Source organism: Oreochromis aureus, unplaced genomic scaffold, assembly GCF_013358895.1.
Source record: "Oreochromis aureus strain Israel breed Guangdong unplaced genomic scaffold, ZZ_aureus HiC_scaffold_24, whole genome shotgun sequence".
In the NCBI taxonomy this organism is placed as follows: domain Eukaryota; kingdom Metazoa; phylum Chordata; class Actinopteri; order Cichliformes; family Cichlidae; genus Oreochromis; species Oreochromis aureus.
The window spans coordinates 65,198-137,286 of record NW_024108808.1 but is presented as its reverse complement, the minus strand read 5'-3'; the positions used below and the strand labels follow the sequence as shown (position 1 = coordinate 137,286).

Here is a 72,089-nt window from a genome sequence, read left to right as displayed (position 1 = left end):
TACAAACAGGCTCCTTTATCTTATGGCAGAGGGCCGGCTGTGCCAGGTCCATCGATGCCACCATACCTTTTATCATGCCATTACACTTTCTACTGACCATCCTCCAAACAGGCATCACCTTTTGTTTACACCTTTATCTCTGCATCTCAGAGGTCACCTGAAACAAGCCCCACCTATATAAAAGGCCATAATCAGTCACACTGTATTTTTCCTCACTACTTTACATCGGTCATTGAGAGCATAACACTTCGTTCGTCAGCACGGACAACAACCCTAAGAGCGTTCTTTTTAACATGGACAGCATATATGGTAGGTAAAACAAGACTATTAACGGATTCTTAAATTTATACAACTGTATATCAAAAAATATTCAAACTGTTTTCTCTTCTAAACAAAAGCCTGATTTTTAGGAACTTGGTACACAGGGACACCCCACGCGGCACTTACACAAGGTTTGTATTTCTTCTTCTTCTCACACAAAACAGATTGTGCCTCATTGTTTAGAAGCAATCTTACCTGTTTCACACATAGTAACATTTAAATGTGTATTTCTCATTCTTTCTACAGGATCACAAAGCTATATAGGGCAAACAACACCTCTAAAAACACACAAGGTAAATATAGTGTTACACATGGTTTAAATATGTGTGTGTGTGTGTGTGTGTGTGTGTGTGTGTGTGTGTGTGTTCTGTTTAAACCTTGTATTAACAGTGCTTATCCCCCGGGTACAGGATCAATAAGTTGTCCAGAAAAACCTACAGAAGCGGGGGAAATAAGACCAAGCCTTACGTTAGGTATGTATACATGTCTCTATACATGACACTCAATTTAAAGGAAAAAGGTTTTAAATATTTACAAACGTTCTAATACACCAGGTCCGAGACAGAGTACACAGCGTGTCAAGAAGCGGGCCATCCGGAATAACACAGAACAAAGTGTGAGTATAGGCATAAATAAATCAAAAGAGCCAAACACATCCTGTTTTGAAATGATACACCATATATATTTCTAACACCCGTCTATCTCCACAGCGATCACACAACCCCTTACCACTACGGACCCCTTGAAGATCCCTTGACGTTTTTGGAATATTTACGTGATATTGAACTCCCAGAACAACAAGAAAACCACATCCTTTGGGCAACATCGGAGAATCGGAAGAATTCTTCATCACCGGTCCGCACACACCAGCGGTGAGTGTCTGCCTAGTGATTTCAACGATGTTTTTCGAGTACAGTCTATCAGATTTCAACATAAATGACATACCCGCCACGCCAGAATGTCTCAGAAACAACAGCGATTCAGACATAGGTTTTGAAGAAGGAGGCATAAGAGACTCACAAATATCGCAGGCATATGATGCATACTTAAATGCAGCAAAACCCTCTACTTTTGAACAGAGCCATTGTGCCTCAAAAAATGATATATTATCTTTGATCGATGCTAAACTTAGTCAACATCAACGAGAAATAGAGGCTAAACTTAACCAGCAACAACAAACAATACAGCTGAACTTGCAAGAAATACTAGCTAAAGTTAACCAAGATCGAGAAGCAGCACAGGCCAACTTGCAAGAAATAGCACGGGTTCTAACAAGTAGCCACCAGGCAATAAACGAGACCTCAGGTTTATTACGTCTCATTAATACCACCATTCTAAATAGGTGACTTTTAAAATCCACATCATGGACCCACCCTGTAAATTATTCAAGCACAATGATGGTACCTCCGCTGAGGGCTAAATGGTTCGACTTTGAGGCTTTTAACCAGGCGGCTGCGCAATTAGTAAGCAATTGTCAAGTTTTGCATGCAACACTTAGTAGTCTCGCTACAACCCGCAGTGATGTGTCTAATGAGCGTCCTCGTCCAACTCATTCTGAACCTATTGGTGATGATGTGGCGAAACACAGACGGAGTTTCCTGTAACCCCGAATGTTACTGTTGTTACTCAGGATACCGATGAATGTCTTATTACTGAGCCTTCTTTCACCCCTGAACGGGGTGTGTACCCAGAGCACATGCTTATCAGGGGCTGATGCTACTGTATCTGTTGCTGTTGCTGTTGCTGACGCATCACCACACAGCCCCTCAAACAATGGAAATTCCTCAAGTGTTAACCATACACAAACACATGCTGCAGTAGTTGAGCCGATTGTTCAGTCTGGGTCTGGCAGTCACAGCCAGCTTAGCATCAGAGAGATACCTAATTTCAACGCATACGAGAGTTGCGCGAGCGCCTTGATTTTAGGGACATAAGTCTTGATGATCCAGAACAAGTGCCAGAAAGAGTTAGAAGCTGCCTAGCTAATGTGATAGATAGAGCAGTGGCTGGATCTCAGCAGGGTTGTGTTCTAAATGTGGTCCTCCGTGGACCCTCGTTGGCTTCTGATGTTCAAGCTGTTTTAAATCCTGATGATCAGTATGACCCTGACCTGTTTCTCGACCAAATAGCACAAGTTATGCAAAGTAACGATGAATCTATCGGTGATGATGAATTAGAGTTTATTGTCACAGTTGCACAAAACAGTAGCGGTGGCGGGGCTGGCTTAAAACTGGCAAACATCCCTTATGATGAGATTCTCTCAAAGAAGGGTAAACATCTGTATACACCAAACAATACGCACAACAATTTGTGCTTCTCCCTTTGCATAGCACATTCATTAAACCCAACAGCCCCAGAGCATGAAAAATATGCTACTGCTAAACAGTTACATGCTCAAGTAGGTCTACGCGACACACAGACAGTATCATTCTCTGATGTCTGCAAATTTGAGAAACACCTAAACATTAAGATAGTGATCTATTATCACGCAGCAGGGCGTAAACGTCTGCATACTTTTTTCACACATGATGAGCCAAATCCAAACACTGTAATGCTGTACCTACACAATGAACACTATCACCTGATTGAAAAACCCACAGCTTTTCTAGGGGCAGGCTATGTGTGTAATTTTTGTTACAATACATATGAATCACCGCTCTATCACAGCCGTAAACATAGATGCAACGTATGTTTCACACTCTGTCACCACCACAGAGGGCCCACCGTGAAATGCAGTGACTGTAACCGCATCTGCAAATCACAACACTGTTACCAACAACACAAATTACCAGAAATAAAACACAACATGGTCCGTGTGACAATATGAAGCATTGCATGAGCTGCGGTGTCACATATAAAAAATCAAAGAAATCACCACACAGATGTGTCCAGCCTAAATGCGAGCACTGCAGCGAGCCTAAATTAGCCGGGGACTCTGAGCATCAGTGTTTTATACAGCCTGTTGAACAACAGGAGCCTTGTGATAAATATATTTTATATGATTTTGAGACATGGTATCACAACGGCAAACATGAGGCCAACTTTGTGTGTGCGTCTGATCTGAAGGGCAACAAGTTCTCATTTAATACATTAAAATGTGTGGCTGCGTTTGTGCAGCATTACAGACGCCCGAGGTTTCGTGGGTACACATTCATAGCCCATAACGCCGTCCGGCTTCGATAATTACATAATTTTGGAGTACTTCGTCAAGCAATGTATAACACCTACCGTCACAATGAGAGGGAGCCGTGTGATTTTGATGCATGACAGGGCCTATGACCAGCGGTGGATTGATTTGTTCAGCTTTTTGCCCATGGGTCTTGCCAAAATACCCTCTGCTTTAGGTTTTCAAGACCTGCAGAAGGGCCATTTCCACACAGATTCAACACTAGGGATAATGAGTATTATGTCGGGTCCATACCGGATCCCTCCTTCTATGGCTATGAGCGCATGTCTGAAAGTGGTAAGGCGAGCTTCATGGAATGGTACCAGACCGCCTCACAGAACACCTTTGATTTTCAGGTTGAACTCAGACGCTACTGTGTTAACGATGTTGATGTCCTGCGTAAAGCATGTACCATATATCGTGACACTCTGTTGGGTTGTACACAAGTTGATCCATTCATGCACACCACCCTGGCTGCATTCAGTATGGGTGTGTGTAAAACACTGTTTCTGCCTAGAGACACGCTCGCTCTCACGTATGATGGTGCATACGTTGAGCAGAATAAGACATTTTCAAACGTCTCTATTGAATGGCTTCAATATGTGTCCCACACCACCAACACAGTGATAAAACACGCTCTCAGAGGAGGCGAACAAAGGGTTGGGCCGTATTTTCTGGACGGCTTTGACCCCACAACTGACACGGCTTACGAATTTGCAGGATGTTTTCACCACGGATGTGTTAAATGCTACCCCGAGAGTGAAGTAAATCCTGTCAGCAAAGCGTCCTACGGACTGCTGCACCGTATGTTTTGTGACAAAGTGGATGCACTGAAATCACAATACAGTTTGAGCGTTGTTGTGATGTGGGAGTGCGAATGGGCTGCCTTGAAGCAGACAGACCCTGCTGTTGTGGCTTTCATGCATACATACAGAAAGCCAGAACGCCTGAACCCCCGAGACGCCCTTTTTGGCGGTCGCACAAATGCTATAAAACTGTACCACAAGGTTGCGTGTGATGAAAAAATATTTTACTACGACTTCACCAGTCTCTATCCCACGGTGCAATCTAAAAAAGATTATCCTGTAGGACACCCTCAAATCATTCACAGCAACTTTGACAAGCTAGAAAATTATTTCGGCTTTGTTAAATGCACAGTACTGCCACCAAGAGGGCTTTTTCACCCCGTCCTTCCCTACAGGTGCCACGGCAAACTGATGTTTCCACTCTGCAGCATGTGCGCTGAAGACCAGAACCAGCACACTGCATGCGGGCACAGTGACAGTGAACGGGTGTTGAAAGGCACATGGGTCTCATTTGAGCTTGAAAAAGCTGTTGAGAAAGGATACAAGCTTGTTTCTATTGATGAGGTGTGGCATTTCCCCAACAAGACCGACACATTGTTTAAAGACTATGTGAAAGCCTTCCTAAAACTTAAACAGGAGGCCTCGGGGTATCCAGAACATGTGAAAACCCCTGAAGAACAGCAAAAGTACATAGCCGAGTATTATGAAAAGGAGGGAATAATGCTGGATCCGTCCAAAATATGTGTAAATAAAGCTGTTCGAAACTGCAACAAGCTGCTGCTAAACTCATTATGGGGTCGTTTCAGTATGAGGTCAAACATGGCGTCGTCTGAGCTCATCACAGACCCGTCCAGGTTTAGTCAGCTAATGTTCAGCGATCAGTACGACGTGCGACAGTTTTGTTTCATTTCTGACGACGCCGCCATGGTGCAATGGCGCCACGCCGATGGTAGAGCATCCCAGCGTCAAGGGCGTTAATGTCTTTGTGGGTGCCATGACCACTGCACACGCCAGACTCATGTTGTATGACTTGTTAGACAACTTGCAACAGCACGTGCTGTATTGTGATACAGACAGCGTCATTTTCACAGCACGCCCTGGCGACTGGATGCCTCCTCTAGGCCCTTTTCTGGGTGATCTCACCAGTGAATTAGCTTCTGGAGAGGGCGGTGTGGAGGATCACATAGTAGAATTTGTTTCCGGTGGGCCAAAATGCTACGCGTATCACACATCGCTGGGCAAAACCCAGGTCAAATGTAAAGGTGTAACACTGAACGCACAAAACACCAAAGTTGTCACCCACGAATCCTTGAAAGGATTAGTCCACAAGTTTGTATCCAATCAGGTTTCAGATGCACACCTAGTGGCTGTGTCTGATAATATCAAACGCGATAAAAAGAAGCTTCATTTGAAGAATGTATCCGTTGTGAAGAAGCTTAAAGTTGTCTACAACAAGCGCCGTGTGCTCCCAGACTACACAACCCTGCCTTATGGATTTTAAATTAGATCAGGGGTTTGACTAGGTTGCAGCACCCGTTCAGCATGGTGGTCAGCGGTCCCAGTAACTGCGGCAAGACTTTTTTGTCAAAAATGTCATTGAAAATGCATCCGAGATTATTTCGCACAACATTGATAACATTGTGTATATTTACTCATGCTGGCAGCCTTTATATGACCAGCTTCTTAAGATAAGAGACATAAACTTTGTTAATGGTATACCCGAATCTCTGGCTGATGACACCCTTCTGCCTATAGACAAGAACAATTTGTTAATTATAGGCGATGTAATGAACGATGCCGCTAACAATTTAGAAGTACAAAACGTGTTCACAAAGTATGTGCATCATAGGAATTTGAGTTGTATATATCTGGTTCAGAATTTGTTTATTCAAGGAAAATCCAGTAGAACTATTTCCTTGAACACTAACTACCTAATATTGTTTAAAAATCCTAGAGATAAATATCAAATCATGCTTTTAGGTAGACAAATGTTTCCCGGTAATACTAAATATTTTTTAGAAGCGTTTAATGATGCCACATCCGCAACATACGGGTATCTTTTAATAGACTATAAAGCCAAGACCCCGGACTATTTAAGACTCAGAACAAATTTACTGTCAGACCGTTGTTTATATCCCAAAACAAAAACTGTGAAGAGGTGAAAGGATGTCATCACGCATGCGGAGGAATCTGTCTCTGTTGGAGTTGATATACAAGTCACCACCGGCTCTACATGAGAGTTATTATTAGCAATGCAAACTTGGATTTCATCAATGCTTTGTGTGAGATAGCCTTTAACGTATTGCAAGGTAACATTCCACTGACCAATCAACAGTACAAACAGCTAAAAAGAAAAAATCTCTAATCAGACTGATTGCCGACAAAAAAGTAAAAACTTTGAAAAGAGAAAGACAATCAACCAATCTGGAGGGTTTTTACTGCCGTTATTAGGGGCTGCAATCCCTTTCATCACCAGTCTGATAGCAAACAGGTGAAAATGGAACATGTGCAAAAGATGTTTTTGGTGCCCCAACATCAGTTGGACTTATTGAAGCAACCACCACAGCACACAGGCAACATCAGACAACAGGCTCAGAATGACTTGGACAAGGAAATGCTTCAGGTGTTGCAAGAATCAGACATAGATGTGTATGAGAAAGCTAAAAATACAGCGATATTCTCCAAAGATACCTAGCACTTGTGAGACAAGGGGCCCGTGAAAAGAGCGTGTTGTCTTTATCCCTACCGAGCAGCTTAACACAGAGCATAAACCCCTCCTCACGGACACCCCTCTTGCTTATGGCGCTGAAGGTGTGAAGGACTTTATCGCAGAGAATGTTTTGACACACATATCTAAAAGGAGTAGGAGGAATGCAGAACTCATTCTATCAGCTCTGAACCGTTAAGCCAAACACTATTTCTTACAATGACAAAGGCGAAATTGTTGTCGATAAACACACTATACCGGCTCACACATTTATGATCTGATTAAAGCCGTCACATCCACACACACACCTTCTGAAGGTTTCAGACCTATAGGCTGGACAGCGTTTTTTTAAAGGCTGTTTCAGATTTAAACATACCGTTATCAGCCATATCCAATGCCGGCGTCGTAAGACCCTTGCGTTGTATAAAGCAGATCACACACTGCCTGAAGACACTGTTTTTTTAAAACATACGCCTAGAAAAGAACACACCGGGCGTCTCACTGCGTGATAGTACATTAAAGAAAAAATAAAGAATAAAAAAAATAAATTAAAGGGTGATCCTGTCGGTGGTTGGATTTTTGAATTCAGACTATTTCTTATCACAGCTGTAATGTTGTTGTTTTTTCTGCCTAAAATATTGACTGTTTGTTGTTTTTCTACCGTAATTTTTTTCACTAACTGATAGATTGTTTTCTTTTATTACAGTTTTTATTATTGTATAATGTTTGATTTCTTTATTACTTTATTACTACATTATTACTACATTGTTTTCTTTTATTACAGTTTTTCTATTATTGTTTTTATTACTCTTGAAGTCTGTATGATGTGGCTGTATAATATATATGCAACATTTTTGATAATAAATACAATTGACTCGATTAAATCATGCTCTCATATCGTTTTTTATTATAACCACTAGTACACATCAGTATCCTTGTTGCACACATACATAATCGCTACAGCCTGCCACAGGCTCTATGTTGTTGACAAAGCGACACACCATAGCATCGTTACAAGTTAAATTAGTAGAATACATGTTAAGCAAACGTGAATAAGATACACCATTTTGTATATGAAATAAAAAAAAATACACAATGTTGACCGCATGTGATGGAGAAGTCATTCTGCACTTGTTTTCCTGAATATAAAATAGTAGAACAGTTTTTAGAACAAACACCTTTATCTCTGGTGGAAAACGGTCTAGTGAGTTTCCAAAACTATCAAAAAAAATAACAGCGTTTGTCTCTCGAAATATAAACAGCAAGCCAGTGTTCCCGGGCATTGTAGAAGGGTGAGTGTTTACAATAGCCATAGCAGGCAGTCTTTGAAGCTGTGCATTGGGTAGCTGATCGCTGGCTAACACCCCTAGAAAATGTGTTTTTATTGATAATCCTGCCGATCACAGATGTTAGCTCTATAGTGTTCATGACCGTGTTTGCTGTCTCAATAGTAATCCAAGAGCACCTGTCTCATATTAGATATTTCAATGACTGAATCAAATACTGAATAACACAAGATGTTCATTGTGCGGGGTAGCGGGTTTCTGAAACGGGCTTCAAGCCTCACGTTCCCAGTTTTAATTAACGATACATTGCCTGAATGTCCTTCGTCAGCTTCCAGATTGAAACAGAATAATGTATACCCTTTACCAAAGTCGTTACGCGATATGGCAAGTGCCCTGTCCTTTAAATGTCTTCCAGTGGTTTGTATCAGCTAATAGAATTCTCTCGTATACTGTTTTCTCTGAAAATTTGGCTGGAACGGTTTAGCAGGATAAGCCTGACCATCAGCGTATAAAGAAATGAATTCTACATCACAGTTTTCGAAATTAAATGGGTTACGGTGGGACTTCCTGTAAAAGCTTCATTATCAATGAATGCAATGATGACAAATTTAGGTATCCTGCCCATAAATAAATTGTCATTAGTTGATATTCGAGACCCTGCTGGTATGGAGAAAGTCTTTAAAGATACTCTGTCTATAGCATATTTTGCGTTTGCATGGTGCAATGCCTTGCTGTGTGCAAGTCTGACGCTCGGTGATATACTAACTTTCTTGACAAAGAGACTGGCTGAGACAATTTTAACTCTGTACGCATTGGCATCCGCTGTCATGAGAGCAAATTCGTCTTTAGAACGCACAAATTTCAGTGACAGGTCGATTCCATTAAGTAACAGTTTTTCTTGAAAAAACAGATCTGCGCGTCTGGGAGCTATCAATTCAACAATGCTGCTATTCGCTGTATATTCGCCTCTGGTCGCAAGGCCCTGGTTGTCCCCTTCTATGGATGTGTCATTCATGTGTGACGCTGTATCCTTACAGAATAACCCTGTGCTGAACTGTGTGTCTAAAGTGTCCTTATTATAATTGATAAGACATTCTATCACACCTCTGTATGGATATGTGTTGGATGATTGACTAATGAGCGTGTGTCCCAAATTAACATCGACTTGACTAAATAAGCTGCATCCGGGATAATTAATAAATCCCACGTTAGCATCTCTAGCCAGGTTTGAGCCATCAGCGCCAGTGATTCTCGCACGTATGTAGATATATGTGTCATTTAGATCCAGGTAGTCTTCGCCGGACGATGAGATGTAAAACTCGATCGGGCCTCCATCGGTGATTGCCGAAACAGGAGGTATTTCAATAAACGTACTTTTTCTCAATGCTGGTCTGTGTGTAGGGAACAGTAAACAGGTCCAGCTCTGTTTTACACATTCTCCAGATTGACTGTGTAACAGCGCCATTTAGAATATGTCAAATGCTGTAGTTTTTGAACGCTTGGTTCTGGGTCTTTTCACTCCAGCGTGACGGTGTCCGTTTGTTGGATCTTCTGGCTGGTTTTGTGGTTTTACGCTTTCTAGATGGTATGCGTGCTGTGGGTGGAGTTTTTTGAAGAATTGGGCGTATACACATACACTCCGTTACCGTCCTGCTTAGTGCTTGTGGGCTTAGTTATGTTGGATATGACATCAGACACTATTCCTGACGCTATGGTTTTAAGGTGGGGTTTGAGTATACCGACTCCTTTTAAACAGCGGTACTGCAAATCTAAATAAGCTGTGGAACAATCCGCCCAGACCTGCGCCATATTGCGTGCTGGTCCCTATATACCCTCCCAAATCACCCCAGCTTGCCCGATGTAATATTTTAGATATCTTGTCTCGTCTGTGTTGTAGACAGCCATCCTTTCTTTTTTTAAATTGTTGTCTTATCGGACGGAAGTGTAGCTTGACAAACACCTTACCGTATAAAAAGGGTATATGCTGATTCTGATCGTCTTTCAAATCAATTTCTATGTCGTCGATTAATGTCTTTGACACAGGTGTGTAGTGTGGAGTGTCAAATTGTAAAATGGCTACTGCGCGGACATCGTCTGTGATATTTATAGCCCTTAATAGCGGCGCGTGGCGTCACCCACAAGTTGATAATCGCGATATCTGCATAAATAAACATGTTGTATTTTCCCCGTATATGTCAGCAGGATGCGGAGCATATGTGTTTTATAATGAAGTACAAATGGTTCTTCTGTTTTGAATCCTAGGATTTCTGCCAGTCTCCTCTAAATGTGAGAACGCTGCCTCTAGGCCCCATAACACCTACATAGTTACTAACGGTGTTGTATTGTGTTTTAATGTCCGCCGTGCCTGGCTGCTGTTGGCATTTCAAATTAAATTCTTTTATTATCTGCTCCACAGAGGTATAATGACCCACAGACAGCTCAATCGTTGTTACGGATAGGGTGTCATCTTTGACAGGGTTATAAATTTCTACTCATGAATCTGCTTGTGGAAAAGACAGCCAAGTGCTGGTACTGTATCTCTATAACAGCTACCTCATACTGATGATTCAAAACAATAGGTTTTGCTAACTTTGTTCTAAAATTAGATATCTTATTGCCTGGGTAAACATGAGCTGACGCATTTGAGAAGAGGGTCACATAAAAACCTGCCTTGTTGTTCTTTTTATCCATCCTTCTTTACTCTGTCTCTGCACGGTGGTGAATGAATGACTGCAGAGCTGTGTCATCAGGGTTAATCACACCTCGATGATGTCTTTTCTGGAATCCATGAATTAAAACTTGTTGGCCATCCTAACCATTTTACTAGAGCCATCTTTTTCGGCCCACCTTTTTTCTAGCCAATATGCTTTCAATTTTAAATGTTTTGTTTTTATCAACAATCACCCGTTGTATTTCAGGCTCATAAAATGTGCCTTTCAACACCTCTCCTGCTAGGTTTGTTCGTATCCTTTTCGAAACACTCCTCTCAGTTTTGATATTCGTACTGTGTCGCCAACATTAAATTTAAAACACACTTTCCTCTGAGGCTTGGTTTTGTACAGAGTGTTAAAGACCAGCTTCTCATTATCCTTATTTACCTCTGCTGGAGCCATATGGATAGATCTGTGATAAGCATTGTTATATGCCTGTGTGAGCTCGGGATGACGTGTACATATCTCCTTGAGTTGACGGATGTTAAGTACTTCCACATTCTACCCTTGAAGCTGCGGTTGAATCTTTCAACAATACTAGATTTAACCTCACTAGCTGTTGAGAAGTGTTTGATGTTATATCGCTTCATTAGCTGTTTAAAGGTTGTATTATAAAACTCTTTGCCTTCATCTGTTTGTAGTTTCATAGGGATCCTTCCTCAGCAAGTATATCCTCGAAAGCGGCTGCTACGGCTGGGCCCGTCTTGGTTGTGAGACATCTAACCCATGCATATTTTGAGAATACATCTATACATGTTAGCAGGTATCTAACATTATCATTATCTGTCATGTATTCAGACATATCAACCAGATCGGCTTGAAACTGTTTGTCGATTCCATTAACCAATACTCTATTTCTGGGAAAGTGGATCCTAGCTGGTTTATGGAGTGTGTAAGTGTCGTCTCGTTCTAAATAATGTTTAACCTGTGATAATGAGGGTTTTACACCTATTGCCTCAGCGGTAGCTATACCGCTTATTTAAACTGGCCAAGCCAGCCGGATGGGCCGGATCATGATAAATTTTATACAAGGTGTTTTCCATGATGCATGCAAGACACAAATGATAAAGCTGTCGGTGTTAACACGTCTTTTATTTCATTCACACAGACAATGAATACTGAACAGCATACATTAAACCAGGTGTCTCCCAGCCCAGTAGTTACCAATCATGCGAAGCATGGCTGGTTTAGCACGTCGGTCATAACGACTTGCTTCTAGCAACTGCACAATGTTGTCGCATTGCGCATACTATATGTTCTGATGATCTCAGTTCGGTCATGGTGTGTTCTGCAATCCGGCTGAATTGTGTTCCAGTCCCATCGACTGTGTACGAGCGCACAAACAGGCGTCTGGCGGCGGGATGAATCGGTCTGTCTTGAGCCTTATCATCACATCGTCATAGTAGATGTCAAAGAAATACTCGGGCACCGAGCAAGCAGCTGTGTTGCACCTGACTGGGGTGAGATATTTGACATCCGTAGCATGTATCCTGTAGAAACTGCGTTTAGCGCCAACATCAGCAGATGGTGGGTTGCAAGCTTGATGTCGATAATGGTTTCCTCAAACAGCCCCGATCCTGTAGGGATCCTGCAGCAGCAGCTGTGGAGAGGGGGTGGAGATGGTGGGGTCTGGATTAACAGCGATGGGGGTGGTGAGTCTGTGAGGTCCCACGGTTGCGTGTCTCGCTCTGAAAATGGGAACAATAAAAATGTTATATTTTGTTGCTTAGATACACACACACACACACACACACACACACACACACGCATATATTTAACCTACCATTTGGTTTATTTAGTTGTCGGACGGCCTTATGATTTTTAGGTTTGCACAGGGTAGAAGGCAAGCCAGTCTTCGGCAAGTCGCGAAATCATCAAAAACAAGGCGTTTTCTAATACCCTCGACGCAGTGTTTGAGTCTATCTCTCTTGATGGCGTCGTCAACCTTGCTAAACATATGCAGCATAGCTCTCCAGTCGCACCACTGTATAAAAACATATCCTTAAACCATGTAGTGCGCTCTTCTATGCTCAGAGGGTAAGGATTTAACCTCCAGTTTTCAACCCCTCTGGCCGCTATAAAACTTTCCCTGTCATCACATACACTGAGAAAAATAAAGTCATCGGGGCTACGGTTGAAACGATCAGCCTCGACCCTGTAAAGCTCTGGGCCTGTTGGACTGTTCCACTGGGAAACATACAGCATCTCTGGGAAGCCCACATTGTCCAAGTCCGCACAAACAACAGTGCGAAAGAGTTTCCAGTTTCTAGTAGACATGCGTTGTGACTTCCCCAAAACACTCCCTCACCACAATCTACACGAAGTATAACTGTTCACAGTGGTATATTTAACGGTATACACATACCCGTTACTGCCTCGATATTCTAAGTTAAATTCAGTCCCATCTCGACGTTTTCACAGCGTTGCTTTTGCGGTGAGGGCCCCGGCATACGCCTGTAGACGTACCTAGAGCTTCTGTTGCTTGGGCGATGTCCAGGCTGCTCGTCATGGTTGATACAGATGTCATCCTGCACTCCTTAGTTAGTTAGTTAGAGGTGTTCTTTAGGTTGCTCTGTTGATGTTCCAAATGGTGAAAGAGACCGTTTTATATGTATTGGAGCAGTCCTCTAGGAGGTGTCGTTACCGCCCCTTGGGGTTGGGCTTGGTTTCAGGTGACCTCTGAGATGCAGAGATAAAGGTGTAAACAAAAGGTGATGCCTGTTTGGAGGATGGTCAGTAGAAAGTGTAATGGCATGATAAAAGGTATGGTGGCACCGATGGACCTGGCACCGCCGGCCCTCTGCCATAAGATAAAGGAGACTGTTTGTATTGAAAACTATGGCAGTACAATTGAGATGCTCTTGATAAGGATGACCTCTTCTGCTGACTGTAGGGGGTCTAACTGTAACCCCCCTCTGTCTAGCTGTTGCAGAATTAAGAATCCCTGTTTATTTCTAAAGGAATGCCTGCTGTTTGTGGTATTCTGTTTGAAACTATTAGCCTCTGTGTGTGTGTGTGTGTGTGTGTGTGTGTGAATATGTGCTTTTAGAAGGTGGAAAAACTTTCTGTTTAAAAACTATTAGCCTCTGTGTGTTTCAGAGCCCTAAAGAAAAAAGCAAAATACCCCTAAAACTAGTTAAATTAAATGCTGCGTGTGAATATGTGTTTTTTTAGAAGGTGGAAAAAACTTTCTGTTTAAAAACTATTAGCCTCTGTGTGTTTCAGAGCCCTAAAGAAAAATACCCCTAAACTAGTTAAATTAAATCATCTATGTCTAAATAACAGAACTCTGAGACCTATACAATCCTTTAAAAAGAGTTTAATTAAAACACATAATGGTTTCATTAAATAAAACGCTATTAAACACATGTAAACACATATGACCTCTGAACTCACAAGTCCGTTCATCGCAAGAAAGTCCGTTCGCAAGAAACCGCTCGCTCGCACACATGGACGCCGGAGGGGGATGTGACGTGAATGAGTTGAAGGAAGTTATGAACTGTTTCTAAGAGACAAATAACACCAGCATCCTTTTCTATGTAGCTGACAGCTGGTAACTGTGCAGGGTCAGGTCTAGCAAAGTTTTGCCAGGGGGGCAGGTAGGGCATTAACAGGGAAAGGGGGGTACAAAGAAATACTTTTCTTTCTTATTCTCATTTAAAATGTCCAGCTTTTATTAAATAATTATCTGAATCTTACAACCAAAGTTTTTATCTGACGTAAAATGTATGGAAATCATACATATACCAACAAGACTGTACATCACTGTCACAACAGCGTTCGTTTTCATTCAAAGGCTTTATGGCTTTAATACCTGGTGGGCCGGTCTCTAGTCAAAATGCCTGGGCCGATTTTTTGTCCCAGTCCAGCCCTGGATGTGATGCTTACACCTTTGATAAAGCCTCACAAGTGTCAGCTTTGTTTTTATACATAGATATTAAAATATGGAAATGTACTGATAAATGATCAGAATTATAATATTTCTGACTGTCTGAGTCAAAATTGGATCGAGTCGAATCAGGACCTTGTGAACTGGAATCAAATCGATTGTAAAAATCAAAATTGATGCCCAGCCCGAGATATAACCTCACATACAGCTGAGCCACAAAGTGAACCAACTCATTTAATTACAACAGAGGACCAAATGCATCTAACCAGCCTGCACCAACCTGACATTTCTTCCCCCTAAGTTAAATGAATAGATGGTAGTTAAATGACTGCAGACATAAAAGCCACTAGTTCCCACACAAGAGTTCCCTGACACAGTGTTAATTTGTTTAGTTTTTATCAACAGTTGTAGCAGACTAAGCTACCTGAGACATTGCATTGAATTATTGTTTATATCTTAATTATTTCACCTGACTGATTTCCCCTCAGATATCTTGTTTTTTCCTTTTGGTAGATCAAAGCAGCTCGTGCTGTTTCTGCTTTCTTTTTGATGCCAAAAAGAAGAAGAATGCTTCAAAGAAGTGGTGTTCATGGTCTCAGTGGGCCAGTCATGGTCACACACTGCATGTGGTTTTAAAAGCAACATGTCTCTTCACAGCAACAATCAAGACACTGATGAAAAACTTTCAAATATGGATAGTTGTTTGGAGATGTGTAATATTAGTGCATGCAGTAGCGGTTTTAGATACGGGCGACACGGGCGGTTGCCCGGGGCGGCATCGTGATGGGGGGCGGCATCACGGGCATCGGCAAAAAAAAAAAAAAAAAAAATGCTCAGACTCATGCTGCCCCGACGGCAGCCAGCGCATATTGGGAATGTCATAGGCACCGATCGGTTTTCTATCGCCCATTTGCTGGGAGTAAGGGCGCCCTCCGTCTGCGAGTGCGCCTGCTGCTTTGCACACAGGAGGAGAGGGCGGGCGGCGGGGATTCTCTGGCTGGCTGGAGCAGCATCTAATAACCAACTCGCAAAATAAAACAAAATAAAAACAAAACAACAAACACGAAAACACCGGACATTATGATACAGACTTATAATTTGCACCGATGTTCTATACACGAAAACTGAGCGCGAGAGCCCTCGAAAGCGCCTGCTGGCGCTGCTGAAGTCAAAGTAAACTTTATTGTCATCTCCGCTACATACAGTCCCGTATATAGAGAGATGAGACGACGAGGCTCCAGTTACAGCAGTGCAAATAAACGAACAATAAATATAGTAGAATAAGAAAATAAATATACACTTTAGGACTCGGGGTAAAGGGATCAATAACAATTTAAAATTTATAATTTACAGTTTGATGATTTAAAGTCTCACACATAACCCGTCGAAAGGGAGGGAGACCTGCTGCTTCAAATAGAGCACATTTCATTCATAATGTTGTAAATCCAAGCCCATTATGTATTCATGATTTGAATCCTGGGTTGTGTGAAATCCCAGAAATGCACCTTAGACAAAGTTAATCTGTGAACTAAGGTGTAGGTCTATTAGGTTATGTTGTGGTGATCCTCTGGTTGAGGGATGGGTGTTCATACTGGAGTGCAAAATTAAAACCAATGGAAGATGGACAAGAAAAGTTCAAAGCCATCAGGTGCTCAGTTTAGAAAAAATAGAAAAGAAGAGGAGAAGAAACGAACAAATGATACAGGTAAACAGATGTGTCATTGGATAATGGCAGGTCATCCTGAAACAGTCAGAATCAGAATACTTTATTAATCCCTAAGGAAATAATGTGGGTTACGGTTGCCCCAAGAAGAAATGGTAAAAATAGTAACAGTAACAGACTAAACTCCAAACAATACATTATGTTACAGATTTTAATATTAATTAGTCATTGTCAATTGTTGATTTATCCTGTTCTCATTGTATGACGAATTATGATGGCTGTTTGGTAGCCGTTTGCATAGTATGCATACTCTCTCTCTCTCATATGTGTGTGTGACAACAGTTTTATGTTAATGTACAATCCTTAACATGTTTTGTGTGTGTGTGTGTGTGTGGGGGGGGCGCAGAGGAGTGTTCGCCCAGGGCGCCAAACAGGCTAGGACCGCCACTGAGTGCATGTTACAGTTTGTTATTCAAAATTGTTCAGTTGTTGTCTGTTTTGTTGACAAAGCATTCAAACTGAGCAGAATACAGAAAGAGCAGAGATTACAAAAAAAAAAACAGGAAATGACTTCAAACTTCCTGAGAGCAAGGCCTCTGTTACTAATCTGTCTCATACAAAAACATGCTGTACAGGTACAATATGGTAAATGTTCATGGGAATCCAACAGCTGGCTCTACCTGAACCACTTAAATATTTTGTAAAGTCAGTGAGTTAGCAGTTTCTAATGTTTTTTTTCTTAGTTGCAGTTAGAGTGTGGCTGGTAAAGATGGAAAAACATACAGAATGTAAACTGTCTGAGTTTGTGAACTTTGTTATTAACAAATGACACAAAAACAAAGATAAACAACACGAACAGGTTCTTAATATTCATTAATAATTAGAAAACATCTAAACATCCTGGTCGTGGATTTTTACAGTCTGAGTTGCGGTTGCTGTCATTTTCATAATCATCATGATCAACACATGACAGGGGGAGGTCCTGGGGTGGGCGGGGCTGTCTCTGATGATGTCACCATGAATGGCAGGAACATCGTTTGCCACATGTTGGTGAAACATCCCAGTACACTGACAGGAAGTAACCAGTAGCTGGAAAGTGGATGCTATATGTTTAGAGTGACTGTGTTATGGTTACTATAGTTACCAAAAGCAGAAGCACACAGAGCAACAGGGATCAGATGATGAATGTTACAGAAACACGCTCATCTGTGGTGATCACAGAGTGCTGCTGTGTTCTTTTGTTGAAGTTGGCTGGTTGAAAAGTCTAATAGTGAAAATACACAGGAAAAACTACAAAATAAGGTTTTGCCTTTTAAAACATTGTGGACCGATCTGCATTTGTTATTGCTAAATTTAAATATCTGTTACTATTAAATGATCCTGATGGCAGTAATCTCATTTGAACATAGGTTTGATTTAGTGGAGTCAGTTGTTCCCATGCATCATTCTGTAAGTGTGAGAATGAACTAAGATTAGAAAATGTCAAAATATAAAGTCCAATTTATTTTTATTCATTACAGCAGGGGGGGGCAACTCCAGACCTCGAGGGCCGGTGTCCCTGCAGGTTTTAGATGTGTCCTTGAACCAACACAGCTGATTTAAATGGCTAAATTAGCTCCTCAACATGTCCTGATGTTCTCCCGAGGCCTGGTAATGAACCGATCATGTGATTCAGGTGTGTTGACCCAAGGTGAGATCTAAAACCCTCAAGGCCTGGAATTGCCCTGCATTACAGCATCCTAAACTTTGCTGAACTTTTTGAAATATAAAATGAACTTGCTGAGTGTTGACTGTCAAATTTCAAAGCTCCAAGTAAAGTTAAACTTTGTTGCTACAGAGCTGACAGTTAAACCAGTTTAACTGGGTCTGACTTGTTACTGCATGCTATAATCAAACATACCATACCAGATGTGTTTGTATCAGGATGGGTCTAAACAACATGGTGTAAATGCAACTGCTGGTGAGCCTCATTTCAGTCACTGAGAGACGGTGAAACGGCACAGCACATGAATCAAATGGACCAAATAAAATTCTGCTGTTCAGTCTGTTTGGATCTACTGAAGGATCCAGTTACTATTCTCTGTGGACACAGCTACTGCATAATAATAATACATTTTATTTATAGGCGCCTTTCAGACCCTCAAGGTCACCTTACAGTAACACGTAAACAATACCATAAAAAACATAAGAAAAATGTGTATATATAGCAAACATGGTAGATACAATTTAGACATAAACAGTCATAAAAGTATAAAAGCAAATATAAAAACTGAGCAACGTAAAAATGGCCTAATACAGATCAGGTGTATGCAATTCTAAATAGATGAGTTTTGAGTAGTGACATAAAAGTGGTGAGACAGTGTGTGGTCCGTAGAGCAAGTGGAAGTGCATTCCAAAGTCTCGGGACAGAACAACTAAAGGCTCTGAGTCCCAGGTGAGCAGGTGGAACTGACAGAAGGGAAGCTGAAGAAGTGCGGAGTGTACGAAGGGTTGAGTATGTATGGAGAAGATCGGATAGATATGTAGGAGCAAGGTTATGAAGCGCTTTGAAAGTGAGAAGCAGGATCTTGACATTGACTTGGAGTGAAATTGAATTGGGAGCCAATGGAGCTGCTTAAGAACACGTGTTATATGTTCAGTGGATCTAGTTCTGGAAATAATACGAGCAGCTGTATTTTGAACCAACTGCAATTTATGGAGGGATTTATGAGGCAGACCATAGAGAAGAGATTAAAGTAATCCAGATGAGATGTGACAAGAGCATTGAGAAGTATGGCGGTACTGTGTGGAGTGAGTGAGGGACGAAGGCGGTTAATATTACGGAGATGAAAGTAGGAAGACTGAGTGATATTATTTATATGTGCTGTGAAGGACAGAGTCCTATCGAGGATGACACCAAGACTCTTAACCTGAGGGGAGGGTGTGACAACAGAGTTATCAATGGATAACGAAAGACTGGTTGGAAGTGTAGTCAGTTTCGATCTGGTGCCTATTAAAATGAATGAATGTTTTATTGCCATTAAGTTTAAGAAAGTTGTGAGTAAACCAGACCTTGATTTCACTTAAACAGTCAGAAATGGATGTGGGTGGGAGAGTAGCTGTGGGTTTGGAGGATAGGTAGAGCTGGGAGTCATCTGTGTAGCAGTGAAACTGGATGTTATGCTTCCTAAAAATATTACCTAGGAGTAGGAGATAGATGATAAAAAGTAAAGGACCCAGGACAGAGCCTTGGGGTACACCGGATTTAACTGGAGTAGATACTGATCTGTGAGGGAGTAATTGAACAAACTGAGCGGCCAGAGAGATAAGAAGTAAACCAGGCGAGTACTGTACCATTGATGCCAATAGATGCTAATCTGTGAAGGAGGATGCAGTGGGAGATAGTATCAAAAGCTGCTGTAAGGTCAAGGAGAATGAGGATGGATATAAGTCCAGAATCAGCTGCAAGCAAAAGATCATTGGTGATTTTACTAGGGCTGTTTCTGTACTGTGACATGAACAGAAGCCGGACTGAAACTGTTCGTACAAGTTATTTCCAGTGAGATGATGATGAACCTGTGCAGCCACTATCTTTTCAAGAATTTTTGCTAGGAAAGGGAGATTTGAAATTGGCCTGAAATTATTTAGATTGCAGGGATCTGAACCATTCTTTTTCAGTCCTGGAGTTATTATTGCAGTTTTAAGAGAAGCAGGAACAGAACCAGATATAAGAGAGGAGTGTACGATATTAGCAATCAGTGGGGCAAGAGACGGGAATGAGAGTTTAACAAGATTTGTCGGCAGTGGATCAAGTTTACATGATGATGACTTTGAGTTAGGAATTATGGACGATAGCTGAGTTATTGTGGGAAGTTCAAAATTGGATAGAGAGGATGACAGCTGAGAAGGACATAAAATGCAGATAGAACAATTGACTATTTCACAGGACGAGGGCAAATTGTTGGTAAAGATTCTAAATCTTGGTGTAAAAAAAAGTCCATAAATTTGTTGCAAACTGCGGCAGAGTGTGTATGTATGGCAAAGGTATCTGGGGGTTTAACAATATTCTGCAATGTAGAAAACAAAGTGCGAGTGTTTCCTTCAGCGGATTTAATAACAGAGGTGTAGTAAGCAGATTTAGCATGATGAATAGCTTCTTTATAGTGTTGTATATGACTGAGATATATGTCCTTGTGAATAGTAAGTCCTTTTTTCCTGGAGAGACGTTCCAGGCGGTGTCCAGTAGCTTTAAGTTGGCGAAGTTCAGATGAGTACCATAGTGCAGAGCGAGAGAAAGAAACAGCATGAACTGTATTAAAAGCTTCTGGGATGAAGAGGAAAAGAAGAAAATCTACAGCTGCCCTCAGTGCAGACAGACTTTCACAGCGAGGCCTGTCCTGGTGAAAAACACCATGTTAGCAGATTTAGTGGAGGAGCTGAAGAAGACTGGACTCCAAGCTGCTCCTGCTGATCACTGCTATGCTGGACCTGAAGATGTGGCCTGTGATGTCTGCACTGGAAGAAAAATGAAAGCATTCAAGTCCTGTTTATTCTGTCTGGCATCTTATTGTGAGAAACACTTCAGAATATTGTTGCAGCATCATTCAAGAAACACAAACTGGTGGAGCCCTCCAAGAAGCTTCAGGAGAACATCTGCTCCTGTCATGATGAGGTGATGAAGATGTTCTGCCGTACTGATCAGCAGAGTATCTGTTATCTCTGCCCTGTGGATGAACATAAAGGCCACGACACAGTCTCAGCTGCAGCAGAAAGGACTGAGAGGCAGAGAGAGCTGGAGTTGAGTCGACAAAACATCCAGCAGAGAATCCAGGACAGAGAGAAAGATGTGAAGCTGCTTCAACAGGAGGTGGAGGCCATCAATCAGTCTGCTGATCAAACAGTGGAGCACAGTGAGAAGATCTTCACTGAGCTGATCCATCTCATCCAGAAAAGAAGCTCTGATGTGAAGCAGCAGATCAGATCCCAGCAGGAAACTGAAGTGAGTCGAGTCAAAGAGCTTGAGGAGAAGCTGGAGCAGGAGATCACTGAGCTGAAGAGGAAAGATGCTGAGCTGAAGCAGCTCTCACACACAGAGGATCACATCCAGTTTCTACACAACTACCCCTCACTGTCAGCACTCAGTGAGTCTACAGACTCATCCAGCATCAATATCCGTCCTCTGAGCTACTTTGAGGATGTGACAGCAGCTGTGTCAGAGGTCAGAGATAAACTACAGGACATTCTGAGAGAGGAATGGACAAACATCTCACTGACAGTCACTGAAATGGATGTTTTACTGTCAGATCCAGCAGAGCCAAAGACCAGAGCTGGATTCTTAAAATATTCATGTGAAATCACACTGGATCCAAACACAGCACACAAACAGCTGTTATTATCAGAGGGGAACAGAAAAGCAACAGTAATGAAACAACAACAGTCTTATTCTGATCATCCAGACAGATTCACTGACAGGTGGCAGGTCCTGAGTAGAGAGAGTCTGACTGGACGTTGTTACTGGGAGGTGGAGTGGAGAGGGGGAGGAGTTTATGTTGCAGTCGCATACAAGAATATCAGCAGAGAAGGAGGTAATGAATGTTTATTTGGACATAATGACAAATCTTGGGCATTAGATTGTAACAACAACAGTTATAAATTTTGGTACAACAACATCCAAACTCCTGTCTCAGGTCCTCGTTCCTCCAGAGTAGGAGTGTACCTGGATCACAGAGCAGGTATTTTGTCCTTCTACAGCGTCTCTGAAACCATGACTCTCCTCCACAGAGTCCAGACCACATTCACTCAGCCGCTCTATGCTGGACTGAGGCTTTACTACGATTATGGAGACACCGCTGAGTTGATTAAAGTGAAATAGACTGAAGTCTTTCATATTGTGGGTTTAAATCTGTATTTTATTTTCATTTTATTTTCTCTCCATCATTTCTGCACAGAGATCAGCTGTCAGTCAAACATTATGGGTGGTACCTCCACATCTTCTAGTTGTTCTCTTGATGTTTCTGAGTTTTTAAAGGAGATCTTTCCTGTGACTGTTTATGGAGGCTATCACTGCTCAGCATCATTTTGATTTACTAAAATATTTCTCCACATGAAAATGTAAACTTCTCTATCCTCTAAATGTTTCTGGAATATTTGTATTGAAAAATGTCGACATTTCTCTTTATGAGTGTGGCAGACCATGTGTGTGTGTTTGTGTTTGTTTTTGTCAAAATCATCCAACAAATGAGGAAAAACTGTGATTTTAATGAATGAATTCATATATTGTGTTGATGTTTTATTGTGTGAATAAACTGGAAGGTGTTAAGGTTCAGAATATTGAGGGGGAATCCAAAAATAACCACAGATCCAGCCGGGTGCAAATTAGACGACATTTTAATGAATACACATGTGTGAGTCCGAACGCTGTGCAGATTCAGCGTCGAACTAACTACTTTAGTCAGAACAAAGACTTTATAGGGTTGGCAGTCTTCCTGTTACCAGGCAGACTCAAACAAAGCATACGTCACTCCAAAACCACAATGACTTTTAACATAGTCTAAAACAGAACATCTTCTTCGGGTCGAAGCCAGGTGCTTCCTCTCAGCTGTCTTCGCTGTCGCTTATCTTCTGGGACATCTGGTGTACTTCCTGGAACAGACTACCACGTACGCACCCAAAGAGTTATAAACTCTTACCTACATGAGTCTATCTAATATGTGTGTGTGTGCACGTGCGGGGGCGCGTGCGTGCTGTGTACTGCGTACGTGTCATGACCTCTCTCACTACATGTGTCTGTATGTGTGTGTATGGGTGTCTCGCCCTTAAATGCTCTCTCATCTCACCCGTTGCACTTCTGACCTGTCACCAGAACAGAGGCTCATCCTTACATGTAATACCCTAACTGGAACTATATATGTAATATGTTGAGTAAATGTTTAATCAAGAGCCTCTACTAAAAGCTTAACACAGTTTCATAACCTACTCACAGTAGTTGCACTCAGCGTCTGCTGTCAGTTTCACTTCTGCAAAAGCATGTAACTTCCTTTCAGCCTGCACTCAGTCTCTCACCCACTGAAGTCTGAACTTCAGTGTAAGAATATAAAAACATTCAAAAGCCTTTAAAATTATAGATTCAACTCAACAGATTAAAGTGGTTCTTCTTGGGCCTGTAATAAAGACTGATATAATACCCATATATTTGAACACCTGAATGCATCTGAATGCAACATCACTATTAATACTAAAATGGTAATGATGATTATAGAAATAGCCACAAATAATAGCAGTAAAATATTTCTCCTCTGGACAAAGGTTTGACTATAAATCAAACTTTGAACAAAGTCTTTTCTTCTGTCTTCATTCCAGGATCTCACTCAAATCTGATGCAGAAAATATGAAACTAATCTGAGAGAATAACTAAAACAGTTTTCCTCCTGAAGCATCACAAAGTTCAGAGTTCATGTTTAGAGCAGAAGATTCAACAGTCGATCTGTGACCTTTCAACTTTCTTCACTAAAACAGCTTCATTACAGAGAAACAAGTCACATTTTCTTGATGTTCTTAAGTCCTTTCAGATGTTTGTAATGGTCCTTGAATGCAGCATCAGTGTCGCAGGTTTAAAAGGTCACTTTCTGTTGTGTTCAAAGATTTCCTTCAGATATGGTCTTTAATCAGTAAAGCCAGTGATACAGCAGTGTCATTAGCTGTGTTATTGGCACCAGGCTGTGTTTATGTATGTATTTAATTCTGTCTGAGGATGTCTTCAGCATGAAATGATCCTTTGGTCAGCTGCTGTGTCTCATCTCTTATCAGACATTGGTTGGAACAGAGTTTTGTTGCTGACCATCTGACAAGAGGCTGAGGAAAAGCTTCAGGCTTCATTTGGACACTACGTTGGACAGAAGTCTCCACAAAAATGACTCAGAAACACAAATATTATTAATGAAAGTCCAAATGTCAAAAGGGGTCATACATGATCCTGAGAAATGTCCTGAACATTTGAACATGAGTCAGAGGGTTGTCAGGTTTCTACACTGCATCGTGGCATCAAGCCTGAGATGTCTGTGTAAACAAGTATGGAGGACACAAATGCACAGACGGAGTCGAGCTGTTTACTGCTGATGAGGAAGGAAAATAGTCTGTTGGATATTAAAGCAGAATTTATTAGAGTAAGAAGAGATACTTGTGTCCTTCATTTGATCCCCGTCAATTCACAGAAGACTTAAGGACCCTTTGACTTCTAACATACAGCTGCATGTTTACAATTTTATTATTTATTTATTTCTAGCAAAGCGAGACTTTACTGATTAAAGACATATAATAAACATCACTTCAAATCTTATGAACAATAACCGCACCTCTTCCCAAACATCTTCATATATATAATACATCACAGTACAGAGGGTAATTTGTGGGTGCTTGAATTTTGCAGGTTTAGGTTTTCTTCACTTTTGTTTTAAATATTTATTAATGATTATTTATTCTAAGGTCTGTGTTTGTGATGCAGCAGTTGCCTTATCTTATCTTTGATCTTATCTGAAGTTCAAAAGCTCTTTTTTCAAACAATCAGAAGCCAGTATTCTAAAGAGTTCATATATTTTTCATTCAGGTGAATAATTCAGAGCTTTCAGGTGAATATTTAAATTTAAACTACATACTGTCTCAACCAATGGTTTCAAACTGATCCTGAGTGAGTACATCTAAAAATACAGAAATAAAAACTGGCTCCTTTTACATTTGTATTACTGTTACTTTCTGAAAAAGACTCACATAAAGCAGATTTATCACAAGCAAACATCAAGACACATCCTTCATGGCTTAAAGTTGCAGTGGGACTCTTTCGCCATCTGGTGGTTGTAACAGTTATGACAACTGTTCCTGCATATATGTCCCTCCTCAGTGTGAAGAAGACTGGACTCCAAGCTGCTCCTGCTGATCACTGCGTGTTCCTCCTGTGTCTAAAATCTATTTCCATTATGAATCAGGAAACTGTTTGCACCAATCATAAAGGCAATAAAATACGTCACACTAAGAAATAACAAAAAGGAATTGTGGATTTCAAGGAGATTTTTCCCTCGTTTTTTGAAATCATAAGAATACAAACTAATGCAAGACTGTCATGTTTTCATAAGTTTGTAGAGAAACTGTTCTGTTGCATTCTAGGACATCAGTCACTTTTTAAATGCATGCTACTCCTCTTCATCATCATCATCATCAGCACCCATGACCTCCTTTTAGTCTTTGTTTTGTTATTTTTCAGAGTTCAGGAGACATTCTTATGGGATTTCCACAGTGTACAAGTACTATTTAGACCCTTTACCTAAAAGAAAAGAGTAAAGTACAAAGTAGATTTACTCACTGCAGGAAAACAATGCCTCAATCTGATATATTGTCTTATATGACAAACTGAAACTGATGCATCAAAGTGTAAGCAGCATTTTCCTGTTACAGCTGGTCTAGATGGAACTGATCTGATCTCCTTTATGTACAGGTAGATATCCAGTGGATTTGCTAAGGGTCACAGATGAGGGGCTGTGTGAGATGTTCAATGGGAAAGGAAATAAAACAATTGTTCCAGACCTGCAGCTAAGATACTCGAGTATCTTAAAATATGAAGCTGAGTATTACTTCCATACTTTCCTCCACTGCTGATGACCTTGTTACCTGCTGCTCCCTGTTAATGATCAGCCTCAGTTCTGATAGTAAACTGTTGGCTCTCGTTCTGTCAGGTTGTTGCTCAGTGACGTCTTGTTTTCATTTTCCTTCTTCTTCAAATGTGTCTTCCTTTAACTCTTTGCTTTTGTTTCTGCTTCAAACACCAAATGATACACGTGCTGCACCTCTGATGGTTTGTCAGAGAGCAGAACAATTTACATTACAGAGAATATTTTACAGTTGAACATAAACTTTCACTTTTTCCTCTAAAGTGTGCTCACTGGTTTTTCCAGCTGCTGTGAGATGTTTCTGCCTGACTGTAAAGATGGAAATAAACACAGTTGGAAACACTGAGTCAGAGTGTTGCTGCTGGTTAGTCAGTATATAGGGAGTGCAGAATTATTAGGCAAGTTGTATTTTTGAGGAATAATTTTATTATTGAACAACAACCATGTTCTCAATGAACCCAAAAACTCATTAATATCAAAGCTGAATGTTTTTGGAAGTAGTTTTAGTTTGTTTTTAGTTTTAGCTATTTTAGGGGATATCTGTGTGTGCAGGTGACTATTACTGTGCATAATTATTAGGCAACTCAACAAAAACAAATATATACCCATTTCAATTATTTATTTTACCAGTGAAACCAATATAACATCTCCACATTCACAAATATACATTTCTGACATTCAAAACAAAAACAAATCAGCGACCAATATAGCCACCTTTTCTTTGCAAGGACACTCAAAAGCCTGCCATCCATGGATTCTGTCAGTGTTTTGATCTGTTCACCATCAACATTGCGTGCAGCAGCAACCACAGCCTCCCAGACACTGTTCAGAGAGGTGTACTGTTTTCCCTCCTTGTAAATCTCACATTTGATGATGGACCACAGGTTCTCAATGGGGTTCAGATCAGGTGAACAAGGAGGCCATGTCATTAGTTTTTCTTCTTTATACCCTTTCTTGCCAGCCACGCTGTGGAGTACTTGGACGTGTGTGATGGAGCATTGTCCTGCATGAAAATCATGTTTTTCTTGAAGGATGCAGACTTCTTCCTGTACCACTGCTTGAAGAAGGTGTCTTCCAGAAACTGGCAGTAGGACTGGGAGTTGAGCTGCCTTTACTCCTTATGCAGCATAAGGAGTAAATACAGAATATTAACCAAAGTTGTGATTAAAACACCTTTTACAAATGCACAAAAACCCCCCAAAAAAGAAGTCTTTCTACCTTCTGCAAAGTTCATCGCCCCAGAAAAGGCAAGAGCAGCAAATTCTCCGACACTGAAACCTGCAGCAGCGACACACATCTCAATGGCCTGTGTACAGCAGGAAACAAGTCAAAAAAATAAAAAATAAAATGTAACAGCCTCCCGATTATGACCGATATATCATTTATGTCACTGATACATCCGTAACTGAAATTAACTCAGAACAATTTGTTTATTTTTTTAAATGGTCATTCAGAATCAGAAGATTATTTACGTGGTGTTTTTGGTGGGAGTGAAACAACAATCTACTGATAAAAACAATAAAAACAAGATGTGATAATAAGAAATAACCACTGTTGGAAGCCTTATTTACTCTATCGCCTTAATCAGGTGCAGTAATTAAAGTTGAAATGAGAAACTTTGCATTTGAAAGATGCTCTTCTACTGGGCACTCAAAATGCTTTCTTACAACAAGCATCATTCCTCCACACCTTCATACATAATGTGCGCACATTTTAAATATAAATTAATATTACTGTAGCAGTATTTTTTTTTTTTATTAAAAAGATAAAATGGCCACATTTAAGAAGGCAGGACCTGCAGTTATTGTCCTTTTTCCAGACATTTATCTGGCACTTACTTTGGGGTTTTCTTGGTTGAGTCTCTCCACAGCAGCCAGGAGGTGACAAACACCACCGCTGACAGTGAACCGTTTTCTGCAGCTCAAATTCAAATTCAAATTTTATTTGTCACGTACACAGTCATACACAGTACGATATGCAGTGAAATGCTTAGACAACTGCTCGTGACCTAAAGAAAAAAGAAAAGGCTATGAATAAGATAGGAAATAAATATGAAAATTAAAAAGGGGTAAATTTAACTAGGAAGGAATAAAATAAAATATATAAATTAAAGTTAAAAATGAAATAACTGTACAACACAAATTAGAATGAAGGGTAAATTTAACTGGGAAAGAATAAGATAAAATATATAAATTAAAGTTAAAAAATAAAATAACTGTACAACAAAATACACAATACACAGTATAGAACTATATAAGAATGTATGAAGAAAGCTCGTCCTCGGGGCAGTGTTGCCAACTTAGCGACTTTGTCGCTATATTTAGCGAGTTTTCAGACCCCTTAGCGACTTTATTTCTAAAAAAAAAGTCGCTAAAAAAAGACGTGAAAGCGGGTATCGCTTTTACTCTCAACAAGCAGCGGGTGCTGTAACGCAGTCAGTTCTTCTTTTACTCTTTTGCTGTTTTGTGGATCACAAGGTTTAAAACTACTTATAAACACACACACACAAAGTAACTCCACCAGAGTGCCTATTTCGGGTCACTTTTGCCGGTCCAAGCCCAGGTAAAGGAGCAGGGTTGGAATTGTGACATTAAAAAAACAATAATTGCTAAAAGAAATTTAATTTGTAGTTCTAAATAAACTCTAAATGAATTAGGACGTTTTTTACTCACTTTATGTCTCTTCCACGATGTTATTTCTCTCTCCAACAACATAGGTTACAATTAGATTAGCATGACCAATTATGCAAATTAGGCGATGACGTCATTTAGCAACTTCTAGCGACTTTTAGGACAGCCAATAGCGATTTTCCTTACTGAGGAGTTGGCAACACTGCCTCGGGGCCCTCCAGACACAGAGACTGCAGGTGTTCCAGATCAACTGGCGTTTAGATCAACTGGCGTTAGTCGAACAGATGTGTGGCAGTCTTGCGTTTCAGGAGCTGCTACCGACAAACCAGCAAAAAAACGCCAAATGTGTCACCTGTGACACTTGTGAGGTTATCTCAAACACACTCCGTCAGTCTTGATGCTGTTGAACAACAAAATGTTTAAAATGTGGCGAGTTTACCTGGTGATATCCTCACGCGCGACGCGATCGCGAAAACAGCAAACAATTAACACCACGCCGATGTTGTTCACAGGACACCAAGAGTAAACGATCGGGAGACTCTTGTCGTCGTTATCGTTCCCCTCGCACGGTTTATTTCTCCGAATTCAGCGTTTTGCTTCACAACTAAAGCGAGCAGTTTACTTTGCGTGCACTAACATGGAGTCGAGTCAACCAGCGCCACCTCTGGCCAAGTGCCACAGCCTACAGCCAGATCAACTTGTGACACACATCTGCAGCACGTTTGAATTCGTTTCTCTCATATATATATATATATATATATATATATATATATATATATATATATATATATATATATATATATATATATATATATATATATATATATATATATATACATATATATATGTATGTGTTGACCTTAATCCTACAGAGAATGTGATGATTTTATGGATAATTAAAGTCAGTCATATATCCACAAACACAACAAGCTGAAAGTCGGTGATGCTGCTCGGTTTGCAGTCCTGAATATCACGGCACAAGCAGGATTCTTCACTGCACTGTTAATGTTAGCTATGTTATATTGCTGCCTCTGTTCGGTGGTGTCGAGCCAAACGGACTTTAACGTGTGTTTGAACGAGCTGACGGTTCACTCGTTAAGCTGAAAGAAAGATGCTTTAATCACAGGAGTCACACATGTGTCCACTGGACCATCTGGGAGCTCTTCTTGTTTAGCACTCGTAATAACACAAACACTAAATCCTCCTTCTCTTGTGCTGTTTTGTAGCAGTGTATACACTTGAGACTGTCACCTGTCTGTCTGTCCTGCACTCTCTCTTTTTCTTTCTCTGATTGTGGAATAAAAGTATGAACATGTGTTTATAAGTTACACTTGTGTTTGAATCCTGCAGCTTATCACACATTTGATTTCCATGTCTGACAACTGCAAGTGTCCAGAGTGAGGACAGACTGAGGGACCCACTGCTGCACATCATCTGTGAGGCTTTGCACCCCTGATGATCCACCAGGACAAACTCAGCAGTGTGTGAGGAAGAGGAGGAGGAAGAGCCAGCAGCAGCTGACAGATGGAGAGAATAGACAGACTGTTCCCTGTTTGTGAAGGACTGCTAGGAAAGTTTAAAATAACTAATTGTCTGTCCTGAATCAGTCTTATTAGGTAATGTTCAAATATGTTATCATTCCAGTGTTTTCAGTGTGGGAGAAAGTACTCAGGGCCTTCAAGTTACACACTATGAAAGGCAGCAACAAGTTTAATATTCAGAAACCTAAAGTATGTATCAGCAGCAGAATGGAGCTAAAAATAAATGTTTGTTTCAGTTCTATGAAGCTTTGAGTATTTTGGATTAGTAGCACTGCTGTGTTTGTTGCATCATATTGCTGTAATTGTTTATATGCTTTATATATTCTGAGGTAAGTTGATCTATAGTGTTACATCATATTTCTATAAGCATATTTCTATAAGGATGTTATGTGTTTGTATACTTTCTGCCCAGTTTGGCCCATTTAGCAGAAGTCAGCCTGTTTAAGGCTCTTGTTAAGGTTCTGATATTGAGGTGGAATCCATAATAACCACTGACCCGGCCTGGCGCAATTAGACGACATTTTAATGAATTACACATGTGGAGTCCAACACTGTGCAGTGTTGAACTAACTTACAATAGTCAGAACAAAGACTTTATAGGGGTGAAAATAGTACAGCCCCTTCTTCTGTTGCCAGGCAGACTCAATACAGCATACGTCAATCCAAAACCACAACCGTTCAGTTAACTTTGAACACAGTTTAAAAAGAACATTGTCTTCGGCTCGAACCCAGGTGCTTCCCCTCCGCTCGCCTTCGCTGTCGCTTATCTCTGGGACATCTGGTGTACTTCCTGGAACAGACTAACACGTACGCACCCCAACTTTGCAGTTATAGCAAAACATGATTAAACTCTTACCTATATAAATGAGTCTAACTAATGTGTGTGTGAGTGTATGCGTGTGTCAGCTTCTGCTGCCCTCTGTTTCACCCCTCAGCTCCCCAGCTAGACCTTGTAACCTTTCCACCAGACAGAAGGCCAGCCCGTACACCACTGAAACTATGTGTGTGTATGTGTCTCGTCCTTAAATGCTCTCTCATCTCACCCTTTGCACTTCTGACCTTTCACCAGAACAGAGGCTCATCCTTACATGTAATAACCTAACTGGAACTATATATGTAATATGTTGAATAAATGTTTTAATCAAGAGCCTCTACTAAAAGCTTAATCCAAAGATATAAATGCATAATACAATAACCTGCTCTTAGCTTGCACTTAGACTCTGCTTTCAGTTTCACTTCTGCAAAAGCATGCAACTTCAAAAACATGTAACTTCCTGTCTTTACACAGAGTATATTTCCTGTCCCTGCAGCTCAGTTTCTTACCCACTGAAGACTTCAGTGTAAGAATATAAAAACATTCAAAAGCCTTTAAAATTATAGATTCAACTCAACAGTTTAAAGTGGTTCTTCCTGGACCTGTAATAAAGACTAATATAATACCAATATATTTGAACATCTGAATGCATCTGCATGCAACATCACTATTAATAATGAAATGGTAATGATGATTATAGAAATAGCAGCAAATAATAGCAGTAAAATATTTCTACTCTTCACACTCTGATATCTATTCTGTATGACTTAAAGCAGTTATGACATGGTCTGATTTTTCTCACCCAATAAAGGAATATTTAATATATCAGTTGTCAATGGAAAATTGTACTTAGTAGTCAGTATAAGCTTTTAATGATATAAGTTTGCATATGATAGAATACTGTATGATGACCTTATGATGACTTAGACTGTTGTCCACTACAGGACTGTTTTATAAATTCTTTCTCACAGCTGAATAAGCTGTTATTATTTCACTCCTGCCAGGAAGAGGAAGAGCTGGACACTCTTATCTGACGCTCCCTAACAAGAAGAGAGGCCGCGTCCTTCTGAATCTCACAACACACACGCATACACCTAAACCACTCTTATCTTCACTCCCTACGCACTAACTTTCCTCTGCCTATGAATAGACGTATTCACTGTTGTATTATTTTGCATATAAATAAAGACAAGTGCAAGAACAGAGCGCGCATCACAGGGCCCCCACTCTGGTGTGAGCGTTCTGTGACCGCCTCTGCAAGTAAAGATCTGCAGTGTGTGTCTCTTCACTCTTAGACTCTCAGCTGAAGAAGTGTCATTTAGAATAAATCTCTTGACATCAGTCTACTCTTCATTCTATCAGAAAGTTTTCACAGCTCGTACATTTTCTTTTTACACATATGTGAGCATTGAGCCACATTTAGTAATGCCAACATATTAAAAGAACAATGTTTGTCTCTTATGTATGATACATCTATCTATCTATCTATATATATATATATATACACACACACTGTCAAAGGTACTTGTCTTTGAGTGAAGATTTAAGGTGATAAGAAATATATATAACTACAACTTGAATCTTTGACAGAGTTCAAGCTCACTGCTGTAATATATATATCATAATAATCTGACAAATATAATATTGGCCATATTATATTTACATTACCAAAGTGAGATGACTTTAGTCTCATGAACAACTTAAGCTAATTGTTATTTACTAACTAATCTTGAAATGACTGTTCAGTACAGAAATGAAGCCCAACAATCATTTTTTACAGTCCTGTGGTCTCAGCCTCAGATACTCAACTAATCAAAGTGATGTCATAAAAAAATTAATGAACAAAACAACATTTTCTCCTTCATTTCTATCAAACAATGCTGTATGCAACGTTTAGGTTGCTAGGCAACCTGAGCAGCGCGACGAAGACCAGACCGTCCCATTTCACAAGCCTCTGACTTCCGCACTTCTCGTACTTCCTAGTACGTCGTACGCGAACTGCGCATACTCTGAAGCATGCGGTCACTGGATTGGGACACAGCCTGAGAAAGGGCCCTAGAGTTAGCTTCCCAACAAGAACGTTTATTCTTCCTCTGTGCCCAAAAACACTGCTCGATACCACCAGTGCGCAGTGTGCCCTCTAGTGTTCGCATGTGTAATAACATTACATGAAACAGCCATGATTCAACAAGAATATTTAAATGACAGGTTAACAAATACAAACATAACAAAAAATTTCTTGAAGGTGTCTGTTTTTCGCTGATTATTTTCAATATTATATTTGGAGAGATAGCCATTTTAAACTCTTTACATGTTCATCTGGCAAAACAAAAAACTGTTTTCTTATACCTAAAATAGATCAAGAAGTATGCTTTCATTAAATCATCTATACAAAGCATTTTGTTGAGGGTACAGCAGCCGTGGTAGTTTATCTTGAAACAACAACTGTAATCTCTATGTGAGCTCTAAGACTTTGTAACCACACAAACCACACCCTCGCTCTTGTCACTGCCAGGGTATTTCTTTAGCGCCTCCCTTCACAGATGTGTCTGTATCAGGATGGGTCTAAACAACATGGTGTAAATGCAGTTGCTGGTGAGCCTCATTTCCTGTAGGAGGTGAACAAGAGCAGAGATCTGTTTCCCTTCAGAGCACAGAGGTTGTTTCTGTTCAGAGGAAGTCAAACTGTCTGACAGTCACTGAGAGACGGTGAAACGGCACAGCACATGAATCAAATGGACCAAACAAAATTCTGCTGTTCAGTCTGTTTGGATCTACTGAAGGATCCGGTGGCTATTCCCTGTGGACACAGCTACTGCATGAACTGTATTAAAAGCTTCTGGGATGAAGAGGAAAAGAAGAAAATCTACAGCTGCCCTCAGTGCAGACAGACTTTCACAGCGAGGCCTGTCCTGGTGAAAAACACCATGTTAGCAGATTTAGTGGAGGAGCTGAAGAAGACTGGACTCCAAGCTGCTCCTGCTGATCACTGCTATGCTGGACCTGAAGATGTGGCCTGTGATGTCTGCACTGGAAGAAAAATGAAAGCCTTCAAGTCCTGTTTGGTGTGTTTGGTTTCTTACTGTGAGAAACACCTTCAGCCTCATTATGATGTGGTTCAATTAAAGAAACACAAGCTGGTGGAGCCCTCCAAGAAGCTCCAGGAGAACATCTGCTCTCGTCATGATGAGGTGATGAAGATGTTCTGCCGTACTGATCAGCAGAGTATCTGTTATCTCTGCTCTGTGGATGAACATAAAGGCCACGACACAGTCTCAGCTGCAGCAGAAAGGACTGAGAGGCAGAGAGAGCTGGAGGTGAGTCGACAAAACATCCAGCAGAGAATCCAGGACAGAGAGAAAGATGTGAAGCTGCTTCAACAGGAGGTGGAGGCCATCAATCAGTCTGCTGATCAAACAGTGGAGCACAGTGAGAAGATCTTCACTGAGCTGATCCAGCTCATCCAGAAAAGAAGCTCTGATGTGAAGCAGCAGATCAGATCCCAGCAGGAAACTGAAGTGAGTCGAGTCAAAGAGCTTGAGGAGAAGCTGGAGCAGGAGATCACTGAGCTGAAGAGGAAAGATGCTGAGCTGAAGCAGCTCTCACACACAGAGGATCACATCCAGTTTCTACACAACTACCCCTCACTGTCAGCACTCAGTGAGTCTACAGACTCATCCAGCATCAATATCCATCCTCTGAGCTACTTTGAGGATGTGACAGCAGCTGTGTCAGAGGTCAGAGATAAACTACAGGACATTCTGAGAGAGGAATGGACAAACATCTCACTGACAGTCACTGAAGTGGATGTTTTACTGTCAGACCCACCAGAGCCAAAGACCAGAGCTGAATGCTTAAAATATTCATGTGAAATCACGCTGGATCCAAACACAGCATACAACTGGCTCTTATTATCAGAGGGGAACAGAAAAGTAACAGCCATGAATCAACAACAGTCTTATTCTGATCATCCAGACAGATTCACTGGATCATGGCAGGTCCTGAGTAGAGAGAGTCTGACTGGACGTTGTTACTTTGAGGTGGAGTGGAGAGGGAGAGGAGTTTATGTAGCAGTCGCATACAAGAATATCAGCAGAAAAGGAGGGACTAAATGTTGGCTTGGACATAATGACAAGTCTTGGTCATTATATTGTAACAACAGCAGTTATACATTTCGGTACAACAACATCCAAACTCGTGTCTCAGGTCCTTGTTCCTCCAGAGTAGGAGTGTACCTGGATCACAGAGCAGGTATTTTGTCCTTCTACAGCGTCTCTGAAACCATGACTCTCCTCCACAGAGTCCAGACCACATTCACTCAGCCGCTCTATGCTGGACTGATGCCTTGTCATCATGGAGCCACTGCTGAGTTTGTTAAAGTGAAATAGACTGAAGTCTTTCATATTGTGGGTTTAAATCTGTATTTTAGTTTCATTTTATTTTCTCTCCATCATTTCTGCACAGAGATCAGCTGTCAGTCAAACATTATGGGTGGTACCTCCACATCTTCTAGTTGTTCTCTTGATGTTTCTGAGTTTTTAAAGGAGATCTTTCCTGTGACTGTTTATGGAGGCTATCACTGCTCATCATTTTCATTTACTAAAATATTTCTCCACATGAAAATGTAAACTTCTCTATCCTCTAAATGTTTCTGGAATATTTGTATTGAAAAATGTTGACATTTCTCTTTATGAGTATGTCAGACCATGTGTGTGTGTTTGTGTTTGTTTTTGTCAAAATCATCAAACAAATGAGGAAAAACTGTGATTTTAATGAATGAATTCATATATTGTGTTGATGTTTTATTGTGTGAATAAACTGGAAGGTTTGACTATAAATCAAACTTTGAACAAAGTCTTTTCTTCTGTCTTCATTCCAGGATCTCACTCAAATCTGATGCAGAAAATATGAAACTAATCTGAGAGAATAACTGAAGCAGTTTTCCTCCTGAAGCATCACAAAGTTCAGAGTTCATGTTTAGAGCAGAAGATTCAGCAGTCGCTCTGTGACCTTTCAACTTTCTTCACTAAAACAGCTTCATTACAGAGAAACAAGTCACATTTTCTTGATGTTCTTAAGTCCTTTCAGATGTTTGTAATGGTCCTTGAATGCAGCATCAGTGTCGCAGGTTTAAAAGGTCACTTTCTGTTGTGTTCAAAGATTTCCTTCAGATATGGTCTTTAATCAGTAAAGCCAGTGATACAGCAGTGTCATTAGCTGTGTTATTGGCACCAGGCTGTGTTTATATATGTATTTAATTCTGTCTGAGGATGTCTTCAGCATGAAATGATCATTTGGTCAGCTGCTGTGTCTCATCTCTAATCAGACATTGGTTGGAACAGAGTTTTGTTGCTGACCATCTGACAAGAGGCTGAAGAAAAGCTTCAGGCTTCATTTGGACACTACGTTGGACAGAAGTCTCCACAAAATGACTCAGAAACAGAAATATTATTAATGAAAGTCCAAATGTCAAAAGGGGTCATACATGATCCTGAGAAATGTCCTTGAACATTTGAACATGAGTCAGAGGGTTGTCAGGTTTCTACACTGCATCGTGGCATCAAGCCTGAGATGTCTGTGTGAACAAGTATGGAGGACACAAATGCACAGACGGAGTCGAGCTGTTTACTGCTGATGAGGAAGGAAAATAGTCTGTTGGCTATTAAAGCAGCATTTATTAGAGTAAGAACAGATACTTGTGTCCTTCATTTGATCCCCGTCAATTTACAGAAGACTTAAGGACCCTTTGACTTCTAACATACAGCTGCATGTTTACAATTATTTATTGATTTATTTCTAGCAAAGCGAGACTTTACTGATTAAAGACATATAATCAGACATATTACTGTTACTTTCTGAAAGACTCACATAAAGCAGATTTATCACAAGCAAACATCAAGACACATCCTTCATGGCTTAAAGTTGCAGTGGGACTCTTTCGCCATCTGGTGGTTGTAACAGTTATGACAACTGTTCCTGCATATATGTCCCTCCTCAGTGTGAAGAAGACTGGACTCCAAGCTGCTCCTGCTGATCACTGCGTGTTCCTCCTGTGTCTAAAATCTATTTCCATTATGAATCAGGAAACTGTTTGCACCAATCATAAAGGCAATAAAATACGTCACACACTAAGAAATAACAAAAAGGAATTGTGAATTTCAAGGAGATTTTTTCCCTCGTTTTTTGAAATCGTAAGAATACAAACTAATGCAAGACTGTCATGTTTTCATACGTTTCTAGAGACACTGTTCTGTTGTATTCTAGGACATCAGTCACTTTTTAAATGCATGCTACTCCTCCTCATCATCATCATCATCAGCACCCATGACCTCCTTTTAGTCTTTGTTTTGTTATTTTTCAGAGTTCAGGAGACGTTCTTATGGGATTTCCACAGTGTACAAGTACTGTTTAGACCCTTTACCTAAAAGAAAAGAGTAAAGTACAAAGTAGATTTACTCACTGCAGGAAAATAATGCCTCAATCTGATATATTGTCTTATATGACAAACTGAAACTGATGCATCAAAGTGTAAGCAGCATTTTCCTGTTACAGCTGGTCTAGATGGAACTGATCTGATCTCCTTTATGTACAGGTAGATATCCAGTGGGTTTGCTAAGGGTCACAGATGAGGGGCTGTGTGAGACGTTTAATGGGAAAGGAAATAAAACCATTGTTCCAGACCTGCAGCTAAGATACTCGAGTATCTTCAAATATGAAGCTGAGTATTACTTCCATACTTTCCTCCACTGCTGATGACCTTGTTACCTGCTGCTCCCTGTTAATGATCAGCCTCAGTTCTGATAGTAAACTGTTGGCTCTCGTTCTGTCAGGTTGTTGCTCAGTGACGTCTTGTTTTCATTTTCCTTCTTCTTCAAATGTGTCTTCCTTTAACTCTTTGCTTTTGTTTCTGCTTCAAACACCAAATGATACACGTGCTGCACCTCTGATGGTTTGTCAGAGAGCAGAACAATTTACATTACAGAGAATATTTTACAGTTGAACATCAACTTTCACTTTTTTCCTCTAAAGTGTGCTCACTGGTTTTTCCAGCTGCTGTGAGATGTTTCTGCCTGACTGTAAAGATGGAAATAAACACAGATGGAAACACTGAGTCAGAGTGTTGCTGCTGGTTAGTCAGTATATTAACAGAACATGGTTCATAAAACTGCTCCTACAACTGTTTTTGGATCATTTTTAAAGACACTTTATTGTTCTGTTTTTGTGTTTTGGCATTTCTGTGCTAATTTCTTGTTTTAATGGTTCTCTAATTTAAACTGATTTTTCCTATTTTAATACCTAAATAAATAATCATTTATTTTTTGTTCATTTGTCTAAATTCTGGGAAAAGAAAGAAGTTTGTATTTGTTTAAGATACAATGAAATCATATTTTTACATATTGGAAGATGCTGAAAAAACACTACAGGTATAAATGGAAACTACCGTTTATTTCTGTTATTTCCTGTGATAGTGTTTGTACACTCGCTCATGATAACTGTTCATTCAGCTGCTGTTTTTGTCTGCTGGACATCTTTAGCTTTCAGTAAGGATGCATTCATAGATCAGCACATCTTTTGAACCACATTTCTTATGAGACTCAGAGTTTACATTTTGGAAATGTGGTGAGACCTGGGGTAGAAAGAGACTGAAGCCAGCTTCAACCTCGGCAGTTTTGTGTGTGTGAAGCAGAAAGATAAGAACTGTGTGGCCAACTCATCACACACATAATCCTGAATCAGAAAAACAGCATCAAGTGTTGCAATTGTTAAACACAGAAGTGTGATTTATATGTGGTTTTACTGATGGTTAACACAGTCGCACAAACACCTGAAACTGATCCAAATATAAAACAACATATTAAACATAAATATGTGCCAGTTACCAGAACTTATATGTGGTTTCACTGAGGTTTAATTATGCTCAGTTTATCAATACTGGCATGTTGAAAATAAATAAAAATAAATATGTTTAAGTTAACCAGTATAGTGAATCCGAAAATAGAGTAACAGTGATTCTAATAACAGACCTCACCAAGAGTCTGACCATGATGTGTGTGTGTGTGTGTGTGTGTGTGTGTGTTCTTGTCTAGCTATCTTTGTGAGGACCGAAATCTGCATTCTACTATACTTGTGAGAACCAGCAGTCACTTGTGAGGACACACAACCCGGTCCTCACATTTTTGAAGGCATTTAAAGCCATTTTTGAGGCTCAAAACGTGGTTTTAGTGTCAGGGTTACAATTAGGTTATGGTTAGGTTTAGGGTAAGGGTTAGGCATTCATTTTTAATGGTTAGGGTTTGGGTAAGGGGCTAGGGAAACCATTATGTCAATGAGGGTCCTCACTAAGATAGCTGAACGGGGTTGTGTGTGTGTGTGTGTGTGTGTGTGTGTGTGTGTGGTGCAGGATTGGAGTGTAATGAAGGTCGTCTTCATTACTTAACCATATAAACATACATGGTGATTGTAACAGGGACCCAACACACAACATGTTGTTACCTTTATTGCCAACTTGCACAGGCACAAACACACAGTCTGCTCAGAGCTGGTCTCTGCACCCACGCCCTGGTCTCTCGCCTCACTATAAAGGAAAAAGAGAGACTGCCATCAGCACGATCGCCACCACCTGTGGCCTCACCTGCCTCCCAGGCACCACCCCTCCCCTGCAGCTGAGCCAGGGACCACACCTCCGCCACATCAACACACTTGATCAAAAACTTTGAAACCTGTATTGTTGTTGGCAGATGTGTAATATTGCTGCACGCTACAGTTTGTTATTGAAAATTGTTCAGATGTTTCCTATTTTTATGACCACCTACACCCCAAGATACTGTTTTAAAAAGTGTTGATTTCAGATCCTTTCTTTTAAAATCTATAAAGTGCCTGATCATTTGCCATTAAAATTAGTTTTACATGAATGTTACTGTGTCATTTATGATCTTTTAATGCTTAGACTACACTGTACACGTCTACATCACAGACATTTCTGTTACCTATTTATGAGACTGGGCTGCTTGACTGTGGTTTGGAAGCATTTGCAAAAAGCACATAGAGCATGCTGTAGTTTCTTTTTTAATATGATGGTCTGAACATAATCTGATCCTATTTCTACCTGTCTCTACTGTTTCAAGATTTAGCTGAAGTTTGTTAACCTAGAATTAAGAGGATATATGTTTATTCCAGCTCTCATGGGGCAAAGGAATGAGACAGACTTATCAAAGTCTCTTTGATTAGATACTAGGGCCAAGTGGGTTCAAAACAGGGAGACACAATACACATTAAAAAAACATACAATAAAATGCATATGTAACAGTTGGAGTGTAATACATAAGCCTATAAAGTGCAGTTAGGCTATAGCTTACACTCCCAGTGTCTTTGAATAAAACAGTTTGGCTGAGCTTCTTTATGCTCTCCAGTTGTTTTTAGCAGAGACTGAGCAACCCAAGCTTCTTCCTTCTTCTTTTTTCCTGATAAAAAAAACCACGAACATTGAAACACCACAAAGAAGAAACAAAAGAAAAGAGCTAAAACATACAGTATATGGGTCGTCCCTATTACTTTTGTTTCTTTGCACTGAACCAGCTGCTCAAACAGTATTGTGACATTTTCAGATGACAGTGCAGCTCATTTCTTCTGAACAACATGCCCAGAAAGTGAAAATCACCTCTCATATGGTGTGGATGTCACTGTGTGTCTCACCATGTGCCCCTTCATGTTTGGGCCACCATTTCTGGGGACAGTCCTCTATGTCATTAGTTGGCTCTGTCCTGTGTCGCCCACACGTCTCAGTACAGTCTTCCTCTTTATCAGATGAAGACTCTGAAACAAGCATGAGAGCTGATCTTTTCTTAGATGGCTCGTATGTTGCTGGTTGTTCAGGCTGTGCAGGCCTCTGCCTCTCTCTCAGCAACGCACTGATCGAGCGCCACACCTCAGCCCTGTCAGGTCTGCTCAGACACTTAAGATCCTTAAACCCAGGATCCAGTGCCGTTGCAACCCTGAGCCACATGATGTTAGTTTCTTCCTCGCGCTTCTCCGTTTCTGCTTTGAAGGTCTCCTTGAATTTAACCATGTAAGCTGGGTCATCCTCAGAGACCTCCATCACTCACCACAGGCGACACAAAGCTGGCAACACCACTGAGGAGGCAATAAACTTCTCCCCTCCCAGAAGTTCAGTTATACACCTGCAATAATAGAGAAACACACTTCATTGAGAATTTGTTACATTTACTCACCTAAGGTTCAGTTACTTTACACACACACACACACACACACACACACACACACACACACACACACACACACACACACACACACACCACTTCTTACATAGGAAAGTGCTGATTATGTTTATGTTCAGTTCCCACTGTGGTGAAAAATAATGTGCTGTTACCCCGAGGTAACTGTGATTACTTAGAGAAGTCCGATAGTCTCCGGTGAGTGCAACCGTGTTGGTCTGCCCCAAAGCCTCCTCCACTTTGGCTTTCTCGTCTTCATACAAGTTTTCTATCTCGGTTACAGTGGTGGCTCTCGAAGGCAATTCATACCCCTCATCCTCCACGATGTTAATCGGCCTGCAAGCTGTAGCTGCCCATTTTGCTATGGCTGGAAAGTTTTTTGGTTGTAGAATTTACCAGCCGTCTCCTTTGAAAGCTATACAGCACGTTTTGCCTTTGGCGAGAGGGAGGAGGGCTCTCTGTGTCATCTGTGTGCTTGGCTAGTAAGTGGTATTTCAGACTGGACGTACTTATAACTCAGTTCACATCGACAGTAAATACAGATTACTAAGGTCTTATCAAGAGATCCATCTGGCTTTGCTTTAAAATTGAACTTGCCGTTCAAAAGAACCTTTTCTTTATCCATTTCTGCTCACCATCTACAACTGCTGCGTCACTTCCTGACTTCCAAAAGAACAGAGCGGGCCAAAGGTCCCAGGCTGGGAGTGTGTGAGTGCGTTAATTCTGCATCAAAAAAAATAAAGGTGTTAAAAAAAAATGCATGAATGCATTATTATCACGTTAGCTTTGACAGCCCTATCAGATACACAATGTGAAGTTCATAATTCTCTTAACAAATGAAACTGTAATGACAAACATGAACATGCAAATAGAGAGAGCTGCCCTGCAAACTGAAAAGAGAATTAAAATGACAAAAACAGGATTTCCATAAAGAGCATCTTGGAATCAGTAATCAAAAAATGATCACAAATTTATCAAAAAATCATTGGTTCATATTTCAATTAAATATGAATATGTTCCTTAACTGTAAACAGTTAGGATTAATCAGGTCCATCTCCTCACCACCTTCATATTAACGGTCACGGAGTGTGTACTCCTAAGTATTTTTCCCACACCTGAACAAAAAACACTGATATCTACGAATAACAGATTCAGCTGATGCAGCCTGACTCAAACCTGATAATAGATGTTCAGCACAGACACACAGACAGAGAGGTGCTGTTTAATGTTTATTGTTAACCTAAGTCACTGATCATTTACAGTATTTCAGAGTCTGACAGTCTTTGCATGATGTAAACGTTACTGTGAGTTTCTAGCTGACTCTCAGGTGTGACAGGTGAGGTCTCTTTGGAGCCACCAAGGCATTGGGACTTTTGGTCCTCATGCTGGCGTTGTGTTTTGGTAAATGATCTCCTTCCACAAACAGTTACAGTCTTTCTAGTAGTACTATGTGCTTTTCTTCTGGATTAAGCGTCTCATTTTATTTTGTGTTTCTCTTCACCCACCAGGATTGATTTTCGGTATTGGAGGGCCCAAAATGGACTTTTCCACCCCGTTCATGAGTAAGGTATGAAAAACATATGAAGCTCATAATATAAAACTGATTTTAATTTTCAGATAATGCCGGTTTAATGTTACCATAAAGCTTTTACATATAACATAAATGGCCTCGTCTCAGTTGCAGTACTTAATGAGCGAACATGAACAGGTGGAAAGGCAGTTACAACAGCTGCAAAGGGAGTTCATGGACATTAAAAAAAGGATGGACTTCCTTCTTCCAGTTGGGGACAGGATGCCCAACTTTGCTCTGGAGGGACTGGGTAAGACATGAAATCTGATCAGAAGTCATGTAAGAATTTCTTTGTTGTTGTTTTGCAATTCCTTTCTCACTCTGTGTTTTTGCCTACAGGAGCAAAGATGGTAAAAGAACAGTCTTCAGCATCCTACCTTCCAGAACAGTCTGGATTGAAGCTGTGGGGGCTTACATTAATACCTGCAAAACCACCATGTGTAAGCCCAAGAGTGGTTATTCAGGTATAATCTACTTCCACAAAACAACAACATAACATCTCACACATCTGCACAGTTTAATAGTCAAACACTAGCGGTCCGTACTGAGCTCTGTTTTTCTTTTTCTCTTCAGGGTCGAGCACCCATGGTCCCAGGAGTGTGTTGGAGTTTTGCAGGCTCCCAGGGACATTTAACAATTGAGCTCTCCCACAGCATCACGATCAGTCATGTGACACTGGGTCATATTTCTAAGATGGTGTCACCATCTGGAAAGATCTCCAGTGCTCCCAGGATGTTTTCAGTGTTTGTAAGTCACAGATTTCTGGATTTCACTGTGCACACATCCCATCACTGCACCAATGTTGAACTGTTGCATTTAGCATACATGTACATAGAGGACAACTTTATATGTATTCATTTCTGTCTTTTCAGGGAAAGAGAGCGTTAGGCGACAGTGGCGTCCACCTGGGAACATTTCTATATGATGAAAATGGAGATCCACTGCAGACATTCAGGATACCCGTGAGTACACTCTGCCATTAGACACATGCACATCGACTTTTCTATCCAGAGTACTTAGAGATTAGCACCCCTTGCTATCTGTATATCCTCCCTCATAATAATCAAAGTATCCCAAAATTTATCATCCTGTCGAGACTCAAAAAACTTTTATCCAACTAACTAGACCTGTTTTTTTTTGTCTCTCAGGACCACAAAGTAGATGTCATCCGCTACATCACGCTGCATGTGTTGAACAACTTGGGCAACCACAAGTATTCCTGTCTGTACAGCTTCGGAGTTCATGGAAAGCTGACATAACCAGCTTCTCATGAACTCCAAATATATAAGAAAAGAGAGGGAAAATGTGACAGTGAATCAGACTCCAAAACATATTGAAATAATTGCATTAGAAAACAATGTCCATTTAACCCCATTTTTTTCCAGCAAACATCCATCCTACCAGGTAAGACATGTCTGATTAAGATGTTTGCAGTCTGATTCACCTCACCCCCAACCAGCCATGGCAGAGGACTTGCCCCTCCCTGAGCCTGGCTCTGCTGGAGGTTTCTTCCTGTTAAAAGGGAGTTTTTCCTCCCCACTGTTGCCAAGTGTTTGCTCAAAGGAGATCATCTGATTGTTGGGGTTTTCCATCTCTTATACTGTAGGGTTTTTACTTTACATATACAGTGCTTAACAAATTTATTACAACACCCGTCATAAAAATAAGAACACTCCAAATTTCTTAAACCTGTAATTCTGGTCTACTGGTTTTGTTAAGCACTGTGTTATTGTGAATTGGCCCTACATAACATGAACTCATTTGGACTGAATTACATTTTTTGTAAAACAAAACAATTCTCTAAATTTTCTCCTCTGAAAATTTTGAGATATTTTAAAAACAAAATCAATAAAATTGTAAGAAGATATTTTTCATGTTTTCTGTTATTCTTAATTGTCAATGTATATTAAACAAGCGCGATAACACTATGGCTTCTTTGTTGCAGGATCTTGATGAAGAAATGCCTCAGCAAGGCTCAGAAGCCATGCATTCTTCTTCAGTGCAAGATTCTGAAGAGGTAACATTGACCTAGGACAGATTTTAATGAATGTTTCTCATGCACGATGTGTACCTTACGCTATTTTCCGATAGTGAAATGGTTTATTCATCCTCTTGAGTGATGCATTTTTAGTAACTGTCAGATTACTGTTCTTTTTGTCTTCATTCTCTATCTGTTACACACGAAGACTGAGACCAGCCAGATTGAGAAGACTGTGAGCTGCCTAAAGCCGCAACCAAACTGCATTCCAAACAATGATCTGGACCTGAAACATCCAGAGCCTGAAAGGGTAAATATAATCCAGTGTACCACTTAATGAGCTAATAATTTAATCTATCATCATTCTCTATGGATGCTGTGTGTGTGTGTGCAGTCACCTGGGTGTAATGTGATTTACATGGACCATGGCTTGTAGGTCCTTTTCATTGTTTCAAAGTGCAAGTCTGGATAACGTGTGTGTGTGTGTGTGTGTGTAACCACCCAAATGTGACTTAGGAGGACCACACTGTTATTGGGGACTCCGTCAAAGTTTGCTTCATGGTGACATCACTCTGGTTTTAGGAGGGTCTTCTCTTATTTTTTGACAGTTTGACCTACAGCACGCAGAACTGACTGCATGTGCTTTGTTTCTATGTTGAAATGGTTTGAAACTCAGGCTTGAACATTAAGATAGTACTATACAACTGCTTTACTTGTTTTAGGCACTTTTTACTGCTGTAGTGCATGGGTTCTCCTGGCTGTGTACTCTGGCTTCTTCCCACAGTCCAAAGATGTAGCTTATGGGGTTAGGTTAACTGATGATTCAAAACTGCCCTTTGGTGTGGATGCAAATGCCTGTCCTTCCATGTTAGACTGGTGATCTGTCCAGGTTGTACTGCCCTTTGGTAGCTGGTATAGGCCCCAAACCTGCTACCCCACAATCCTGATAAGGATAAGTGAAAGAGGATGGATGATTGCCACGGAATCAGTTGTTAATTGGAGTGAGAGGCTGTCGCAAGGTATCACATTGACAGACTCTAACACAGTCACACCTATGGGCAATTTAGAATTACCAGTCCAGCAAACCCCACTAACTGCATGTCTTTGGGCGGAAGTTGTAGTTGGCAGATACAAGTCGGGTGAGAGGCATTGTGCACCCACCATATTTGGAATAGAGGTTCCAGCCGCAAGGATAAGCAAATAAGGAAGGATTGTTTTATAAATTTTGTTGTTGTTTTTTTTTTTTTTACTCTGACCCACTCCACACAGATAAGAATGCATGTGCCATTTTAAGAAGTTGCAGTGTTTTAAGTCAATTAACTATTCTAGATAACAACAAAGTGAAAGAATCAATTCCCTAATCCCAGTAAAATGGTTCCAGTAGAAAAAAAGTGAAGAGGTTGATTGCGTTCAAATTTTATACTGGGATGAAGTGTATTAGTTGATATCTGCAACTGAATTGAAAACACCTCACCTTTCCAACTGTCCAAAACAAATAAATGTTGCAATATTTTGCTAACAGTGTCACAGTCATCGTCTGGTGTGCACAACAATATCATCTTTGGACAAGTGCATTCAGTGTGTGGGACCGGTTTCCTCCCTCAAGTGGCTTGGCTATAAGTGCAAAGGTGAGACATTTAGTGAATAGGTACAGTATATAGTAAAAAGCATTAATAGAGTTCAACAAGTTAAGACTACCTGAAATGAACACTGCTCCCTTTTTAATCAGTGGGTGGTCACGTCTAATTAAAGAAATGTAGTATTACCTCTTTGTTGCAGGACCTTGTAAAATGGTATACTTGGGATTGTCCTCAATTCCCCATTCCATAACATAAACTGCTCAAAATAATAAAGGGAACACTTAAACAATCCGATGTAACTCCAAGTCATTCACACTTCTGTGAAATCAAACTGTTCACTTAGGAAGTAACACTGACAACCAGTTTCACATGCTGTTTTGCAAATAGAGTAGACAACAAGTGGAAATTATAGTCAATTCACCATAATAAAGGACTGGTTCTGCAGGTGTTGAACACAGACCACTTCTCAGCACCTATGCTTTCTGGCTGATGTTATGGTCACTTTTGAATGCTGGTGGTGATTTCATTTTAGTAGTAGCATGAGACAGAGTCTACAACCCACACAAGTGGCTCAGGTAGTGCAGCTCATCTAGTGTAGCACATCAATGTGAGCTGTGGCAAGAAGGTTTGCTGTGTCTGTTAGTGTAGTGTCCAGAGCATGGAGGTGCTACCTGGATGTGGAGTAGGCCATGGGAGGGCAACAACCCAGCAGCATGACTGCTACCTCCACCTTTGTGCAAGGAGGAACAAGAGGAGCCCTGCAAAATGACCTCAAACAGGCCACAAATGTGCATCTGTCTGCTCAAATGGTCAGATGGCTTGAGGGTCCAGCGTCCACAAGTGGGGATTGAGCTTGCAGCCCAACACCATGCAGGACGTTTGTCATTTGCCAGAAAACACAAAGTTTGGCAACTCCGGCACTGGCACCCTATGCTCCTCACAGCTGAAAGGAGGTTCAAACTGAGCACATGTGACAGTCTGGAGATGCCGTGGGGAACGTTCTGCTGCCTGCAGTGTATGTGTAGTCATTAAAATATCCTTAAGTGTGAACAGTTTGTTTTGTTTTTTTCAGCATTTGACATTACTGCAATGCTTTGACAAAAAACTACTTCACTTAAATAGAACTGCAAAGCTAAATTAAGTCTATCAAAATGTGTTTCAGTTTGTTTAGGGTCTGGCACAAATCCTGCCTTGCAAAATTGGCAAATCAGAATTGTCACCAGTCAACACAGGTGTGTATCCCATTCATATTTGGCTTGACTTTTTCAGTTTATTTTTTACCTGTCTAAAGTATTGATCAATTAAAATAACTTTTATTCTTACATTCCAGAAAGAAGAAATTTCTGAATATTCAGGGGAGGATGGATTGCCACATTCAGTTCTGGATCAAATATCAAGCGATGATGATGGCAACCACAGCATATCAGAAGAAGAATATGTGCCAGATTCAGAGTCATATGATGAAGATTCAGATAAAGACATCTCATTATTGCCAAGCACATCAAAAGGTCTGCTATGCCAAGATGACATCTCCAAAGCGCATGAACAATCAGATTCAACAAATTTAATCCACAACTTGACAAAAGACAAGCCAGAAGATAAAAGTGAGCTTTGCGAAACTGAATCAGAAAAAATGACTTTAAGTAAAAGAAATTACTGCTATTTTTGTGGCAAACCACAAGCTAAAATTTCCCGCCACCTGAAAACGCACAAAACAGCTCCTGATGTTGTGCATGCATTTTCCTGCCTAGAGACTCAAACGAGCGTAAAAGCTTGTTAGAGAAATTGAGAAATAAGGAAATTTTAAGCATAATGCTGCAGTTTTGCATGGTGGAGTGGGACCACTGAAAGTGAAGAGAAGACCCAAGATTAAAGCAGTAGAGGGAAAGTTTGCTCATTGCTTTTATTGTCAAGGGATGTATGTTCGCAAGGATCTTTGGAGACATGTCCGCAGATGTCCTAACAAACCAAAAGATGACACAGATAAAGAACCTGGAAGAACCAAAGTACTCGGCCTGGCTTTAACTCTGGAGTCTCAGTGTTATCCGCAGGTGTCAAGTGGAGTGTGGAAGGTTCTTGCTGTTATGAAACAAGATGAGATTGCCTCAGCTGTGCGAAATGACTTTACTGTTATTCAGTTTGCCCAGTCCTCTACAATAAACATGGACAAGACCCTACAAAGTATGATTATATACGACAGAAGCTTCGTGAAGCGGGGCGTTTGTTGTTGTGTCTCGTGCACAGAATTCTCAGTGCATAACATGGAAGAAGCTATTAAGCCTGCTAACTTCCAGAGAGTTGTGCAAGCAGTAAAGAAAGTTTCAGGTTTTGATGAAGAGACACTGTCATACAAAACTCCAAGCCTTGCGCTGAAACTGGGACATACACTGCATAAAATGTCTGACATTATCCATTGTCGTGCCCTCATGACAGAGGATGAAGCCCTAATCAAGTCCACTGATGCGTTCAAGAAGTTGTATGTCTCCAAATGGTCCGAGATGGTGTCTCACCGTGCCTTGAACACACTGAGCGAGGCAAAGTTTAACAAGCCATCAACATTGCCCTTTACAGAAGATGTTCGGATTCTCCATCACTACCTTCAAAATCTGCAGAAAGTGCCTTTTGCAGCTTGGAGAACGAAGCCACAGCTCAGAATTATGCCCAACTTGCACAAGTTACACTCTCACAGATCATTGTGTTCAATCGAAGACGTTCTGGAGAGGTTTCAAAGATGCGCCTCAAAAGTTTTCTTGAAAGAGACAAAACAGCACTCCACACAGATGTTGCCATGGGGCTTTCAGAAATGGAACAGAGACTCTGTAACTATTTCTGTAGAATAGAAATAATGGGAAAAAGAGACAGAAATGTTCCAGTTCTGCTAACACCAAGCATGCTGGATGCTCTGTCACTACTGGTTAGTAGGAGGCCTGACTGTGGTATTTGTGCCACTAATATCTACCTCTTTGCAAGACCCCGATCAATGAGTCATTACAGAGGAATGGACTCCTTGCGTGTTCATGCATACCAGTGTGGAGCAAAGCACCCTGAGTATCTAAGATCGACACAGCTCAGAAAACATGTTGCCACACTCTCACAAGTCCTTAATTTGAAAAACAATGAACTTGATCAGGTTGCAGATTTCCTGTCATGATATTCGCGTTCACCGCGAATTCTACAGATTACCAGTTCCCACAACACAGCTGGCCAAGATTTCCAAACTGCTTTTAACACTGGGAAAAGGACATCTTTCCCAGATCCAGGGAAATCACTGGATGAGATCGAAATTGAAGGTTTGTATTGAAAGGAGCAAATATTAGGGCAGTAGTTGAATATTATGCTTTATCAACAGAATTAAAACCTAAAAGCACAGACCATTCTGTTAAATGTCCATGATTTAAGGTTCTTGAAGTCTGTTGTTTCATCACTTTGCAACATTTGGCAAACTGCAGAGTGGTGGCCTTAAATAGTAAAACTATGTACTGTGGAAAAGTATAATTTCAGTATTTGTTCTGTATTTTGTCAATGTCGTTGTTAATGTGAGGTTTTTGGGGGTTTGTGTTTGTGTTGGGGTTTTTTTTGTGTTTTTTCCCACAATTTCTCAGATGAAATTGCATTAAGTGATGCTGAAACAAAGGACAGTGAGAGTGAATCAGATGATGATGACACAGCACTCACAATGTCAGCGTGTGGCACCAGTGAGCCTGTACATGCAGTAGCTGATTCCACAAACACAGCGCAGCTACAAGACGCTGTAGATTGTGGTAAGTTACCACTAGCTTGATTTCTGTGGATAAAATGTTTGTAACAAATATTAAAACTTAATCAAATTGTGTAATCAGCAGATGAAGAACCACTCATAATGCCTGCAGCAAGTGAGACTGCTGCTCCTCTGAAGGTAAGGGGTGCAGTTGGTTCTCTAAGCTTATGGACACGTTCTTTGTAATTGCGTTGCAATTCTGTCTCTCTACACCACCACAATGGATTTTAAAATCAAACCATATCCATATGTGTTAAAGTAGACTTCCTGCTTTAATTCTAGGGATTTGACGGAATCATCACATCACAACCATTATGCATAGTCTATTATTCTTAGAAGCTCAAGGGTAATTGTATAGCTGACAAACAATTTAATGACTGGGTGAGGCCTGTCAACAGACTACTTCATGTGACATACTATGGTGCTTGCATGATGCATTCTCATTATCCAGTTAAGTAAGTAAAAAGGTTGATTCTGTTCATCTGAACGTAGTTTTTTCAGTGGGAGAAATCAAATCAAATCACTTTTATTGTCACGTCACATGTGCAGGTACACTAGTACAGTACATGTGAGTGAAATTCTTGTGTGCAAGCTTCACAAGCAACAGAGTTGTGCAAAAATACAATAACGTAAAACAAGCAAAATATAAAAATGGCTAATCTAAAAAGTAATAAATATATGTACAATATATAAAGGTATATACATTACTGAATGTGTGTACTAAACATGTTTTTCACGTGTGTGTGAGTGTGTGTATATAGTGTGTGTATATACATGTTTTACAAATGAAATAAAGTAAACAATAAAATAAGATATATAAAATATACAGAGGTTGGTATGTGCAAAACAGTGGCATTAATGTACAGTATGGAGTGCATAATGTTGAAGTTCCAGTAGTGAGGGTGAGGTGTCTATGAAGTGTTCAGCAGTCTGATGGCCTGGTGGAAAAAGCTGTCTCTCAGTCTGCTGGTACGGGACCGGATGCTGCAGAACCTCCTTCCTGATGGAAGTAGTCTGAACAGTTTGTGGCTGGGGTGACTGGAGTCCTTGATGATCCTCCCCGCTTTCCTCAGGCACCGCTTCCTGTAGATGTCTTGGAGGGAGGGAAGCTCACCTCCAATTATCCGTTCAGCACACCGCACTACTCTCTGGAGAGCTTTGCGGTTGTAAGCGGTGCTGTTGCCATACCAGGTGGTGATGCATCCAGTGAGGATGCTCTCAATGGCTCTCAAATGTTTCGTCACTTAGATGTTTGTGCTTAAGGTTCTTGAATTGTTCATCATCTATTGTTTCATCACTTTGCAACATATGGCAAACTGCAGAGTGGTGGCAAGAAGTCACTTGGATGAGTGACAAAATGTTTCTCCCACTGAAAACGCTACGTCCAGATTAACAGAATCAACGTTTTGGGATTTACTTACCTGGATGATTGAGCATGCATCAAGAGACTTTTATTCAATGTTTTATTCAGTCTTTTATTCACAGTGGAACACCAAATGTTGTCTCATTTTAGAAATTTGATAAATTTTCAAAGAGAATTTTAGCTCGTTTTGATATTGATGGTACCAACACATTTCAGAAGTTAGGACAGGGTAACATCCATTCTTTTAAAAAGCAAATGATTTTGGGGGGTTTTTTTTGTTTGGTTTGTTTGTTTTTAACTACTACTTTATATATCTTCCAGATAAAAATGCTGCTCAATCCCACAATTCCCGAAGAGCTCCCAAAAACATGTGGTCCAAGGCTGAGGTTGCTGCAGTGATGAGGCATTTTAAAGACCACATAAACGAAGGGAAACTGGCCACCAAAAATGAATGCAGTCATTGCAAATTGGTAGAAGATCCGGTGTTGGCAGGAAGAACAGTTCAAAACATAAGAGATTTTGTAAGAAACAGAGGATTAACTGCAAAAGGCAGAAAAAATGAACTAAAATAACTGTTTAGCCAGATGTGGTTTTACATCTTGGTCAGATTGCCGAACTGTTGTTAAAACTGACTTATTGTGCAGCAGGCTGCCTCACTGATGTTCTGTTTAAAGAAAAAGTTCTTGTTAATTACAGAAGTAGTTTGTATTTCATAACTTTTAAATTTAATTTATTTAGTTTTTTTTTTGACAGGTTCTTTAATATATATTTTTTGACAGGTTATATTGAAAATAAAAAAAATATAAATGCATATTTTCTCCCCTTAATATTTACCTTTAAACTATTAAAATTCATTTTAAATGTTTTTAATTTTTCTGTTTTCTATATTTTTATATTTCTGTGGTTAGCGTGGGCATTTTTGTCCATAGATTTCTTTTTTTATTTATGGTTAAAATTAATGTTCAGATCCAAGAACACTAATAAAATAATGTCCCAGTAATCCTGTGTCCTGTCAGATGTGTATTCATGGTAATGATGAGCTATTTAATAATGACATCATTGTCCCTTTAAAGTCCTGATATTGTTTTTTTTGGACCTCATAGAACACATCGTTGTCAAGTGGACAATGTCTCCAGAAAACACAATAGAGTCTGGTTGGTGTGTATCAGTGTATCTAGACTTCTATAGGGAGTGTATTAGGTCTGAAGTGACCCAAATTTTTTTCAGATTTTTTCGAACACTTTAACCTCGCTCCCTTGGCTCTAAGTCCTCTGGAAACGGTAGTCCCCTTAAACCACCGCCGGGCGGATTGACGTAGTATAGTCCCTCCATACCACATAGACCCGTATGTGTGTGTGTGTGTGTGTGTGTGTGTTTTGGGGGTGCGTTTGTGTGACCTCCTGCTCACCAAAAGGGTCATAAAAGCAGGAAGCTTACAACACAAGAAACAGATCTTTCAGATAGGATGTATCTACAATAAAACCTCCCCCAACACAAAGTGGTTAGAGGTGCTCAGGATCAAAGGAATGGCTTTGATAATACTGCTTGAACGAAGACTGTACAAATTTAAGAAACACAATGGCAACATTCAACAATTAGACCTAACAAATCTCATTTGAACATAGGTTTGATTTAGTGGAGTCAGTTGTTCCCATGCATCATTCTGTAAGTGTGAGAATGAACTAAGATTAGAAAATGTCAAAATTTAAAGTGTGATTTATTTTTCTTCATCACAGCATCCTAAACTTTGCTGAACTTTTTGAAATATAAAATGAACTCACTGAGTGTTGACTGTCAAATTTCAAACATCCAAGTAAAGTTAAACTATTAAAGTTTAACTGGGTCAGACTTGTTAATGCATGCTGTAAACACACATACCACACCCTGCATTATGTGATTGGCTCTTGGTCGCTCTGTAAGAATATTTCTTTAGTGCCTCCCTTCACAGATGTGTCTGTATCAGGATGGGTCTAAACAACATGGTGTAAATGCAGTTGCTGGTGAGCCTCATTTCCTGTAGGAGGTGAACAAGAGCAGAGATCTGTTTCCCTTCAGAGCACAGAGGTTGTTTCTGTTCAGAGGAAGTCAAACTGTCTGACAGTCACTGAGAGACGGTGAAACGGCACAGCACATGAATCAAATGGACCAAACAAAATTCTGCTGTTCAGTCTGTTTGGATCTACTGAAGGATCCGGTGGCTATTCCCTGTGGACACAGCTACTGCATGAACTGTATTAAAAGCTTCTGGGATGAAGAGGAAGAGAAGAAAATCTACAGCTGCCCTCAGTGCAGACAGACTTTCACACCGAGGCCTGTCCTGGAGAAAAACACCATGTTAGTAGATTTAGTGGAGGAGCTGAAGAAGACTGGACTCCAAGCTGCTCCTGCTGATCACTGCTATGCTGGACCTGAAGATGTGGCCTGTGATGTCTGCACTGGGAGAAAAATGAAAGCCTTCAAGTCCTGTTTATTCTGTCTGGCATCTTACTGTGAGAAACACCTTCAGCCTCATTATGATGCGGCTCCATTAAAGAAACACAAGCTGGTGGAGCCCTCCAAGAAGCTCCAGGAGAACATCTGCTCTCGTCATGATGAGGTGATGAAGATGTTCTGCCGTACTGATCAGCAGAGTATCTGTTATCTCTGCTCTGTGGATGAACATAAAGGCCACGACACAGTCTCAGCTGCAGCAGAAAGGACTGAGAGGCAGAGAGAGCTGGAGGTGAGTCGACAAAACATCCAGCAGAGAATCCAGGACAGAGAGAAAGATGTGAAGCTGCTTCAACAGGAGGTGGAGGCCATCAATCAGTCTGCTGATCAAACAGTGGAGCACAGTGAGAAGATCTTCACTGAGCTGATCCATCTCATCCAGAAAAGAAGCTCTGATGTGAAGCAGCAGATCAGATCCCAGCAGGAAACTGAAGTGAGTCGAGTCAAAGAGCTTGAGGAGAAGCTGGAGCAGGAGATCACTGAGCTGAAGAGGAAAGATGCTGAGCTGAAGCAGCTCTCACACACAGAGGATCACATCCAGTTTCTACACAACTACCCCTCACTGTCAGCACTCAGTGAGTCTACAGACTCATCCAGCATCAATATCCGTCCTCTGAGCTACTTTGAGGATGTGACAGCAGCTGTGTCAGAGGTCAGAGATAAACTACAGGACATTCTGAGAGAGGAATGGACAAACATCTCACTGACAGTCACTGAAGTGGATGTTTTACTGTCAGATCCACCAGAGCCAAAGACCAGAGCTGAATTCTTAAAATATTCATGTGAAATCATACTGGATCCAAACACAGCACACAAACAGCTGTTATTATCAGAGGGGAACAGAAAAGCAACACGGATGAATCAACAACAGTCTTATTCTGATCATCCAGACAGATTCACTATAATGTGTCAGGTCCTGAGTAGAGAGAGTCTGACTGGACGTTGTTACTGGGAGGTGGAGTGGAGAGGGGCAGGAGTTAGTGTAGCAGTCGCATACAAGAATATCAGCAGAACAGGAGGTAAAGAATCTGGATTTGGACATAATGACAAATCTTGGTCAGTATATTGTGACAACAACAGTTATACATTTTTGCACAACAACATCCAAACTCCTGTCTCAGGTCCTTGTTCCTCCAGAGTAGGAGTGTACCTGGATCACAGAGCAGGTATTTTGTCCTTCTACAGCGTCTCTGAAACCATGACTCTCCTCCACAGAGTCCAGACTACATTCACTCAGCCGCTCTATGCTGGACTTTGGCGAATTGGAGACACTGCTGAGTTGATTAAAGTGAAATAGACTGAAGTCTTTCATATTGTGGGTTTAAATCTGTATTTTAGTTTCATTTTATTTTCTCTCCATCATTTCTGCACAGAGATCAGCTGTCAGTCAAACATTATGGGTGGTACCTCCACATCTTCTAGTTGTTCTCTTGATGTTTCTGAGTTTTTAAAGGAGATCTTTCCTGTGACTGTTTATGGAGGCTATCACTACTCATCATCATTTTGATTTACTAAAATATTTCTCCACATGAAAATGTAAACTTCTCTATCCTCTAAATGTTTCTGGAATATTTGTATTGAAAAATGTCGACATTTCTCTTTATGAGTATGGCAGACCATGTGTGTGTGTTTGTGTTTGTTTTTGTCAAAATCATCAAAGAAATGAGGAAAAACTGTGATTTTAATGAAAGAATTCATATATTGTGTTGATGTTTTATTGTGTGAATAAACTGGAAGGTTTGACTATAAACCAAACTTTGAACAAAGTCTTTTCTTCTGTCTTCATTCCAGGATCTCACTCAAATCTGATGCAGAAAATATGAAACTAATCTGAGAGAATAACTGAAGCAGTTTTCCTCCTGAAGCATCACAAAGTTCAGAGTTCATGTTTAGAGCAGAAGATTCAGCAGTCGCTCTGTGACCTTTCAACTTTCTTCACTAAAACAGCTTCATTGCAGAGAAACAAGTCACATTTTCTTCATGTTCTTAAGTCCTTTAAAATGTTTGTAATGGTCCTTGAATGCAGCATCAGTGTCGCAGGTTTAAAAGGTCACTTTCTGTTGTGTTCAAAGATTTCCTTCAGATATGGTCTTTAATCAGTAAAGCCAGTGATACAGCAGTGTCATTAGCTGTGTTATTGGCACCAGGCTGTGTTTATGTATGTATTTAATTCTGTCTGAGGATGTCTTCAGCATGAAATGATCATTTGGTCAGCTGCTGTGTCTCATCTCTTATCAGACATTGGTTGGAACAGAGTTTTGTTGCTGACCATCTGACAAGAGGGTGAAGAAAAGCTTCAGGCTTCATTTGGACACTACGTTGGACAGAAGTCTCCACAAAAATGACTCAGAAACACAAATATTATTAAGAAAAGTCCAAATTTCAAAAAGGGGTCATACATGATCCTGAGAAATGTCCTTGAACATTTGAACATGAGTCAGAGGGTTGTCAGGTTTCTACACTGCATCGTGGCATCAAGCCTGAGATGTCTGTGTAAACAAGTATGGAGGACACAAATGCACAGACGGAGTCGAGCTGTTTACTGCTGATGAGGAAGGAAAATAGTCTGTTGGATATTAAAGCAGCATTTATTAGAGTAAGAACAGATACTTGTGTCCTTCATTTGATCCCCGTCAATTTACAGAAGACTTAAGGATCCTTTGACCTCTAACATACAGCTGCATGTTTACAATTTTATTATTTATTTATTTCTAGCAAAGCGAGACTTTACTGATTAAAGACATATAATCAGACATATTACTGTTACTTTCTGAAAAGACTCACATAAAGCAGATTTATCACAAGCAAACATCAAGACACATCCTTCATGGCTTAAAGTTGCAGTGGGACTCTTTCGCCATCTGGTGGTTGTAACAGTTATGACAACTGTTCCTGCATATATGTCCCTCCTCAGTGTGAAGAAGACTGGACTCCAAGCTGCTCCTGCTGATCACTGCGTGTTCCTCCTGTGTCTAAAATCTATTTCCATTATGAATCAGGAAACTGTTTGGACCAATCATAAAGGCAATAAAATACGTCACACACTAAGAAATAACAAAAAGGAATTGTGGATTTCAAGGAGATTTTTCCCTCGTTTTTTGAAATCATAAGAATACAAACTAATGCAAGACTGTCATGTTTTCATAAGTTTGTAGAGACACTGTTCTGTTGTATTCTAGGACATCAGTCACTTTTTAAATGCATTATCCTCATCATCATCATCATCATTTGTCTTAATTGACAAAGTGAAACTGATGCATCAAAGTGTAAGCAGCATTTTCCTGTTACAGCTGGTCTAGATGGAACTGATCTGATCTCCTTTATGTACAGGTAGATATCCAGTGGATTTGCTAAGGGTCACAGATGAGGGGCTGTGTGGGGCGTTTAATGGGAAAGGAAATAAAACCATTGTTCCAGACCTGCAGCTAAGATACTCGAGTATCTTCAAATATGAAGCTGAGTATTACTTCCATACTTTCCTCCACTGCTGATGACCTTGTTACCTGCTGCTCCCTGTTAATGATCAGCCTCAGTTCTGATAGTAAACTGTTGGCTCTCGTTCTGTCAGGTTGTTGCTCAGTGACGTCTTGTTTTCATTTTCCTTCTTCTTCAAATGTGTCTTCCTTTAACTCTTTGCTTTTGTTTCTGCTTCAAACACCAAATGATACACGTGCTGCACCTCTGATGGTTTGTCAGAGAGCAGAACAATTTACATTACAGAGAATATTTTACAGTTGAACAGAAACTTTCACTTTTTTCCTCTAAAGTGTGCTCACTGGTTTTTCCAGCTAATTTAAACTGATTTTTCCTATTTTAATACCAAAATAAATAATCATTTATTTTTTGTTCATTTGTCTAAATTCTGGGAAAAGAAAGAAGTTTGTATTTGTTTCAGATACAATGAAATCATATTTTTACATATTGGAAGATGCTGAAAAAATACTACAGGTATAAATGGAAACTACAGTTTATTTCTTTTATTTCCTGTGATAGTGTTTGTACACTCGCTCATGATAACTGTTCATTCAGCTGCTGTTTTTGTCTGCTGGACATCTTTAGCTTTCAGTAAGGATGCATTCATAGATCAGCACATCTTTTTGAACCACATTTCTTATGAGACTCAGAGTTTACATTTTGGAAATGTGGTGAGACCTGGGGTAGAAAGAGACTGAAGCCAGCTTCAACCTCGGCAGTTTTGTGTGTGTGTGAAGCAGAAAGATAAGAACTGTGTGGCCAACTCATCACACACATAATCCTGAATCAGAAAAACAGCATCAAGTGTTGTAATTGTTAAACACAGAAGTGTGATTTATATGTGGTTTTACTGATGGTTAACACAGTCGCACAAACACCTGAAACTGATCAAAATATAAAACAACATATTAAACATAAATATGTGCCAGTTACCAGAACTTATATGTGGTTTCACTGAGATTTAATGATTCTATTTATCAATACTGGCATGTTGAAAATAAATAAAAATAAATATGTTTAAGTAAACCAGTATAGTGAATCCAAAAATAGAGTAACAGTGATTCTAATAACAGACCTCACCATGATGTGTGTGTGTGTGTGTGTGTGTGTGTGTGTGTGTGTGTGGTGCAGGATTGGAGTGTAATGAAGGTCGTCTTCATTACTTAACCATATAAACATACATGGGTGATTGTAACAGGGACCCAACACACAACATGTTTTTTCCTTTATTGCCAACTTGCACAGGCACAAACACACAGTCTGCTCAGAGCTGGTCTCTGCACCCACGCCCTCGTCTCTCGCCTCACTATAAAGGAAAAAGAGAGACCGCCATCAGCACGATCGCCACCACCTGTGGCCTCACCTGCCTCCCAGGCACCACCCCTCCCCTGCAGCTGAGCCAGGGACCACACCTCCGCCACATCAACACTGTTAAAGAAAACTCAGGAGGCAAGAAAGACAGACTCAGCGTTATGTCAGGTACATGGGCGGAACCCTTTGATATTGTCTCCTACACAGTCATGTGTATGAGATATATCTCGGAGAACTCGCAACTAGGGGTCCGCTTGTTCTTTATTTATATTGTGAAACAGCTTACACAGCATTCTTAGGTGGAGCATACAGAGTGAGAAAGTAAGAAAACATCTCCTGATTTGGGAACAGGATGTGTGAGTTCATTGACCTTAACATGATGTGCTCTATTTTTCCTTTTAAGCTAACATTCCTAGTTTCAGTTAAGCAACTTCCTTCATATGGTTTCAGTCATACTAGTCTACAAATGTCAGGCACACACACACTCTAAGTTTAAATGAAGCTAAACACTATAAAAGTACAAACACTTTATAAAGCAGTAGTGGAATTAATACAAATGGATACAAATTTCCTTTAACAAACACACTTGATCAAAAACTTTGAAACCTGTATTGTTGTTGGCAGATGTGTAATATTGCTGCACGCTACAGTTTGTTATTGAAAATTGTTCAGATGTTTCCTATTTTTATGACCACCTACACCCCAAGATACTGTTTTAAAAAGTATTGATTTCAGATCCTTTCTTTTAAAATCTATAAAGTGCCTGTTCATTTGCCATTAAAATTAGTTTTACATGAATGTTACTGTGTCATTTATGATCTTTTAATGCTTAGACTACACTGTACACGTCTACATTACAGACATTTCAGTTACCTATTTATGAGACTGGGCTGATTGACTGTGGTTTGGAAGCATTTGCAAAAAGCACATAGAGCATGCTGTAGTTTCTTTTTTAATATGATGGTCTGAACATAATCTGATCCTATTTCTACCTGTCTCTACTGTTTCAAGATTTAACTGAAGTTTGTTAACCTATAATTAAGAGGATATATGTTTATTCCAGCTCTCATGGGGCAAAGGAATGAGACAGACTTATCAAAGTCTCTTTGATTAGATACTAGGGCCAAGTGGGTTCAAAGCAGGGAGACACAATACACATTAAAAAAACATACAATAAAATGCATATGTAACAGTGGGGAGTGTAATACATAAGCCTATAAAGTGCAGTTAGGCTATAGCTTATACTCCCGCTGTCTTTGAATAAAACAGTTTGGCTGAGCTTCTTTATGCTCTCCAGTTGTTTTTAGCAGAGACTGAGCAACCCAAGCTTCTTCCTTCTTCTTTTTTCCTGATAAAAAAACCACGAACATTGAAACACCACAAAGAAGAAACAAAAGAAAAGAGCTAAAACATACAGTATATGGGTCGTCCCTATTACTTTTGTTTCTTTGCACTGAACCAGCTGCTCAAACAGTATTGTGACATTTTCAGATGACAGTGCAGCTCATTTCTTCTGAACAACATGCCCAGAAAGTGAAAATCACCTCTCATATGGTGTGGATGTCACTGTGTGTCTCACCATGTGCCCCTTCATGTTTGGGCCACCATTTCTGGGGACAGTCCTCTATGTCATTAGTTGGCTCTGTCCTGTGTCGCTCCACACGTCTCAGTACAGTCTTCCTCTTTATCAGATGAAAACTCTGAAACAAGCATGACAGCTGATCTTTTCTTAGATGGCTCGTATGTTGCTGGTTGTTCAGGCTGTGCAGGCCTCTGCCTCTCTCTCAGCAACGCACTGATCGAGCGCCACACCTCAGCCCTGTCAGGTCTGCTCAGACACTTAAGATCCTTAAACCCAGGATCCAGTGCCGTTGCAACCCTGAGCCACATGATGTTAGTTTTTTCCTCGCGCTTCTCCGTTTCTGCTTTGAAGGTCTCCTTGAATTTAACCATGTAAGCTGGGTCATCCTCAGAGACCTCCATCACTCACCACAGGCGACACAAAGCTGGCAACACCACTGAGGAGGGAATAAACTTCTCCCCTCCCAGAAGTTCAGTTATACACACACACACACACACACACACACACACACACACACACACACACACACCACTTCTTACATAGGAAAGTGCTGATTATGTTTATGTTCAGTTCCCACTGTGGTGAAAAATAATGTGCTGTTACCCCGAGGTAACTGTGATTACTTAGAGAAGTCCGATAGTCTCCGGTGAGTGCAACCCTGTTGGTCTGCCCCAAAGCCTCCTCCACTTTGGCTTTCTCGTCTTCATACAAGTTTTCTATCTTGGTTACAGTGGTGGCTCTCGAAGGCAATTCATACCCCTCATCCTCCACGATGTTAATCGGCCTGCAAGCTGTAGCTGCCCATTCTGCTATAGCTGGAAAGTTTTTTGGTTGTAGAATTTACCAGCCGTCTCCTTTGAAAGCTATACAGCACGTTCTGCCTTTGGCCAGAGGGAGGAGGGCTCTCTGTGTCATCTGTGTGCTTGGCTGGTAAGTGGTATTTCAGACTGGACGTACTTATAACTCAGTTCACATCGACAGTAAATACAGATTACTAAGGTCTTATCAAGAGATCCATCTGGCTTTGCTTGAAAATTGAACTTGCCGTTCAAAAGAACCTTTTCTTTATCCATTTCTGCTCACCATCTACAACTGCTGCGTCACTTCCTGACTTCCAAAAGAACAGAGCGGGCCAAAGGTCCCAGGCTGGGAGTGTGTGAGTGCGTTAATTCTGCATCAAAAAAAATAAAGGTGTTAAAAAAATGCATGAATGCATTATTATCACGTTAGCTTTGACAGCCCTATTAGATACACAATGTGAAGTTCATATTTCTCTTAACAAATAAAACTGTAATGACAAACATGAACATGCAAATAGAGAGAGCTGCCCTGCAAACTGAAAAGAGAATTAAAATGACAAAAATCCAAACAGGATTTCCAGCTCTGTCAGCATGATCTCCATGATTCCTGGGATGTATTCCTCATAGACCACCCTCAGGTGTTTCTGCAGTGTGTTTAGCTTCTGACTCAATATACACCACAGACCTGAATCAGACCCTTTAGGTTACACACAACAGAGCAGGTCAGTCAGGAATCTTTCTAATTACTTTTTAACTGGCAGCACTGCCTCAGAGAAGCTTTTAAAAACCTGAAGAATGCTGCTGAAACTAGAGGGTTTATATATCAATAAGATTAAGATTAATAAAGATTATGGCTTCATACAGCCATCACATCAAAAGACTTATTTTTGGAGACAATGCCAACCAGACCTTAAATTATCTTTAATGATTCTTAATGATAACACACTTACCTAAAACAAAGGTAATGTAAAGCATATCATCAAAGAGTAACTGCCACAGGAAAACATGACTGTCAGTGAAGACATCCATCTGTCTGCTGCTTCTACCATGGCACCATATTCAGCAGAGAAGACCACTTTGGTTTAGTCTCTCTAATTATGCGAGCTGGGACCACATCCTCACTTTAGGTTTGACAGCATTTCTAGTAGATAATGGCAGATGGCTTCAGCATGAACTGAGGCAGCGGTTTGGGGAAGGCCTCAGAAGGGACTGGCAGCAGCTCCCAGGTCAGGCAGATCCCTATGTACTAATGAGAAATGAATAAACTGGAAAAGAGAGGGAGGGTGGGGCATGAAGATGAGCACGAACAGCTTGTGGTGTCGGGGGGTCATATATGGACAGAGAAATGGAAGGGGCGTGCATGGAGGTGTGGTCCTGCTCCTGAAATTCAGAGAAATTATCTCCAATTGTTGCCAAAACATCTTCTGCTGTTTGCTAACGTCTAAAGGAAAAATGTGCAAAACAAAACAAAGACACAAATACAGAGACAGAAAACAATCAAACAGGAGCACTGCTGGGTCTGTGTGTCATCAAGTGACAGCTCTGACTGAAGGACTTTGAGGCTCTCCCTCACCTTTTCTCACAGGTGTGAACATGTGAAAATGAGACATTTAAAAAACCAAAGATGAAAGTTTTCTTTTTTTTATGTAAGTACATGTGCAGAGACTACTTTGACTGATGGGATTTTTACAAAGCATGCTGTACATGTTGTGCTCTTTCCTTTTGTTCCACATGATAAACTGTAATGTCAGTAATGTGAGAATGTGTGTGTGCTAGGAGACAAAGTAAAATGTTTCATCATTTATTAAACAACCCACAAACATAAAACGGGGAACTGTGCTGAAAATCTGGAGTGACAAAGCAAAGCAGGTACAATTACAAATACAGATATCAGTGTCACAGTAAAAAGCGTCATTTGAACATGAATTTAGTTGTGATGACAAGCTGAGACAAAAAGGTAATCACTTATTCCACTTCCCCACCTAAAGTGGAACCTGCTCCCATCTGGTTCCCCCTCTCCACCTGCTCTAAAACAGAATAAATGTAAAGCACCCGAATCAGCACATGAAACCTAGAGTTGACATAATGATGCTCACAGAAAAATATGTTTACCTCACAGATGTCTGTGCAGGTTCTCAGTCATCCAGCTCATGGTAGTCTAAGGAGCTGCTTAGGTTTACCTCACATGTGAGATCATGTGCCTTGGAGTGCATTATGGACAGGAAAGTTTCAGGTCCATGAGGTGAGCATATTCTGGATGTGCAGAGATCATCTTGTGCAAGTATGGCACAAAATTGCTTGTGACTGCTGCCTGGATGTTACTTCATCCATAAGTATCATCCCTATAATATACACACAATGGCTTGCAAAAGTATTCGGCCCCCTTGAACTTTCCCACATTTTGTCACATTACAGCCACAAACATGAATCAATGTTATTGGAATTCCACGTGAAAGACCAATACAAAGTGTGTACACTTGAGAAGTGGAACGAAAATCATACATGATTCCAAACATTTTTTACAAAGAAATAACTGAAAAGTGGGGTGTGCGTAATTATTCAGCCCCCTTTGGTCTGAGTGCAGTCAGTTGCCCATAGACATTGCCTGATGAGTGCTAATGACTAAATAGAGTGCACCTGTGTGTAATCTAATGTCAGTACAAATACAGCTGCTCTGTGACGGCCTCAGAGGTTGTCTAAGAGAATATTAGGAGCAACAACACCATGAAGTCCAAAGAACACACCAAACATGTCAGAGATAAAGTTATTGAGAAATTTAAAGCAGGCTTATGCTACAAAAAGGTTTCCCAAGCCTTGAACATCCCACGGAGCACTGTTCAAGCCATCATTCAGAAATGGAAGGAGTATGGCACAACTGTAAACCTACCAAGACAAGGCCGTCCACCTAAACTCACAGGCCGAACAAGGAGAGCGCTGATCAGAAATGCAGCCAAGAGGCCCATGGTGACTCTGGACGAGCTGCAGAGATCTACAGCTCAGGTGGGGGAATCTCTCCATAGGACAACTATTAGTCGTGCACCGCACAAAGTTGGCCTTTATGGAAGAGTGGCAAGAAGAAAGCCATTGTTAACAAAAAAACCATAAGAAGTCCCGTTTGCAGTTTGCCACAAGCCATGTGGGGGACACAGCAAACATGTGGAAGAAGGTGCTCTGGTCAGATGAGAAAAAATGGAACTTTTTGGCCAAAATGCAAAACGCAATGTGTGGCGGAAAACTAACACTGCATATCACTCTGAACACACCATCCCCACTGTCAAATATGGTGGTGGCAGCATCATGCTCTGGGGGTGCTTCTCTTCAGCAGGGGCAGGGAAGCTGGATGGAGCCAAAGACAGGGCAAACGCTGTCCCGAATACTTTTGCAAGCCACTGTAATCATTAGTTGGTATGTATCTCTTGCGCTCGTCCACAGTGAACATGTTGTCCTGTCTACTTCCCATTAACCACAACCAGTGACAGTAGATGGCTGTTCCACCCTGAGCCTGGTTCTACTCTTGAACTTGATGTGGTGGCGCAAATGAGGGATAACCAGGGATGGTGACTAAGATGTTGACAACGCCACCTGGGGAGGGAGTTACACCCCAGGAAAGATTTCTATAGCCAATGTAGATGTTACACTAGCTACCAAAGCCCACAGGCTCGTTATTAACAGCAGAGGTGAGGCAGATGAATTTTACAAATCAAAATTTATTAAGAAAAACTACTAAAAGCATAGAACTGTAAAATCAAGTTCTTAAGGTAGCAGGGCTGAGACGGCAAGACAGTTAATGAAAACACTTTATTAACAAACAATGATTAAAATGACCAGGCTCGCTACCACGATGCTACCCTAGAACAATCACAGCTTGATAAAAATAACTTTTTTTTTTTTTTTTGCCTGTCCCGTTTGGTTCTTTTGCCATCAGAATTATTGTCTAAAGGCGAAGAAAGATGCCCAACGGATTTACTTTACCAAATGGACCATCCCAGCCTTGCCGTAATGGTCATTTTGATTCACCTTTTATTGTTTATTTTATTTTTTATTTTCACTTGCTAGATACGGGACAGACTTGAATGAGGAAAAGAAAAGGGAGAAAGAAACAGGGAAAGAAAGAAAAAGCTTGATAAAAATAACTAAACAAAATGGTGGAGACCGGCCACTTGAGGAGGCAACCTACAGAGAGGAGTGCCCAAGGGTGCCACCAATTACTCACCCGTGTAGTTCCACTGCAAACCTCACCGTCACTCACACTGAAATCTAAATGGTGCAATCTACCTATGCCCGGTGTGTACACTCTCATGCATCAGGATGGGGATTCCACCTCACGTGCCTAGCCCCTCAAGAAGCGGCCACACCTCCACTAAAGCAATAAAACAAAGCACCTCTGGCGCCGGTGCCCACCTCTCAATTTTAAATCCATGTAGACATTGAGGGTTCTCGGGAGGGGCTGTGCTAACACCTGCTGCTCTCTGGCAGCAGCACCATGCTCTCCCGTGTTTTAAATGCACCTGAGCAAGAGGAGGGAGGTTTGGGGTCTTCACACACCCCCCCGTTCTCTGTTGGCCATCGGGGCTGGGAGGAGGTGTTGGCCGTCTGATTGGGATCTGGGATGCGGGGCCTCCCTGCTGCTGTGGAGCCTGGGGCGGTCTGCTTGCCTCCACCCCGGGGGAAAGGGTAACATCTCCTGGGTGTAGGTGCCGTTTCCCCCTCCAGGGGTGAGGGTACCTGGACCTGGGGTATAGAGTTTGTTTGGGGAGTGTGATTGTGTGTACAGTGTCCATGTGTCTATCCCTACGTTGGGATATATACAAATATGAGTATTTGTATATGTGTGCATGAGGGTGGGAATGCATGTTTGTGTCTGTGTGTGCCTGTTTGTCTGTGTTTATATGTCAGGTCGGGTCTTACACTCCACCTCTCTGGGAACTCCCAGGCCCTCCAAAGGCGTATCTCCCCTCACCACACTCCCTGCCGGTAACTGATGCCCTCAGGGGTCGGTGCGTTGGTGGTTCTTGGTGTCCGGGGCTGGGCGCTCAGGTATGTACCAGCTCACTCCCGGTGACTACTTGGCGGGGCCTGGTGCCTGTTGCCCAGTCAGGCCTCTTCCGGGGCAAAGGGGGCCCTCGGGCCTCCGGCTCGGTTCACTCTGGCACAGCTGGCTGCCGGCAGAGCCGGCAGGCACGCCGCTGCAGCCCCCTCTGGCTTCTGCTCCGTGGCTACTGCGTGACCCCTCATCTGGGGCTCTCCTTAGCTCTTCCCAGTAGGGTGGCACGATGCCCCTCCAGTGGTCCTCCTTGGGCTCTCGCACTCTGGGGCCTCTGGATATCTGGAGCCTGGATCTCCTCCATGCATGCTTCATGCCCTGGGGGACAGGGCTATGGCTCTCTACATCCTCTAGCAGACCATTACATGGGGAAACCTTTTGAATACAAGCGCGCTGGTCCACACAGGTGTGCACACGGGTGTTCACTGTTCATAGATGTAGGAGCCATATGAGTTGTTCCTTTTTTGATTAAGTGGGTTGGTTTAAATGGACTCACTGTATTGGGGCGTGTCTCATGGGTGTGGTAGATGATATATGTGGTTGCACTCACCTGTTCACAGCACCTGATGTTGATGAGCAGAAAGGTAGCGTGAGCATGAGGCAAAACTTTCTGTTGACCGCAGCTTGAGCGCAGCTTGAATTATTTTGATGTATTTTGACTGGAACTTGATGGTTTTTGTATATTTGTGCACTAATTGATGCCATAGACCAAGTTGTAATTTGGCATAGTAGTTAGTGCAGTTATTGGTGAGTTGCAGTTATTTGTTTGTGCAGTCTGTGCATTTGTTTAATAGTTAATCCCAGGCACTGATTTGTATATTGGACAGTTGCATGTGGAATAAAAGGAGCAAATGGTACAGAAGTGTATTTTATGTGTTTATTGTTGCGCGTCATCTGTGTCCTCATGTTTAGCATGCCGCGGCTGTTGGTTGGTTGAGCCGCAACAATAGACATAAACTACACCTTTATTGGCTGCTATTTCCAAGCACATTATGCGCTGTCGGTCCTGCTTGCTACACAACAACATTCAATATTTTGTATTTACTGCTGTTTACACTTAGCTAGATTAACGTGATGGTGTTGTGTTTAGTATGTTGCTCTGTTTTTGTTTTTGTTTTTTTGCTTGTTTTCTCTTCTTTTTCTCTCAACAGGTGATCCAGGAGATTTTTTTTCTCTTCTTTCTCTTTTTAAGTGCCCTTTCTCACTGTCCCTCTTCCCTTCTGTTTTTCTTTTCCTTCATCTTTCTTTCTCCCTTTCCTATCCCTCAGTCATGTCTGTCCTGGCTGTAACAACTGAAAATAAAATAAAATAAATAATGACAACAAAGGTAGATCAAATGGACCAATACGGCAAGGCCGTGATGATCTATTTGGCAAAGTAAATCCATTGGGTATCCTTGTTGGTCTTCAGACAACAATTCTGATGGCTAAAGAACCAAACGGGACAGGCAATAAAAAATAAAACAAAGCATAAAACGTTAAACAAATTAGTAAAAGAGATCTACATAAAACAAATACACCCTAAGTTACAGTTCTTTATAAAAGCATGATTAAAATGTATAAAACAACTCCAAGTAAAAGACCATAAAACCAGGAGTCAGTCGAGGCTAGTCCATAAACGTTTGTAAGATGACAACAGACCACAACAAGACACAAAACAAAACAGCACAAGACAAGACAGCAGCAGTATGGCACAATCCTAGTGATGGGTCCTGCAACACTGACGCACCGATGCATGTATCAAGCTCACAGAGCGAACATGTATCGGTGCGTGCGTCGCTTTAAGAAAAGTCACGTGATCGATACAGCTGCTGTATCGCTCATTGCCAACGCGCCAAACTGTGTTTAAATTAAAGGTACCGCATCTGCCAACGGAATGAGTCGCCACCAAAAAAAACAAACAAAAAACACAAAATTACTCTTGCAAAGATAAAAACAAACAAACAAAAATACACATCTCTCCATAACAAAATGGAGCCCGAAAGAAAAAGAAATGTTTCTGCTGTGTGGGATCATTTTGATCTTTTAACTGCAAATAAGGTAATAGTTTGTCTTTGTTTCAGTGTAATCTCAGGTCTCAGTCAGGTGAAAAGATGGCGCCGGAGCGTGTGGCTTGCTGTCTGTCACTGCCAGTGTTATGGTTGTTTGTTTTGATTTTATTGACTATTGTAATAAATGCCAACTCTCTCTTGGTGTATGATCGCCTAACCCTATTGGATCTCCGACCTTCTGCCAAAGGCTGGGCAAAGTGGAACCAAGCTGGACATAAAACTTTGCCCCCGCTAATATCGGAGATCCTGGCTCACCTGTGCCGTGTTCCAGATCCACCACTCCGGCATAAGTGCCGTCGCCGGGGTCGCCGGGCTGGCTTCCTGGTGAAGCTGAAAGCTTCTTTAAGATATTCTCTTAAGCCCTTATCCAGAAAACAAGGAGCGGTGCCAAACTTCTGTTTCTCTCGGCGATTGTTGGAACCTGTCTGTGCCTGGCTGGTACCTGTCATCGGCCTGGATGGGATGTTCCAGTCCCGAAAACCCTGCTCTCCTCGCCCCCGCCGGCGTGGTGTGAATCTGCGGAACCTGCGGCCTCTGTGTCGTGCTTGTAGGACGGCTAGCGACGGGGATCCGCCGCTTACCGCCAGGATTGGCCTGGTAAATGCTAGGTCCCTAGCGAACAAAACGTTTATCCTGAAGGATTTTTTTCATATCCCGAGGACTGGATTTTCTCTGTGTGTGCGAGACATAGCTGAGCGCCGGTGAGTGCAGCATCTTCTCAGATCTTCTACCTGGCGATTGCTGCTATTTTAATTCCCCGCGTATGTTGGGCCGAGGAGGAGGAATAGCTACGATCTTTAAAAGTCGTTTTAAATGTAAGCAGCTATCAACCCCATCGTTCACCAGCTTTGAACTGTCTGTGTTTGAGCTGGGCTGCTCTCATACAGTGTTGTGTGCGGTGGTTTATCGGCCTCCAAAATACAATAAGGACTTTGTGAGTGACTTTGCTGACTTCTTGGCTGAAATTATGCCAAAATATGATCGTGTTCTTATTGTTGGGGATTTTAATATTCACGTGTGTTGTCCTGATATGCCCATGGCGAAGGGCTTTTTAAACCTTATTGATTCGTTTAATCTGGTGCAATGTGTGACAGGTCCCACACGTGAACGTGGACACACACTTGATCTTGTTTTATCTCATGGTTTTTCTGTTTTTAACATAGAGATTTGTGATGCTATGTTTTCTGACCACAGTCCTGTGATGTTTGAAGTCCCTCTTGCCTGTGCCTCAGTTAAACCTCGCGCTGCTGCTCAGCGCTGTCGTGTTTTTAACTCCTCCACTGCTGAACACTTTTCAACAGTCTTTGACCAGGGACCGTATCCCTAAAGATTCTGAGAATCCTCTCAGAGAGCTCCTAACTTAACCTAAAAATTCCTTGCCAGGAGTTTTAGCTTAGAAGTGATTCCAGAACATTTTCAGTGAACTCTGAGCAAGGAATGGATGGAAAATCCTATCTTAGTGAGGAGGTGTGGTTGACCCCGTTGCTAGGTATGAGTCATCATTTCAAAAGCCGTGATTGGTTGATCCTACAAGTTTGATGGAAATGAGCTTCTGGTGAGAATGAGCAAAGGATGTACCCTCAAATCAATAAACATAATTATACACTCTAATCTTATGCTGACTATAATTGTAAATAATATTTCACATTGAAGAAAATATCTGGAAAATGAATAGTAAGCTGTAGGGGTTATAGCCTAACATTAGAATCTAAAATATGTGAAAACTTAAACTCATTACACCCTGTTCAAATAATGATTCGTGTCTTATTTGCTCATATTAATAGCCTAGCTGGCATATTTTGTACTTTCACTCCCATATGGACCCCACTGAAAACAAGATGGCCTATCTCAAGGGGCTGTCCCTAATGAAGTAGAAATCACAACGTTACAAGTCCAGTGTGGTCTTAACGAGGGTAACACGGCTCAGCTTTTATCAATGTCTGTGATTGCTGGCTGGTCTATTTATAAAGGCTTGTTAACAAATATCCTACAAACACAGAAAATGGAGAAAAAAAGGACTCGCAAGTTTAACTGGACTGAGGAGCAAGATTTGTTGCTGGCCCAGTTGGTGAACGAACATAAAGGTATGTTACGAGGAAAATTTGGCCCAACTGTCACTAGCCAAGGCAAGAGGCGCCTGGGACACAATATCCCAAACAATCAATGCCTCTTTTCCACTGGTGGTGCGGACAGGCGACGATTGTGAGAAAAGGTGGTATGTACTGCAGTCCAAGGCAAAAGATGAGATTGCAGCACACAAGCGGGAATCCTCACTCACAGGTGAGCAAAATATTATAGCCTACCACATAATCTGGCAACTTGCTCCTGCTGGCAAAGTTAATTTACATGCCTAAGTACTGTGTTCATTGACTGTTTCTTCCTAGGGGTGGACCACCTGCAAAGCGGCTGTCCCAGGTGGCCGACACTGTCTTTCAAGTCCTGGGACACTCTGAGGTCAGTGTCACCGGGCTGCCAACAGGCATTGACACATCAATGATGCAGGCCCTTGAAGTGCAGCAAAGGTAGGACACAGGGTTATTCATATCTACAGTGTTTATTCATTGCAGAAGCCATTTCATGTGTTATCTATGCTCATTGTATCAAATTAATTTAATCAAAACAATAATTAAACTAGGCCTATGTATTTCTGTAGCATGGAGCCATCACAAGAACCGGGCCCATCAAGTTTGCCGATGAGATTGCCGCCTGAACCATCTGCAGCTGCTACTCAGGATAGCCCGGCGGATCAAACACCATTCCCATCCGCAGCACCTGCTCCGTCAGCATCCCTGCAGGAGAGCAGATTGCAACTCACAATTGATGTGTTTGAACAAAAAAAAGTCCTTTCCCTTCAGGAGGAGTACTACCGCCTTAAAATTGAACACCTAAAAAATAAACCATTTACAGATTGTGTTCTTTGTCTTGCATTTAACAATTGCAGGTGATGTGCAGTAAAACTGTGGTAGTTCTTAATACCATCTAGAGTTGGATGTCTCGAGACCGGTCTTGGTCTCGAGACCACTTTTACGTGGTCTTGGTCTCGGTCTTGGTCTCGACGGACTTTTGTCTTGGTCTCGGTCTTGGTCTCGCTGTTTCGGTCTTCCGTTCTCAAATCGACATAGTGTTCGGGAGATTTGGAGTCAACCATCAGCGGAGCTGGGGGGGTGGCTTACTGGGCATAAGCCCGGGTCATTTTTTCAGAAGCATGAGGGTTTTTGGAGTGTAATTTGTTAGTTAGATGCCTGGCTGACAACTGTATAAAACAAAAACAACACATGAAACGCAGAGCGCACTGTCGTAAATTCCCCCTAATTTTGGTATGATCCGAGCTCAGGCACTAGGCGACTGAGCACAGCACGCATGTGAGCGAGGGGGGAGAAGCTGCTGCCTGCGAGTTTGCTGCAGACAGAGGAGAGCTTAAGTTTGACCAGGTACCAAAGCAAATCATTCGTACTGAACTAATAATGTAAATATGATGGTGTATCACAAAAGATTGATATCAAACTGATCAGTTGGTTATGCTACTTACTCTTCGAGTGAATCAACAAATGGATAAATAAAAAGCCGAACAACAATGCTGATTTTTTAGAGAGTCTTAGCTTACATTTCATATTTTCAGTTGTTACCCTCCACGGCTAAACAAACTCTCTAAATCGGTTTCAATTGTGTACTGATGAACACAACAATGG

The 72,089-nt window shown here is 41.0% G+C and overlaps 3 protein-coding genes, 2 long non-coding RNA genes and 1 pseudogene across 6 annotated transcripts; 5 read left to right on the top strand and 1 right to left on the bottom strand.

The window, feature by feature from the left end:
- The first annotated feature begins 20,836 nt into the window (after positions 1-20,836).
- On the top strand, positions 20,837-22,704 carry LOC120436819 (annotated as a pseudogene).
- Positions 22,705-27,235: 4,531 nt separating this feature from the next.
- On the bottom strand, positions 27,236-28,062 carry LOC120436831. The gene is made up of 3 exons (XR_005610621.1): positions 28,023-28,062; positions 27,403-27,490; positions 27,236-27,301 (listed from the first exon to the last, which is right to left on the bottom strand). It is a non-coding gene; the product is annotated as an uncharacterized LOC120436831 (long non-coding RNA).
- Positions 28,063-33,716: 5,654 nt separating this feature from the next.
- LOC120436828 (E3 ubiquitin/ISG15 ligase TRIM25-like) lies at positions 33,717-36,261 on the top strand. Its single transcript, XM_039607679.1, has 2 exons — positions 33,717-34,687; positions 36,049-36,261. Exons 1-2 carry the CDS (start codon positions 33,896-33,898, stop codon positions 36,064-36,066), a joined length of 810 nt encoding a protein of 269 aa, XP_039463613.1. The 5' UTR covers positions 33,717-33,895; the 3' UTR covers positions 36,067-36,261.
- A 6,484-nt stretch (positions 36,262-42,745) lies between these two features.
- LOC120436813 (SUN domain-containing protein 3-like) lies at positions 42,746-44,230 on the top strand. The gene is made up of 7 exons (XM_039607671.1): positions 42,746-42,802; positions 42,910-42,968; positions 43,080-43,221; positions 43,311-43,435; positions 43,545-43,718; positions 43,844-43,933; positions 44,120-44,230. The coding sequence occupies exons 1-7, from the start codon at positions 42,784-42,786 to the stop codon at positions 44,228-44,230; spliced, it is 720 nt and encodes a 239-aa protein (XP_039463605.1). The 5' UTR covers positions 42,746-42,783.
- Positions 44,231-49,788: 5,558 nt separating this feature from the next.
- LOC116335477 lies at positions 49,789-50,417 on the top strand. Its single transcript, XR_005610620.1, has 3 exons — positions 49,789-49,819; positions 50,132-50,290; positions 50,369-50,417. It is a non-coding gene; the product is annotated as an uncharacterized LOC116335477 (long non-coding RNA).
- A 3,158-nt stretch (positions 50,418-53,575) lies between these two features.
- On the top strand, positions 53,576-56,081 carry LOC120436829 (E3 ubiquitin/ISG15 ligase TRIM25-like). 2 transcript variants are annotated; one of them, XM_039607680.1, is made up of 2 exons: positions 53,576-54,572; positions 55,931-56,081. In XM_039607680.1, the coding sequence occupies exons 1-2, from the start codon at positions 53,781-53,783 to the stop codon at positions 55,946-55,948; spliced, it is 810 nt and encodes a 269-aa protein (XP_039463614.1). In that variant the 5' UTR covers positions 53,576-53,780; the 3' UTR covers positions 55,949-56,081. The 2 variants fall into 2 exon arrangements, 1 of the variants encoding a protein (XP_039463614.1); XR_005610619.1 differs by lacking the exon at positions 53,576-54,572 and adding an exon at positions 55,270-55,305.
- Positions 56,082-72,089: the final 16,008 nt, after the last annotated feature.

Excerpts from the sequence above, each read along its gene's own strand:
- LOC120436828 (XM_039607679.1), top strand. The coding sequence starts at position 33,896 with ATGAATCAAATGGACCAAACAAAATTCTGCTGTTCAGTCTGTTTGGAT.
- LOC120436813 (XM_039607671.1), top strand. Across the intron at positions 42,969-43,079 it reads CCACCCCGTTCATGAGTAAG|TTGCAGTACTTAATGAGCGA; the intron begins GTATGAAAAACA and ends GCCTCGTCTCAG. Across the intron at positions 43,436-43,544 it reads GCCCAAGAGTGGTTATTCAG|GGTCGAGCACCCATGGTCCC; the intron begins GTATAATCTACT and ends TTTTCTCTTCAG.
- LOC120436829 (XM_039607680.1), top strand. The coding sequence starts at position 53,781 with ATGAATCAAATGGACCAAACAAAATTCTGCTGTTCAGTCTGTTTGGAT.